The sequence below is a fragment of the Oncorhynchus clarkii genome, chromosome 25 (genome assembly GCF_045791955.1).
Source record: "Oncorhynchus clarkii lewisi isolate Uvic-CL-2024 chromosome 25, UVic_Ocla_1.0, whole genome shotgun sequence".
Lineage (NCBI taxonomy): Eukaryota > Metazoa > Chordata > Actinopteri > Salmoniformes > Salmonidae > Oncorhynchus > Oncorhynchus clarkii.
The window spans coordinates 5,139,553-5,211,641 of record NC_092171.1 but is presented as its reverse complement, the minus strand read 5'-3'; the positions used below and the strand labels follow the sequence as shown (position 1 = coordinate 5,211,641).

At 41.1% G+C, this 72,089-nt stretch overlaps 1 protein-coding gene and 1 pseudogene across 1 annotated transcript; both read right to left on the bottom strand.

Annotated features, from left to right (window-relative positions):
• The window catches only part of LOC139383264 (glycoprotein endo-alpha-1,2-mannosidase-like), a 17,681-nt pseudogene extending 14,089 nt beyond the window's left edge, over positions 1-3,592 (bottom strand).
• Positions 3,593-13,752: 10,160 nt separating this feature from the next.
• LOC139383446 (synaptotagmin-like protein 2) lies at positions 13,753-65,373 on the bottom strand. The gene is made up of 15 exons (XM_071127993.1): positions 64,915-65,373; positions 60,514-60,659; positions 60,199-60,292; positions 59,281-59,326; positions 59,148-59,190; positions 57,522-59,051; positions 44,954-45,015; positions 44,756-44,860; positions 43,648-43,820; positions 42,761-42,866; positions 26,949-27,110; positions 26,261-26,339; positions 24,164-24,263; positions 16,492-16,697; positions 13,753-16,244 (listed from the first exon to the last, which is right to left on the bottom strand). The coding sequence occupies exons 1-15, from the start codon at positions 65,043-65,045 to the stop codon at positions 16,105-16,107; spliced, it is 3,123 nt and encodes a 1,040-aa protein (XP_070984094.1). The 5' UTR covers positions 65,046-65,373; the 3' UTR covers positions 13,753-16,104.
• Positions 65,374-72,089: the final 6,716 nt, after the last annotated feature.

Sequence of the window (72,089 nt, the reverse complement as noted above, 5' to 3'; positions counted from 1 at the left end):
AAACCTATCACACAAGTTAGAGTTATACTTAAACTACATCTTTAATAGTGAGAGCTTTGCAATAGTGAGGGCTGGTCGACGAATCACAGTTTCTGATGATCCGTTGAGAGCGGCGAGTCAAGTACAAAGGTCTTTTATAGCCAAGATACACCCCTTTCAACCTACATGACAAACAACAGATATATAGAATGGGTCACAAGGTATGTATGTATCTGTATGAAAGATACCTATAATACATAACAGACAGTATCTGCTGTGTAAACAGTTTATTGTATAGACCAGTGTCTGGTCCTCCGACTCCAAACTGGAACCATCTTTCCCTGGTACAGTATAGAACAGAAACATTAACTCGACCAATTGCATAAATCAATTGTCAACCCCAGATACTCCCATCTCAAGTAAAACCCTTTCTTGACCACTCTCCTGGACAAGCTCCCTGAGGGGAGTGAGCCTCTAGGTCATACACTATCCCAGGATAAGTGCAACATCAGAGATGACATACAATGGTTCCAGACACTGCCACACACATCCCCCAATGCCAAAGGAGGGAGTGACTGGCGCACAGACATTGTGGAGACAAGTAATTGGTTCCCCATTAATTACGCCATTCCTTCACAGTGTTTACGAATAGGTAAAGGCACATTCACATATGAAGACAATGTTCCCTCCTGTCTTCTTCCCATTCTGATATTCTGCATAGCACCAGGGACATGTGAAAGACAAGCCTGACCTCTCCCCTCTCTGGGCCCCAGGTGACTGAGAAGTGCAACTGCCAACACCAGAGTCCAAAGGGATACATTCTAATAACAAGTATATCACATAAGCATATTATGCAGATAAGACATCTTAATTATCTATGTTACCCAACTAATTCTGATTCTTCCGCCACAGACATCAAAACAATGAAATAACACATATGGAATCAAGTAGTAACCAAAAAAGTGTTAAACAAATCAGAATATATTTTATATTTGTGATTCATCTTGATGACAGCTTTCAACACTCTTGGCATTCTCTCAACCAGCTTCATGAGGTAGTCAGCTGGAATGCATTTAAATTAACAGGTGACTTCGATAAAAGTACATTTGTGGAATTTCTATCCTTCTTAATGAGTCTATATGGAAATTTTCATCAAATGCAGTCGCAAAATCCATCAAGGGCTATGATGAAACTGGCTCTCATGAGGACCGCCATAGGAATGGAAGGATCAAGAACATCAACTCTTCATAGGCGACTGTGGGAATCAGGCCTTCATGGTCGAATTGAGATATGCCATCCCATCTGTTTTAGACTATAATTTATTTTTCAACAGGACAATAACCCAACACACCTACAGGTTGTGTAAAGGCAATTTTACCAAGAAGGAGAGTGATGGAGTGCTGCATCAGATGACATGGCCTCCACAATCCCCCGACCTCAAACCAAATTAAGATGGTTTGGGATGAGTCGGAACCGCAGAGTGAAGGAAAAGCAGCCAAAAACGTGCTCAGCATATGTGGGTACTTCTTCATGACTGTTGAAAAAGCATTCCAGGTGAAGCCGGTTGAGAGAATGCCAAGAGTGTGCAGAGGGTGGCTATTTGAAAAATATCAAATATAAAAACACTTTTTTGGTTACCACATGATTCAATATGTCTTTACTAATATTCTACAATGTAAAAAATAGTGAAAATAAAGAAAAACCCATGATATTTATGTGTTTAGCACTTTGATGTGACAATTCCATACCTTTTTTAAGGAATATCTCAAAGAAACAACAAAATAATTGTTGTTGCCTCTTCACTGTTGACATTGAGTGTCACGGCTGATTTCTTCCTCTTCCTCTGAAGAGGTGTAGCAAGGATCGGACCAAGATGCGGCGTGGGAAGTGTCCATGTTTTAATAAGAAAACTCAACATGAACACAAAATACAAAAACAATAAATGTGAACAAACCAAAACAGTCCCGTGTGGCACAGGAAACAACCAGCCACAAAACCCAACACAAAACAGGCTACCTAAATATGGTTCCCAATCAGAGACAATGACTAACACCTGCCTCTGATTGAGAACCGTATCAGGCCAAACATAGAAATGGGAAAACTAGACACACAACATAGAATGCCCACTCAGCTCACGTCCTGACCAACACTAAAACAAAGAAAACACAAAAGAACTATGGTCAGAACGTGACAGTATCCCCCCCCAAGGTGCGGACTCCGGCCACAAAAGCTAAACGTATAGGGGAGGGTCTGGGTGGGCATCTGTCCGCGGTGGCGGCTCTGGCGCAGGACGTGGACCCCACTCCACCATAGTCTTTGTCCGCTTTAGTCTCCTCCTAGGAACGGCGACCCTCGCCGCCGACCTAGGATTGGCAACCCTACTAAAGGACCCCACTGGACTAAACAAACTCCTCCGGACTGAGGGGCAGCTCAGGACTGAGGGGTAGCTCAGGACCGAGGGGTAGCTCAGGACCGAGGGGTAGCTCAGAACCGAGGGGTAGCTCAGGACCGAGGGGTAGCTCAGGACCGAGGGGTAGCTCAGGACCGAGGGGTAGCTCAGGACCGAGGGGTAGCTCAGGATCGAGGGGTAGCTCAGGACCGAGAGTTAGCTCAGGACCGAGAGGTAGCTCAGGACCGAGAGGTAGCTCAGGCTGGTTGAAGGCTCTGGCAGCTTCTGGCTGACTGACGGCTCTGGCAGCTCCTGGCTGACTGACGGCTCTGGTAGATCCTGGCTGAATGGCAGATCCTGGCTGAATGGCGGCTCTGGCAGATCCTGGCTGAATGGCGGCTCTGGCAGATCCTGGCTGAATGGCGGCTCTGGCAGATCCTGGCTGAATGGCGGCTCTGGCAGATCCTGGCTGAATGGCGGCTCTGGAGGATCCTGGCTGAATGGCGGCTATGGCGGATCCTGGCTGACTGGCGGCTCCTGGCTGACTTGCGGCTCCTTGTAGACTGGCGGCTCTGGCGGCTCCTTGCAGACTGGCGGCTCTGGCGGCTCCTTACAGACTGGCGGCTCTGGCGGCTCTGGATAGGCGGGAGACTCTAGCAGCTCTGCACAGGCGGTAGACTCCAGCAGCTCTAGAAAGGCGGGAGACTCCAGCAGCTCTGGACAGGCGGGAGACTCTAGCAGATCTGGACAGGCGGGAGACTCTAGCAGCTCTGGACAGGCGGGAGACTCTAGCAGCTCTGGACAGGCGGGAGACTCTAGCAGCTCTGGACAGATGAGGCGTACTGTAGGCCTGGTGCGTGGTGCCGGCACTGGTGGTACTGGGCCGAGGACACGCACCTCAGGGCGAGTGCGGGGAGGAGGAACAGGGAGTACTGGGCTCTGGACACGCACAGAAAGCCTGGTGTGGGGGGCTGCAACCGGAGGGCTGGTGCGTGTAGGTGGCATTGGATAGACCGGACCGTGCAGGCGCACTGGAGCTCTTGAGCACCGAGCCTGCACAACCTTACCTGGTTGAATGCTCCCGGTCACCCTGCCAGTGCGGCAAGGTGGAATAGCCCGCACTGGGCTGTGCTGGCGAACCGGGGACACCATGCGTAAGGCTGGTTTCATGTATGTCGGCCCAAGGAGACGCACTAGAGACCAGATGCGTAGAGCCGGCTTCATGGCACCTGGCTCGATGCTCACTCTAGCCCGGCCGATACGAGGAGCTGGTATGTACCGCACTGGGCTATGCATCCGCACTGGGGACACCATGCGCTCCACAGCATAACACGGTGCCTGCCCGGTCCCTCTCGCTCTCCGGTAAGCACAGGAAGTTGGCGCAGGTCAAAAAATACATTTTTGGGGCTGACTCTCGGGCTTCCATCCGCGCCGCCGTGCTGCCTCCTCATACCAGCGCCTCTCCGCCTTCGCTGCCTCCAGCTCTTCCTTGTGGCGGCGATATTCCCCTGGCTGTGCCCAGGGTCCTGTCCCGTGCTGCCTGTTACCACACGACTTGGTCCTTGGTTGGTGGGTGATTCTGTCACGGCTGATTTCTTCCTCTTCCTCTGAAGAGGTGTAGCAAGGATCGGACCAAGATGCGGCGTGGTAAGTGTCCATGTTTTAACAAGAAAACTCAACATGAACACAAAATACAAAAACAATAAATGTGAACAAACCGAAACAGTCCCGTGTGGCACAAACATTGACACAGGAAACAACCAGCCACAAAACCCAACACAAAACAGGCTACCTAAATATGGTTCCCAATCAGAGACAATGACTAACACCTGCCTCTGATTGAAAACCATATCAGGCCAAACATAGAAATGGGAAAACTAGACACACAACATAGAATGCCCACTCAGCTCATGTCCTGACCAACACAAAAAAAATAAAAAAAATAAAGAACTATGGTCAGAACGTGACATTGAGACTGGCGTTTTGCGGGTACTATATAATGAAGCTGCCAGTTGAGGACTTGTGAGGCGTTGTCATGATGTGCGCAACTGGTTGAAGGTAAGTCAGGTGCAGGAGAGCAGAGATGGTTGATAAACAGGCACACTTTATTGATGTCCAAGGAAAACAGCGATAACTCCCAAAATACACAATGGAACAATAAACAAAACACACGAGTCAAACACATACCCGGCGCAAACCAGCCTGAAGCGAACCACACGTAACAAACAAACGATTCCATACACAGACATGGGGGGCAGAGGGTGATATACATTTAGTCAGATGAGGGAATGTAAACCAGGTGTGCGGAAAACCAAGACACAACAAATGGAAAACGGAAAGTGGAGAGGCGATGGCTAGAAGACCGGTGACGTCGACCGCCGAACGCCGCCCGAACAAGGAGAGGGACAGATTTTGGCGGAAGTCGTGACAGGCGTCTGTTTCTCAAACTAGACACACTAATATACTTGTCTTCTTGCTCAGTTGTGCACCAGGGCCTCTCACTCCTCTTTCTTTTCTGATTAGAGCCTGTTTGCGTTGTTCTGTGAAGGGAGTAGTACACAGCGTTGTACGAGATCTTCAGTTTCTTGGTAATTTCTCGCATGGAAATAGCCTTCATTTCACAAAACAAGAATAGACTGACGAGTTTCAGAAGAAAGGTCTTTGTTTCTGGCCATTTTGAGCCTGTAATTAAACCCACAAATGCTGATGCTCCAGATACTCAACTAGTCTAAAGAAGGCCAGTTTAATTGCCTCTTTAATCAGAACAACAGTTTCAGCTGTGCTAACATAATTGCAAAAGGGTTTTCTAATGACCAATTAGCCTTTTAAAATGATAAACATGGATTAGATAACACAACATGTCATTAGAACACAGGAGTGATGGTTGCTGGTAATGAGCCGCTGTACGCTTATGTAGATATTCCATAAAAAACATAAATCTGTTTCCAGCTACAATAGTCATTTAAAATGTCTACACTGTATTTCTGATCAATTTGATGTTATTTTAATGGACAAAATGTTTTTATTTTCTTTCAAGAACAAGGACATTTCTAAGTGACCCCAAACTTTTGAACAGTAGTATATATATGCCAAATATGTAATGGTCAGACCACATTCTTTCCCCTATCAACACTTTTTCAACTTTTGGTAATGGAGAGAATGACATAAGAAAGTAATCAATATGACTAGCTTGATTAAGCCTCCAATATATATCTCACTAAGTCAGGGTATTTCAGCCTCCATGTATCCACTAATTCCAATATATCCATGATATTCCTGATTTCCTTAACCTCTCTGCGCACCGAACCCGTTAGCGGGATTAAATTCGACAACATATGGTGATCGCTACATAAATAGTCATCTTAAACATTCATGAAAATACAAGTGTCTCACATGGTTCGAAAGCCTAGAATCTTGCTAATCCAACTGCGTTGTCAGATTTAAAAAATGATTTATTGCGAAAGAATACGCTCCGATTATCTGAGCACAGACCACCCATATCAAACTACTTATTCAACCAGCACTTGCGTAACAAAATCACAGATTGCATTGAAATACATTGTTTACCTTTGAAGATCTTGCTCTGGTTGCAACCCCAAGGCTTATTGTTACACAATGAATGGTCTTTTGTTCGGTTAAATCCATCTTTTATAGCCTAACACGAAACATTTTGTGAACGCTTATCCGTTGAATTTCGTGTCATTCAATTTTCGACGTAACATCCAATGTAAAATAGACAGACTTTCCCTGACTTTATCCAGTCATGTTTGGTTTCCTTGCAATCAAACTTGATGGGTCAATTTGCGGGACGTATTGACCCGGAAAAAACGTTTGGAAGACAACAAGTGACGAGCCCATTGTGCACCAATTATATGACCACTGTCTCCTTGATTGACTGTATTTTAATCCACTGATAGTCTTGAAATCTAGCTGGGTAGATAGCCAATGAGCTGAGGTAAACGGCAATATCCCATAGTTCTTTGTTGTAAGACAAACCTTTCCATTGAACGCTGGCGTAAGGACCGTTCTTTCCCCATTGCCAATTCAACCGTGAAGGAGCTAATTACGCACAGCAGTATTTCGGTGACTTGCATCTTCAGCTGTTTATTTATCCAACATCATGGCGGATAAGTCAAGGAAAACTAATTCTAAGACTAGATATACGAATGTAGAAACAATTTTAGAGGAAATTGATCTGCTTTTTAAAGACTCCATTAGTTTCCATAGCTTTGATTCTGAAACTGAGGCATATTTTTTGAACGGAGAGGACATTGTTTTGGACTGGTAAGTTGCTCTCATGCTAATGCCGTTGTTTGAAATTAATATAAAATATTATTTGTGATTGTTTTTACATTTTATTTGCAATATATAAAGATGTACTGAAATGGGTAAAGTACACGTTAGCTAGTAAAATGGTATGCTGTAGAATGTGTAGAGTGCAAACCCATACATCTCAACACAGCCAGCATGCTTCCTCCAATCAGTCTACATTAGAAGGAGCATGGTCTACCAGCTGCTGCTCCACCCCACCCCCACATGAAATAGCCTATTTGAGGCAGGCCCACAACAATGACCAAAGTGAAATGGAACAGCACTTTATGTTCCCTGTACTCTATATATATGTTTATTATACCTGTTTTTACATTTTATTTGCAATATATAAAGATGTAATGAAATGGGTAAAGTACACGTTAGCTAGTCGGTGTAGAATGTGTAGAATGCAAACCCATACATCTCAACACAGCCAGCATGCTTCCTCCATTCAGTCTACATTAGAGGGAGCATCAAGGAGCTTGCTGGCTACAGCACCACTGCACCAAGCCCTGTCCCTTCTGCTCCTGCTACAAGTGTTAATCTGCCCAAATATATTTGTGCAGGCATGGATGTGCCTAAGGGCCAAAAGGGCACAGCATGGAGGCGTTGCTGTGTTGTTTGCAAGATGAATTCTCCCATCACATGCACCACATGCTCAGTGACCCTCTGCTTTACATCAGAAAGAGACTGCTATGGCATCTGGCATCAGCAGCAGAATATTGTCTATAGTTTTGGCAAAGTTGGTGGGGTTATATGGCAAAGTGGGTGGGGGCTAGGGTCAGTATGTTATATCTGGAGTACTTTTACTGTCTTATCCGGTGTCTTGTGTGAATTTAAGTCTGCTCTCTCTTTCTCCCCTTCTTTCACTCGGAGGACCTGAGCCCTTGGACCATGCTTCAGGACTACCTGCCATGATGACTCCTTGCTGTCCCCAGTCCACCCGGCCTTGATGCTGTTCCAGTTTCAACTGTTCTGCCTGCGGCTATGGAACCCTAAACTGTTCATTTTTACTTTTGGGTTGCTGTCCTATTGCACCCTCTACAACCACTGTGATCTCCACCCGGCACAGCCAGAAGAGGACTGGCCACTTTGCACAAGTACTGTTGCCCTCTTATATTTTTCACTGAAATTGTCCCCATCATCCCATCTGAATGTTTGTTTTATCTTGTTCATTTTAAAGATGATGATACAAAAAAAAACATGTTTTTTTTCATTGTTTTATCTAAACCAGATCTATTGTGTTATATTCTCCTATATTCAATTCACATTTACACAAACTTCAGAGTGTTTTCTTTCAAATTGTCACGTTCTGACCCTATTTATTGTGTTAATTGTTAGTTTTAGTTGGTCAGGACGTGAGTTGGGTGGGCATTCTATGTTTTGTGTGTCTGGGTTGTTTTTCTGTGTTCGGCCTAGTATGGTTCTCAATCAGAGGCAGGTGTCGTTAGTTGTCTCTGATTGAGAATCATACTTAGGTAGCCTGGGTTTCACTGTTTGTTTGTGGGTGATTGTTTCCGTGTCTGTGTTTGTTTCACCACACAGAGACTGTTTCGGTTTTCACATATATTGTTTTGTATTTTTGTAGTGTTCTCGGTTATCGTCTATATTAAAGATGTTTAACACTAACCACGCTGCATTTTGGTCCCCGTCTCCTTCAACGGAAGAAAACCGTTACACAAATGGTACCAAGAATGTGCATATCCTTGGTTCTGTGCCTAAGCTACAGGCTGTTAGATTTGGGTATGTCTTCAGGTGGAAATTGCACAAAGTAGGGGGGGATCTCTAAGAATTAAGAGCCCGAGGGTGATAGTTTGTAGTGTGATTTCCTTTACGGTCCATAGAGGTATTTAAAACCGTATTATAATCTCCCACCATAATATAGAGTCTAGTGTTGCTTGTATAGTTGATCAATTCTTATATGTTTTCAAAGAAGCTTGGGTCATCATTTGGACCGTATAGATTAATAAGCCATATCTGTTTATGGTCCAATAAAATCTTTAAAATCATCCATCTACCTTGGTCTTTTTGGACAATTTGGATCAAAATTGCTGTTAATTCATTTCACCTCTTTTGAATTTCTTTGCCCATAGGATAAATATATTTCACCCCCCCAGTTCCTTTTCCACAAAACTTAATCTAAACCTGTTGAATAAGTTTCCTGTAAACAATATATATTATATTCCTTCTCGTTTAGCCAGGTAACTAACTACCTATCGTCTTTTCTTATTATCTGCCAAGCCATTACAATAACTGGCTATACTTATTTCACCAATTACTATAATGAGACAAGTTTAAATTCTATTTATTTGAATATATGTTTGCAAACGTACCATTAAAAAGTAACATGATGATTGAGTGTCTATATAGCTGTACCGTGACATTTGCATTGCTACTAAGTAAACCTCCAATTGGTCCCCACTACGGCAGACCACCCCCGACCCCCCAGATCCCATGGCCCTGGAGAGACTTGGACCCATCCCTCGAAAAGAGCACACAGTGCCACCCACAGAACAGAAGCAGATCAACTGCCAAAAACATTTCCATCACCCTCACCTCGATTTGTATTGTAGGGGGGGCGGCAATGTGAATAGTCTGGGTAGCCATTTGATTAGATATTCAGGAGTCTTATGGCTTGGGGGTAGAAGCTGTTTAGAAGCCTCTTTGACCTAGACTTACCGCTTGCTGTGTGATAGCAGTCTTTGACAATTTTCATTACTCTGCAGTTTACCTATAAAATGGGCTGCATTTATGATTTTAGTTGTCCTTGATGTCTTTTTTATTTGTAATGATCGATTATTATTTTTTGCATTGTTCTTTGCTGTTTCCTTCTGTCTTTTTAAAAATCTTTTGTTCATTCTCTTGGTTGTTGGTATATGGGGGTGTGCTTGGGGGTGGGGATTGTAATTATTTGTATTTTTCTTCTTGGGGGGGGGGGGGGGACTGTGGGAGGGGTCTCACATGGTTGAGGGACAACTATTGGGGAATTGTGGGAGGATCTTTTAGGTTTCGGGTTCACGTTTTTTGAACTGGTGGGAGATCTGTCAATGTGCCCTTGAGCAGGGCATTGACCCTGGATGCTTCTATGTGTTGGATGACTGGTGCGGTGTAGTTGTTGAGCGGCTTCGCTGCAAGTATAATGTTTTGGATATAATTATTATAATTTTAAGTTCCTTAACTATAGGGACAAATCATTTCTACGACTGGCCATCCAAGCCAAAGAGTCGGGAGTCTGACATTTTGATGTATGAGTACCATCGGTTCTACGTCAACGCTGACTTGAGCAGGGACCTCTACATGAAACGCAGAGAATTCGACCCCATAAAGAATAAAATTGGCGGAAAAACTTATCCCATTCTCTTTGGTGTACCCCGTACCACTACGGGTCAAATGGAAGGAGATATCACACTGAAATCAGCAATAGAAGCTACCCGATTCCTGGAGAACGTTGGAAATGGCAATGAACTAAATGTATAGACTACAGGACAGCCTCTCAACAGACAATGTCCAACAGAAGGGGCACTGGACTATTGAAATGTTTAGGCTACTGAAATTAATAAACTATGGACTATTACACCCCACCACATCAAAGACACAAAAGACAAAGGTAGGTGTTGTTAATATATTCTCTCACATGCCTATTCAAAAGATAATCACAGCACCACTCAGGCAATCTGTCTAAATGAATAACACTTGAATGACTATTGGCTATGTAGCCTAAATGACAACCACTTATTTGGTAGGTTATAGCCATGATCTATTTGTTTAAGTAACATTGACAAGTGAACAAAACAACGTGATGATTGCTATGATCTGGACAATTAATTTTGAACGCTCCCCAGTTGATAGGCTATAAAGGTCTAAGTGGGCCGGAATAATTTAAATGGAACCATATGTGAAAAAAGACTGGGAGAGATCAGATGTCATACAGCCTAAGATGCTGAAATTGTAAGCACACAGTACTTTTATTTTTGTTGCTATCTCTACCTTCCTTTAAAAACATGTTTACAAAAGAGAGAGACAAACAAGCAGGCTATGTGCGCGAAGCCCACAATTATGCACCTTTAACTCATTATTTCCAGCTTTTCGTTGGGCAATTATATCAAAATAAATAAATCAATTGGATGTCAAGGTGGAATGTAAAAGAAATGTAGCTAGGCCAACTGAACATGAAAAGTCAATTGAATAGATTGGATGCACTCGCTTTGGCTCCACCAGTGCCTAGAGCAGACGGATGTTGCATTGATGTTACAAGTCACTCACTATACTACCCCTGCTCTTTATTTATTTAACCTTTATTTAACTAGGCAAGTGAGTTAAGAAATATTATTATTTACATTGACGGCCTACCTTGGCAAAACTCAGACAACGCTGGGCCAATTGTGCGCCACCGTATGGTACTCACAGACGGTTGTGATTCAGCCTGGATTTCAACCAGGGACTGTTGTGAAGCCTCTTAAACTGAGATGCAGTGCCTTCGACCGCTGCGCCACTCGGGAGCCCACTCAGGCTCTCTTAATGATCCAGCTGCTTTTTATTTAAAAAATAATTATGCCAACATCAGTTTTTTTACAAGAAACTCACCTATCAGCAACAGAAAGTGAAAGGTTTTGGTAAGCTTGGGATGGGTTGGCATTGTCCTCCACCTACTCCTTAAGATCCAGAGGAGTATCAATTCTCATTGATAAAGTCCCAATTAAAAGGGACTTTCACCCTGGGTGAATCTGGGCTTGTTTTCATCATGTCCGAGCCATTTTTATGTCAGTCAGATATGTTTCACACATAATTTCCCAGGGGGAAGTCAGGTCTGGGCGATGCGGGCTGACGGCTTCCGGTGTATTGTGAGAACTGAACATACATTTTCTCCTATTTGTGGCATTTCGTGAAGGCTCTATGTGATATTGTTCGCATTATACATTTTTGTGCGTGAAGATATGGTTGTCCTTGTTCGATAGAGACATTGGACTTCTTTCAGCAATGCTCCTACCAGTGGATTCATTGCTAAATATATAGGCTGAAACATTTTTACAGTCTCTGGAAGACTACAACTTGTGTGGGGCAGTGCTTCGTGCTCTGGCCCTGTCCCTCCCCCAAGGCAGGCTTTTCTGAAATGGAGGCAGACACTAATGTAAGAATATTTTGAAGATAACTACACAACGCAGAGTATGAGAGTTTGAGAGGACTAAACTAAAAGTGAGAGTACTAATGGTCAATATGGAATGGTAATAGGAGTTGGGTTTCAGTTCAACATCTGTTAGAATCTGTGGAATGTCACTCCTGAACTCAGAGCAACGTGTTCTACGTGGGCCACATTTTCATTGGTCTGTACAAGGAGTGAGATACTTGTTATTTGGCCATGTGGCAAGTACTTCTGATTGGTCAACCCCAGGCTAGGGTGGAGGGGTTATAAATTGCATCCTGTTTCTTTATTCTGGGGGAAAAGCTTAGGACAGGGAGACTGAACATCTGACTCCCAGCATAACATCTTGATTTGTCCTCTCTGAATAAACCTATTTTCTCCCCCGATTCTCTTTGGAGTTTGTGTTATTGAAGAATAATATAATTTGCTAACGCTAACAACACAATCCTTTGAGCAAAACTGAAAGAACTGACATGAACACGAATTTGACAATGGAGCATTTTTTTTTGCTACATGGTGACATTCAACCATATGCTGGGTTTCTTCCCTGGTGATGCTCTGCCAGGCCTTTACTGCAGCTGTCTTCAGTTCCTGCTTGTTCTTGTGTTATTTTTCCTTCAGGTTCGCCTTCATCAAGTGAAATGCATTCTCAAGTGGATTCAGGTCAGGTGATTGACTTGGCCATTGCAGAACATTCCACTTCTTTGACTTAAAAAAGTATTGGGTTGCTTTTACAGTATGCTCAGGTCATTGTCCATCTGCACTGTGAAGCACCATCCAATGATTTATGAAGCATTTGGCTGAATCTGAGCAGATAATATAGCCCTAAACACTTCTGAATTCATATCATCAATAAATACAAGGGAACCAGGTCCATTGGCAGTCATACATACCCAAGCCATGCTTCACAGATGAGGTGGTATGCTTCGGATCACGATCAGTTCCTTCCCTTCTCCATACTCTTCTCTTCGTATCATTTTGGTACAAGTTGATCTTTTAGCGTATTACAGCTGTGAATGTGTTTTGAAGTATTTTGGAATGCCAATGTTGAGTATACCAACTGAGATTTAAATCATTTACACAAATAGATTCAAAAAATATTCAAATAATCAAAGATGGCTGCCATAAACCAATACACTAACGCTGAAATATTAATATACACCGTTAGTCAAATGAACCCCAGAATTGGAAAATACACTCAATACATTATGTAATGACTTGAAGAATTATTACCTGCTGTGTCACGTTCTGATCTTTATTTCTGTTGTTTTTGTCATTATTTAGTATGGTCAGGGCGTGAGTTGGGGTGGGCAGTCTGTTTGTTTTTCTATGATTTTGGGATTTCTAGTATGGTTCTCAATCAGAGGCAGGTGTCATTAGTTGTCTCTGATTGAGAATCATACCTAGGTAGCCTGGGTTTCACTGTTTGTTTGTGGGTGATTGTTTATGTTAGTTGCTTGTGTCAGCACAGTCCTTATGATAGCTTCACGGTCGTTATTTGTTTATTGTTTTTGTATTCAGTACTTTCTTTAATTAAATATTCATAAATACTCCGATCCTTCTCGCCTCTCCTCTTCAGATGAAGAGGAGGAAGACCGTGACATGCTGAATTCCAAGATAACCAACCTACAGCACTAGACCAAACTTCACTTGCATCAATCATCCTTGTGGAATTGAGAGATAAACAGGGTAATGCATTAACTGATTGCACATAAAGGAAGACACTTACTACATGATAGAGTGCTTGCTTTGTTATCCAATTGACCTTTCTTTCATCCTGTGAAACAATGTCATCCTGGTCCCAGATTCTGTCTCGCAATGTTCCGTGTAAAGTCAGCACAATTCTGCCCTTGTCCCACATTAGTTCAGTCAGCACTAGATTTAAACAATAATGTATTACGCAGTACCGTACAAAAAAGGTAAATAAAGCCGGTGACCATTTTACAAACATAACTTTATTTTTACACTATGTGGTGGTTAAACTAGAACCATCTCTCCCTTGTACGGTTATAGAGCAGAAACATTAACTCATGATCTCTGGAATGATCTTTAGGTTTGATCACCCAAAGACATCGTAAATCGCCTCTGTTATCTCAGAGGCCCATCCTCAGCAGAACACACAGAGAATAATTAACAGGATACTCTATTCTGTCGAATAAATCAACCATTATAATGCAATATAAGCATTATAACATAATCTTGCAATTCCCCTGACAATTTACATAATTTGAAAACAGACACTCCCTGGGAAATGACAAGATATACAGTACCAGATAAAAGTTTGGACAACTACTTATTCAAGGGTTTTTCTTTATTTTTTACTATTTTCTACATTGTAGAATAATATTGAAGACATCGAAACTATGAAATAACACATATGGAATCATGTAGTAAGCAAAAAAGTGTTTATCAAAGCAAAATATATTTTAGATTTGAGATTCTTCAAAATAGCCACCCTTTGCCTTGATGACAGCTTGGCACATTCTTGGCATTCTCTCAACCAGCTTCATGAGGTAGTCATCTGGAATTTATTTCAATTAACAGGCCTGCCTTGTTAAAGGTTAATTTGTGGTATTTCTTGCCTTCTAAATGCGTTTGAGCCAATCAGTTGTGTTGTGACAAGGTAGGGGTGGTATACAGAAGATACGTCTATTTGGTAAAAGACCAAGTCCATATTATGGCAAGAACAGCTCAAATAAGCAAAGAGAAAAGACAGTCCCTCATTACTTTAAGACATGAAGGTCATTCAATATGGAACATTTCTTCAAATGCAGTCGCAAAACCCATCAAGCGCTATGACGAACCTGTCTCTCACGAGGACCGCCACAGGAAAGGAAGACCCAGAGTTACCTCTGCTGAGAGGAAAAGTTCATTACAATTACCAGCCTCAGAAATTGCAGTCCAAATAAATGCTTCACAGAGTTCAAGTAACAGACACATCTCAACATCAACTGTTTAGAGGAGACTTTGTGAATCAGGCCTTCATAGTCTAATTTCGGTAAAGAAACCACTACTAAAGGACACCAATAACAAGAAGAGACTTGCTTGGGCCAAGTAACACAAGCAATGGACATTGGACCGATAGAAATCTGTCGTTTGGTCTGATGAGTCCATACTAGAGATTTTTGGTTCCAACTGCAGTGTTTATGTGAGATGCAGAGAAGGTGATGGGTTGATGTCTGTATGTGTGGTTCCCACCCAAAAGCATGGAGGAGGTGTGATGGTGAGGGGGTGCTTTGCTGGTGACACCGTCTGTGATTTATTTAGAACTCAAGGCACACAACATGCAAGGCTACCACAGCATTCTGCAGCAATACGCCATCCCATATAGTTTGCACTTAGTCCCACTATCATTTGTTTTTCATCAGGACAAGGACACAACACACCTCCAGGCTGTGTAAGGGCTATTTGACCAAGAAGGAGACTGCTGGAGTGCTGCATCAGATGACCTGGCCTCCACAATCACCCAACCTCAACCCAATTGAGATGGTTTGGGATGAGTTGGACTGCAGAGTGAAGGAAAAGCAGCCAACAAGTGCTCAGCATATGTGGGAACTCCTTCAAGACTGTTGGAAAAGCATTCCAGGTGAAGCTGGTTGAGAGAATGCTAAGAGTGTGCAAAGCTGTCATCAAGGCAAAGGGTGGCTCATTTGAAAAATCTTCAATATATTAACACTTTTTTGGTTACTACATGATATGTGTTATGTTTTGGGGTGACAGGTAGCCTAGTGGTTAGAGCATTGGGCCAGTAACCGAAAGGTTGAATCGCTGAGCTGACAAGGTAAAAATTTAGTTTTGCCCCTGAACAGGCCGTCACTGTAAATAAGAATTTGTTCTTAACTGACTTGCCTTGTTAAATAAAAGTAAAATAAAAATGTCATAGTTGTGAAGTCTTCACTATTATTCTACAATGTAGAAAATAGTAAACATTAAGAAAAACCCTGGAATGAGTAGATGTGTCCAAACTTTTGACTGGTACTGTAAGTAAAGTATAAGTGAATAAAAAAATACACTGAAAAAAATATGCATTGCAATTCTAATTCTTTATACTTTGATTAATCACAATCAAGACTCTCTATCACAAGAAAAAGGTTCTGAGCAGTAATTACCTCTTACCGAACCTCATCCTCCTGATATATTTGTTTTCCTTTATTCAGAAAAGTGAGAATGTAGATTATGGGGTACAGTTGAAGAGGGTAGAAAGTTGAAAAGTGTTGCTCATGGAAATATGCGCATGTTCGACTCTAGCACTACCGCTACGCTGCGCTCCCGGCACTGATTTATTCTACTTCCTCGGGGTCATAGAGGAACGAAGGGGGATCTCACCCTCCACCCAAGCATCTGGACTTGATAGCATATTTTCCCAAAGTTGAATTTCCTCATTGACAGATTCCATCCAGTCCACGTTTTTGCCATAGCTTTGTCCTGGAATCAAACAGAAAAGTAAGGCATTTCAGAAAAGTAAGCCATTGCAAAATATTGAGTGAACAACTTCTATACCGAAATCAAAGACGAACTATGGTAGCATCTCATACTTTCTTTTTCAGTTGTTAACTATGTTTTTTGTGCTTCATCCATGGAAATTGATTACCTTTCGTAACAAATTTACAAACGTACTATCACAGACATTTGTCACAAGTAGCATCATGACAAAATGGTGCTTAACAATCACCTGTGCCCAGACTGAGGCGTACCCCTCCCAGGAACTGATTGGAGAGTTTGTTGTGGTCCCACACAGTCAGCTCGCAGCAAGCCTCTCTGACCTCTCCGGCACGGAAACCGTCGTACACCATGGCGTGGTTATACACAGGCTTTTGGCTCTTCTTCACCACCCGCGTCTTCTGACGACTCTTCTTGCTTGTGTCAGGCAACATGTAACTGACGTAGAAAATGCAATCATTTTGTTTTCTATCGCACATTAAAATTACGCTAATGACTTTAGCATATGGTGTCTGTGCTTGCAAATATCTGTGCATCTGGATAGATGATAAGCTATCATAAAAAAATAACACATGAGTTCATTAAGAAGCTGAGAAAAAAATGCCTCTCGCTTTCTAACTCTGTAGAGACCGAAGGACTTTCCCCGAGTTAGCCATCCCTGAGACCGGGTATGGTAACTCATACGTCTAAAGGTTAACAATGATGTTGGGTACAGTGGTTGTTTTTGAAAAAGAGCTTTATATATCAAATGTTAGCAATGAATGGAGCTACGTGACAAAGGGGGTCAGCTCTTTTGGTAGAGAATGCAGTGCTGTGTACTAAACCTGTCACCCGTAATAAAACGTAGTACACTATGGTAAACCGCATCTAATGGCTTTAGTGAAGTGGCAGCTGCATTCATATGGATGATATCTCCATAGTCTAGGACCGGTAGGAACGTCGATTGAATGATCTGCTTTCTACTATTAGGTAAATGAGCTTTGTTTTTTTACACCTTACACTTGGAATAATCTCAAACCTTTATTTAACTTCTCTAGGGTAGGAGGCAGCATTCAGAATTATGGATGAAAAGCGTGCCAAATTAAACTGCCTGCTACTCAGGCCCAGAAGATAGGATATGCATATGGTAGATTTGGATAGAAAACACTCTAAAGTTTCCAAAACTGTTCAAATAGTGTCTGTGAGTATAACAGAACTGATTTGGCAGCGAAAACCTGAGAAAAATCCACTCAGGATTTATTTTTGTTTTGTAGTTTTCTATTCAATGCCATTACAGTATCCATTGACTTAGGACTCAATTTGCAGTTCCTATGCCTTCCACTAGATGTCAACAGTCTTTAGAAATTGTTTCAGGCTTGTATTCTGAAAAATGAGGGAGTAAGAGCAGTCTGAATGAGTGGACCCTGCAGTGTCACAGAGGTTTTTCATGCACGCAACCGAGAGAGTGCTTTTCTTGTTTACCTTTTAAATTGACGACATTATTGTCCGGTTGAAATATGATTGATTATTTAGGCTAAAAATAACCTGAGGCTTGAATATAAACATTGTTTGACATGTTTCTATGAACTTTACAGATACAATTTGGAATTTTTTGTCTGCCTGTTGTGACTGCGTTTGAGCCTGTGGATTACTGAAGAAAACGCACAAACAAAACTGAGGTTTTTGGATACAAAGAGAGACTTTATTCGAACAAAACAAAAATGTATTGAGTAAATTAATGTATTCTGAGTGCAACCATATGAAGATCATCAAAAGTAAGTGATTCATTTTCTCTCTATTTCTGACTTGTGTAACTCTTCTACTTGGCTGGTTACTGTTTGTAATGATTTGTCTGCTAGGTGATGTTCTCAAATAATCGTAAAGTATGCTTTCGCCGTAAAACATTTTTGAAATCTGACACCGTGGTTGGATTCACAAGAAGTTAATCTTAACTTCTTGACGCTACCCATCCCTGTCGCGGGATCATTTTCGTCAGCAACCGCTGAACAGTCAAATAACATTACAAAAAAATATTAATATTCATGAAATCACAAGTGCAATATTGCAAAACACAGCTTAGCCTTTTGCTAATCCACCTGTCGTCTCAGATTTTGAAATGATTCTTTACAGCGAAAGCAATCCAAGCGTTTGTGTAAGTTTATCGATAGCCTAGAATAGCATTATGTACACTTAGCATCAGGAAGCTTGGTCAGGAAAATCAGAAAAGCAATCAAATTAACCTTTTACCTTTGATGATCTTTGGATGTTTTCACTCACGAGACTCCCAGTTACACAATAAATGTTCATTTTGTTCCATAAAGATGATTTTTATACCCAAAATACCTCTGTTTGTTTGTCGCGTTATGTTCAGAAATGCACAGGAAAGAGCGGTCACGACAACGCAGACGGAAATTCCAAATAGTCTTCATAATGTCCACAGAAACATGTCAAACATTTTTTTATAATCATTCCTCAGGTAGTTTAAAATATATATTCGATAATATATCAACCGAGTGTGTAGGTTTTTCAATAACAGCGGGAGGAACAATGGCGGCTTTACTCTGTAGTGCAAAAACTCACTATGAGAGCCCCCACCTATCCACTTACGTAATGTGATCTTTCACGCTCATTTTTCAAAATAAAAGCCTGAAACTATGTCTAAAGACTGTTGACACCTTAGGGAAGCTAGGGAAAAAGGAATCTGGTTGATATCCCTTTAAATGGAAGATAGGCATGCATAGGAACAGAAGGGTTTCAAAATAAAAGGCACTTCCTGATTGGATTTTCCTCAGGGTTTCGTCTGCAATATCAGTTCTGTTACACTCACAGATAACATTTTGAGTGTTTTCTATTCTAATCTGTCAAGAATATGCATATTCTAGCATCTGGTCCTGAGAAATAGGCTGTTTACTTTGGGAACGTTATTTTATAGTGCCCCCTAGCTTCAAGAGGTTAAACCTATGTAAAAATACTTGTATGTTTTCAGAATTTTTATATAGAGTACTGTATTTGAATTTGGCGCTCTGCAATTTCACTGGATGTTGGCCACGTGGGACAAAAGCGTCCCACATACCCTAGTGAGGTTTTAACAAGGAAAAGCCCATTGAGACCCAGAGTGTCTTTTTCAAGGGAGATCTGGCCAAGAAGGCAGCAACAATCAATACATTACAGAATTAAAATACAACAATACAACATGAAAAAAAAAAAAAAACATTTACTCTCCTCTTTAACCCCCATCAATATTTTACATTTATTTATTGGCACTAACATATCTAGATGAAGCATGGATTGTAGACTATTCCAATCCTGTGCATTTGTTTCTTAGGGTTTGCCAACTACTACTGGAGGTTTATCCGGGGATTTGGTCAGGTAGCGGCTTCCATTACCTCACTGCTGAAGGGGGGCCTGGTACATTTGCAGTGGTCGGCTGAGGCGGACAGGGCTTTTGGTCACCTGAGGGCTCTGTTTACCTCGGCTCCCGTGCTGGCCCATCCGGATCCCTCTTTGACATTCATAGTTGAGGTGGATGCGTCCGAGGCTGGGATAGGAGCTGTGCTCTCTCAGCGCTCAGGTACGCCACCGAAGCTCCGCCCCTGTGCCTTCTTCTCAAAGAAGGTCAGCCCGGTGGAGCGAAACTATGACGTGGGGGACTGGGAGCTGTTGGCTGTCGTCAAGGCCTTGAAGGCGTGGAGACATTGGCTTGAGGCGGCTAAACACCCTTTTCTCATCTGGACTGACCACCACAATCTGGAGTACAACCGGGCAGCGAGGAGACTGAACACTCGTCAGGCAAGGTGGGCCATGTTTTTCACCCGTTTTGTTATCACCCTGTCCTACAAACCAGGCTCCCAGAATGTGAAAGCAAATGCACTGTCCCGGCTGTCTGACACAGAGGAGCAGCCCATGCATAATACTCCCATTCTTCCGGCTTCCTGCCTGGTAGTGCCGGTGGTGTGCGAGCTGGACGCGGACATTGAGCAGGCGGTGTAAGCACCGGGGGACCGGGTCTGGCTCTCGACCTGAAAACTGCCCCTACGTCCGCCCTGCCGGAAGCTTGGCCTGCAGTTTGTGGGGCCATTTAAAGTCCTGAGGAGAGTGAACGAGGTTTGTTACAGGTTACAGCTTCCCCACGATTACCGTATTAACCACTCGTTCAATGTGTCTCTCTTCAGGCCGGTGGTGGCTGGTCTCCTCTCCTGGAGTCTGAGGTGCGGGAGGTTCCTCTGCCCCCTCTGGACATCGAGGGGGCCCCGGCATACTCCGTTCAATCCATACTGGATTCGAGGCATCGGGCGAGGGGCCTTCAGTACCTCGTGGAGTGGGAGGGGTGTGGTCCGGACGAGAGATGCTGGTTTCCAGTCGAGGACGTGTTGGACCCTTCAATGCTGCAGGACTTCCACCGTCTCCGTCCGGATCACCCTGCTCCTCGCCCTCCGGGTCGTCCCCGAGGCCGGTGCCCGGCGCGCTGCTGGAGCCGCACGTCAAGGGGGGTACTGACTGTCACAACTTCTGCCGAAGTCGGTTCCTCTCTTTGTTCGGACCGTGCTCGGCGTCGCCAGGTCTTTTAGCCATCATCGATCCACTTTTCATGTTCCATTTGTTTTGTCTTGTCACACACCTGGTCTCAATTTCCCTCGTGATATGTTGTGTATTTAACCCTCTTTTCCCCCCATGTCTTTGTGCGGAATTGTTTATTGTAAGTGCACGTTTTCTCTGGTGCGCAACGGGTTTTGTAACCATTTGTTTGTGGTTCTGGTTGCTGGTGGCTTTATGAATAACACTGCTCTGTTGATTACCCAGTTTTGCATTTGTCATATTGACCAATATTCTAATCATGTCTATTTTTGGAAATAGACTTCTGAGATTAACAGAGGCCAAAACCTGCTCTGTTTTCGAAAATCATAGGGAGTCGGTAGAGATTGCAGGGTATCTACAGGCCCAGGGTTTGGTCGCACATTACCACAGACCAACAATAAAAGCATAACAATGTACCTGTTGCCCAATGTGTGAGGGCTTGGCGGAGCCAGCACCATTGTCAATAAACGAGCGGAGTCATTCAAAAGTTTGATATTTTGGAAGCATGACATCAAGTGTAGGCCCACTTGCGTTTGAGAGTGGTACAAATGCAGTTGCAGAGAGAGACCAAGCTCCGGGTGGTATTGACATGATGATCTCATCAGAGTTTTTGCAAATTGTAGGGCATAAAGTGAAGATAATTCACTCACCCATTGATCATTTAGCCTATTTAATCCAGGATGGCATTGAGTAAATTCAGATGGCTGATTGAGAACCTTTTTCCTGAATAATGTGTTTGTTTTCTATCTCTGGTTTACATTTCACATTGGTATTGACTCCCTGTCAAAATAAAGGTAAAATAAATACATTTAAAGTATTAATTGAGACAAAATATGGAGAGTCGTGAAAATGGCGTTGACATCCTGCCTCGCTTCTTGCTCTGAGGAAACTGCAGTCTTTAGTTTTTTATTAATGTATTATTTCAAAATTGTTAGCCCAGCATGTTTTTACATTATAAAATACAGTTAGGCCTCCCGGGCGGCACAGTGGTCTAGGGCACTGCATCGCAGTGTGCCACCAGAGACTCTGGGTTAACGCCCAGGCTCTGTCGCAGCCTGCCACGACCGGGAGGTCGTCCGGGTTAGAGAGGGTTTGGCCGGTAGGGATATCCTTGTTTCATCGCGTGTGGCGGGCCGGGCGCAGTGCACGCTAACCAGGTCGCAAGGTGCACGGTGTTTCTTCTGACACATTGGTGCGGCTTCCGGGTTGGATGCCCACTGTGTTAAGAAGCAGTGCAGCATGGTTGGGTTGTGTTTCGGGGGACGCATGGCTTTCGACCTTCGTCTCACTTGAGCCCGTATGGGAGTTGTAGCGATGAGACAAGATAGTAACTACTAACAATTGGATACCACGAAAAATGGGGAGAAAAAGGGGTAAAATAAAAAATAAAAATTTCAAAAATACAGTTGAAGTAGGAAGTTTACATACACCTTATCCAAATACATTTCAACTCCGTTTCACAATTCCTGACATTTAATCCTAGTACAAATTCCCTGTCTTAGGTCAGTTAAGATCACCAATTTATTTTAAGAATGTGAAATGTCAGAATAATAGTAGAGAGAAGGATTTATTTCAGTTTTATTTCTTTTATCACATTCCCAGTGGGTCAGAAGTTTACATACACTCAGTTAGTATTTGGTAGCATTGCCTTTAAATTGTTTAACTTGGGTCAAACGTTTCGGGTAGCCTTCCACAAGCTTCCCACAATAAGTTGGGTGAATTTTGGCCCATTCCTCCTGACAGTGCTGGTGTAACTGAGTCAGGTTTGTAGGCCTCCTTGCTCGCACACGCTTTTTCAGTTCTGCCCACAAATTGTCTATAGGATTGAAGTCAGGGCTTTGTGATGGCCACTCCAATACCTTGACTTTGTTGTCCTGAAGCCATTTTGACACAACTTTGGGGGTTATTGTCCACTTGGAAGACCCATTTGCGACCAAGCTTTAACTTCCTGACTGATGTCTTGAGATGTTGCTTCAATATATCCACGTATTTTTGCTTCTCATAATGCCATCTATTTTGTGAAGTGCACCAGTCCCTCCTTCAGCAAAGCACCCCCACAACATGATGCTGCCACCCCCGTGCTTCACGGATAGGATGGTGTTCTTCGGGTTGCAAGTCGCCCCCTTTTTCCTCCAAACATAACGATGGTCATTATGGCCAAACAGTTATATTTTTGTTTCAGCAGACCAGAGGACATTTCCCCAAAATGTATGATCTTTGTCGCCATGTGCAGTTGCAAACCGTAGTCTGGCTTTTTTTACGGCGTTTTTTGAGCAGTGGCTTCTTCCTTGCTGAGCGGCCTTTCAGGTTATGTCGATATAGGACTCGTTTTACTGTGGATATAGATACTTTAGTACCCGTTTCCTCCAGCATCTTCACAAGGTCCTTTGCTGTTCTGGGATTGATTTGCAGTTTCCGCACCAAAGTACATTCATCTCTAGGAGACAGACTGCATATCCTTCCTGAGCGGTATGACGGCTGCGTGGTCCCATGGTGTTTATACTTGTGTACTATTGTTCAGATGAGCATGGTACCTTCAGGAGTTTGGAAATTGCTCCCAAGGATGAACCAGCCTTGTGGAGAACTACAATTTTTTTCTGAGTTTTTGGCTGATTTCTTTTGATTTTCCCATTATGTTAACCAGAAGCACTGAGTTTGAAGGTAGGCCTTGAAATACATCCATAGGTACACCTCCAATTGACTCAAATGATGTCAATTAGCCTATCAGAAGCTTCTAAAGCCATGACATAATTTTCTGCAATTTTCCAAGCTGTTTAAAGGCACAGTGTATGTACATTTCTGACCCACTGGAATTGTGATACAGTGAATTATAAGTGAAATAATCTGTCTGTAAACAATTGTTGGAAAAATGACTTGTGTCATGCACAAAGTAGATGTCCTAACCGACTTGCCAAAACTATAGTTTATTAACAAGAAATTTGTGGTTGAAAAACGAGTTAATGACTCCAACCTAAGTGTATGTAAAACTTCTGTTTTCAACTGTATATACATAGACTTTAAATCACTGGCCACTTTAATAAATGGAACACCAGTCACTTTAATAATGTCCACATATATTTCATTACCCATCTCATATGAAATTACGTTATCCTATACTATTCTACTGTATCTCATTCAAAGCCGCTCTGACATCGCTTGTCCGTGTATTTTTATGTTCTTAATTCTATTCCTTTACTAGATTTGTGTGTATTGGGTATATGTTGTGTTATTGTTAGATATTACTGCACTGTCAGAGCTAGAAACACAAGCATTTTGCTACACCCGCTAAACTTGTGTATGTTACCATACATGCCTCAGACGCCATTCTATTAAACCTGTCTTCTACTCACCACTTCACAAAGGAGTCGACACCCTGAGGCTTTAGCTTACGCAGCTCTCTGGCCTCCTTCAGCCACACATGGACCTCCCCTGAGTTCATCTTGTCAACACCTGCAAGAAGAGGAGGCACAATGTCCAATATTGATGATCAGAGAGCTAAATTAAGTGTCCCACGTCTTTCAATATGTACTACATGGCTATTGACTAATCTAGTCTTCTTCAGGGGTTGTAACCCCCCAAAAAAATCAAATCGGTTTGGTTTCGTTCCACTGTTCCGACCGGTTTGAACCCCAAAAAAGTACCGGTTTATATTGTTCGTTTCTGTTCCTTTTTTAACCTGTGAAATCAACCTTTGATGATGTGTAGCCTATGGTGCAAGATGTAACTAAAATGTTGCGGGTGGGGAGACAGCAAGAGCGGGTTGAGACGGAGGCTTGAAGTATTGGGCATCACATTATGCCATGTGAATTAGGTCCACAGAATTATACCTAGGAGGAGCAGCTTCTATGAAGGAACTTTGAATGTCCTTTGCGCTAGCTAGCTAACAAGCTTGTGTGTGCAGAGTGGCACCATAATTGTAGATTGTGAGATATTGTATTTTTGTAGATTGTGAAATCGCTAGGGGAGGAAGCGGTTTAGTAAGAAAAATGTATAATTGTTTTATGACACTAATTGATTGAGGTCTGCAAAATGTGCACTACATGTGTTGTTGACGTGCCTAAAATAAAGGTTAAACATACAGTCCCAGTCAAAAGTTTGGACACACCAACTCATTAAAGAGGTTTTTCTTTATTTGTACTATTTTCTACATTGTAGAATAATAGTGAAGACATCAAAACTATGAAATGACACACATGGAATCATTGAAGTAAACAAACGTGTTAAACAAATCAAAATATATTTGAGATTCATCAAATAGCTACACTTTGCTTGATGACAGCTTTCCACACTCTTCACATTCTCTCAACCAGCTTCATGAGGAAGTCACCTGGAATGCATATCAATTAACAGGTCTGCCTAGTTAAAAGTTAATTTGGGGAATTTCTTTCCTTAATACGTTTGAGCCAATCATTTGTGTTGTGACAAGGTAGGGGTGGTATACAGAAGATAGCCCTATTTTGTAAAAGACCAAGTCCATATTATGGCAAGAACAGCTCACATATGCAAATAGAAACAACAGTCCATCATTACTTTTAGACATGCAGGTCAGTCAATCCATAACATTTCCAGAACTTTTAAAGTTTCCTCAAGTGCAGTCGCAAAAACCATCAAGCGCTATGATGAAACAGGCTCTTACGAGGACCGCCACAGGAAGGAAGACCCAGAGTTACCTCTGTTGTTGAGGATAAGTTTGTTAGAGTTACCAGCCTCAGAAATTGCAGCCCAAATAAATGCTTCACAGAGTTTAAGTAACAGACACATCTCAACATCAACTGTTCAGAGGAGACTGCGTGAATCAGGCCTTCATGGCCGAACTGCTGCAAAGAAACCACTACTAAAGGACACCAATAAGAAGAGATTGCTTGGGCCAAGAAAGTGATGGACATTAGACTGGTTTGACCAAGAAGGCAATTGATGGAGTGCTGCATCAGATGACCTCACCTCCACAATCACCCGCCCTCAACCCAATTGAGATGGTTTGGGATGAGTTGGACCGCAAAGTGAAGGAAAAGTAGACAACAAATGCTCAGCATATGTGGGAACTCCTTCAAGACTGTTGGAAATGCATTCCAGATGAAGTCGGTTGAGAGAAGGCCAAGAGTGTGCAAAGCTGTCATCAAGGCAAAGGCTGGCTACTTTGAAGATTCTAAAATATCAAATATATTTTGATATGTTTAACATTTTCAGTTAATAATTGATCATATATGTGTTATGTAATAGTTTGGATGTCTTCACTATTATTCTACAATGTAGAAAATACTAAAAAATAAAGAAAAACCCTTGAATGAGTAGGTGTGTCCAAACTTTTGACTGGTACTGTATACATATCTTTTTTAAATGTTTTGGATCAGTAAAGAGATTTAAACATGAATTAGTTGTCACTTTTTCTATCATACCATAATTATATCCCATTCACGAAAGAGACAGGCATATCATATCAGTAGTACCTGTTGAGCCAGGGGGAATATATTTCAGTGCTACTGTCAACAGTCCATGATATTCAGGAGAGTCCTGAACGCCAGGATTCTGCAAATAAAAACAAGTGTATGATAACTTAACACACAGGCATTTATAATTGAGTGTTGCTCTTACTGATTTTTGTTTCCAAAACATTTACAAACGTACGTTATATCCAATAGTTGTTCTTAATGTCTTGTGATATTTTTTTGTTCTTATTGTGGGTTTGTCAGGTCGACAAACTAATCTATCCTTGGGGATCAATAAAGTATGAACTTGTCTCTTACTGCACATAGCATTTCATCTCCATATCAGGGCCAATGTTGGTCAGGGAGGGAGAGGTGGTGTCCAGCTGGGTTTTATCACATGTTCTACAATAATATTTGTGTTGTGGTTTATTTCCAGGAAACTCCTCCTTACCAAAGATCTGCTCAGGTCAGTGGTGGGACAAATAATCAGGCTTTTCAGGAAATGCAGAAAGTGAATTGAGATTTAACTGAAAATAATCCTCTTTGAAAGTAATGGTGCATTTTGTCATTAATTACATTTCAAATCCACCTGAAAAGACTACATTAAAATGGGATTGACCTCAACGCCTGGGAGGCAATGTACCAAGCTGCCTTGTGGTGTTTCTTTCTGTATAAATTGCACAACTTTTATACAGTATATGCTATTTACCTTGGGCTGCAGGTTGTACCAGGTAAGGGTCTCATGCCCCCAGTCCCAGGTCTTAAGGTCAATGGCTACCTGCCCCAGAAAGACATTTCTCCCTCTGGAGTCATTGTGCCACACAGAAAGGTTCAGTGTCCTGCCTTTTAGATCATCCATCGTCATCTTGTACTGTACAAAAAAAATAATGAAATAAAAGATTACGTGTTAAGAGGATAAGCTGCGTTCATAACATCTTGTAAATTCGTAAATACGAGGATATAATCCACTTGAAAGCCCGTCCAACTCGTAATTACTAGTGGGAAACTCGTCATCCCTGAGATCTGACTTCTAGCACATGACGAACTCAACTACTAAGGAAATAACCTTGGTAACAGAATTTGACAGTTAAATAGCAACAACAAAACATTATTTATCAAAATAAATCTATTGCATGGTTTTTTAACACTGTAATAGTTTATGGTTGATGCAGCTTGTTTGCCATTAGCAGAGCATGTAAACGCACAAAACCTGTTGCTTCCAGGTTACACATAGTATTTTCAAAGTGTCCCACTTGTTATGAATGCAGCATTAGAATAAAATACAAATGATCTGTTAATAGCTAGGTTTCCATGCAATTGGTTTCAGATTTTCATGCTAATATTCTAAAATCCGCATAAAATATGTATTTCCCCACCAGAGACGTTTCAATCAAAATGCGACGCGAGCGGTGCAGTCAGCCTGTAACAGCTTACAGACGGTAGGCAATTAAGGTCACAGTTATGAAAACTTAGGACACTAAAAGAGGCCTTTCTACTGACTCTGAAAAACACCAAAAAGAAAGATGCCCAGGGTCCCTGCCCATCTGCGTGAAAGTGCCTTAGGCATGAGGACTGCAGATGTGGCCAGGGCAACAAATTGCAATGTCCGTACTGTGAGACACCTAAGACACCTAAGACAGCACTACAGGGAGACAGGACAGACAGCTGATTGTCCTCGCAGTGGCAGACCATGTGTAACACCTGCACAGGATTGGTACACCCGAACATCACACCTGCGGGACTGGTACAGGATGGTACAACTGCCTGCGAGTTACACCAGGAATGAACAATCCCTTCATCAGTGCTCAGACTGTCCGCAGTAGGCTGAGAGAGGCTGGACTGTCTGTTGTAAGGCATATGGGCACAAACCCACCGTAGCAGGACCAGACAGGACTTGCAAAAAGTTGGGGTTTTGTCTCACCAAGGGTGATGGTCGGATTTGCATTTATCGTCGAAGGAATGAGCGTTACACCGAGGCCTGTACTCTGGAGCGGGATCGATTTGGAGGTGGAGGGTTCGTCATGGTCTGGGGCGGTGTGTCACAGCATCATCGGACTGAGCTTGATGTCATTGCAGGCAATCTCAACTCTGTGCGTTACAGGGAAGACATCCTCCTCCCTCATGTGGTACCCTTCCTGCAGGCTCATCCTGACATGACCCTCCAGCATGACAATGCCACCAGCCATACTTCATACTTACTTCTGGTTCTGTGCGTGATTTCCTGCAATACAGGAATGTCCGTGTTCTGCCATGGCCAGCGAAGAGCCCAGATCTCAATACCATTAAGCATGTCTGGGTTTGGAGGGTGAGGGCTAGGGCCATTCCCCCCAGAAATGTCTGGGGACTTGCAGGTGCCTTGGTGGAAGAGTGGGTTAACATCTCACAGCAGGAACTGGCAAATTTGGTGCAGTCCATGAAGAGGAGATGCACTGCAGTACATAATGCAGCCACACCAGATACTGACTGATACTTTTGACCCCCCCTTTGTTCAGGGATACATTATTCCATTTATGTTAGTCACATGTCGGTGGAACTTGTTCAGTTTATGTCTCAGTTGTTGAATCTTGTTATGGTCATACAAATATTTACACAAGTTAAGTTAAGTTTGTTGAAAATAAATGCAGTTGAGAGTGAAAGGACATTTCTTTTTTTGCTGAGTTTGGATGGCAACAGCAATGATAGGAATATGCTGGTCACACTATATCAATCTACTGCTATCTAGTGGTTTTGATTAGCTAGTTACGTTCTGGTTATCTCACAGATCTGGCTGAATAATTTGATTATGGATAAGGACATTGCGGACAACAACATTTTCAGATGTGATAGACAAAAAAAGACGCAAAGGATTTACTGCTGATACCGGACCAGGCCCAAACCCCACGTCATTCACATGAAGAAGAGACCCGAAACAGGGGACACAGATCCAGGTGTCTTGTGAGAATCTATCGGCGAGTGGATAACCCGCCTCTACCATCCGTCCTATTGGCCAGCATGCAATCATTTTAGAATAATCTGGATGTGCTCGAGACTATACTGTTAACGGGACATTAGAAACTGCAATTTTTATGTTTCACCGGGTCGTGGCTGAACGACGACATAGAAAATATACTGTTGGCTGGTTTTTCCGTGCATTGGCAGGACAGAACAGCCACCTCCAGTAAGACAAGGGATAGTGGTCTTTGTCTATTTGTCAATAACAGCTTGTGTGTGAAATCTGATATTAAAAAAGTATTGAGGTTTTGCTCGCCTGAGGTAAAGTATCTCATGAGAGTTTATCTATATTTTTCATAGAGTTACCTGACAAAGACCTTAAACATGTAAATACATATATTACTTGTTACCCAAAAGAGCGGCAGTTCGGGGCAAGGTATTAGGGTTATTGTGAGTGTAGCTCCCAAATGTATGCAAGTGTTGCTTCTCTTTCTCTCTCTCTTTAACAAGTTGAATACAGCAAATGGAAAATAAACATCTTGTTAATCTACCCATCGTGTCCGATTTCAAAAATGCTTTACAGCTAAAGCACAACATATGATTATGTTAGATCACCTCCAAGTCGAAAAAACACAGCCATTTTCCAGCCAAAGATAGGAGTCACAAAAAGCAGAAATATAGATAAAATGAATCACTAACCTTTGATGATCTTCATCAGAAGACACTCATAGGACATCCTGTTACACAATACATGTATGTTTTGTTCGATAATGTGCATATTTATATGCAAAAATCTCAGTTTACATTGGCGCCTTACGTGCAGTAATGTTTTGATTCCAAAACATCCGGTGATTTTGCAGCAATACTCATAATAAACATTGATAAAAGATACTAATGTTATTCACAGAATTAAAGATAGACTTCTCCTTAATGCAACCGCTGTGTCAGATTTTTAAAAAACTTTACGGAAAAAGCATAATCTGGGAATGGCGTCCAGAGTCAAAAACAGCCAGAGAAATGTCCGCCATTTTGGAATCAACAAAGTTAGAAACAACACCATAAATATTCACTTACCTTTGATGATCTTCATCAGAATCACCTTTTCAGGTCGATCATTTGGGTGAGGTTCAAATTGATGTGTTTCAACCAATGAGGCATTTTAAACTTTTCCACATTAACCTAGATACAGCAACGATTTATATATTGGTGATTCTTTACCACCAGGGGTCACTTACCGGTCACTCACAATCATTTTTTGTCACAAAAATATACTGGTGATTCAACACCACCAGGGAGGCGGAACTTCCATTTCCCACGGCACAGGGTGTCGCCCTGTGAACAAAGGAAAAATGGCTGCTCTCCCTTTGTTAGCTTAACATCTAGTGAAAAGTTAGCCTTACTTGTACAGGAATGTCAGTTCCAAGCACCACAGAGTCCCCTTTAAGGGAACGGGGGTTTAATAATGATGTCTCATGCTCACCCTTAATCAGTTAATTTCTGTGATGTTTACCGGAATACGCAGTAACAAAGAAATACACTGTTGGTCTCCATCTCTCAGAAAACGTGAGAGATGGAGAGAAGTCAGTTTCGCTCAAACAACAATATCTAAAAAAAATTAAAAGAATTGTCTGGCCCATATGTCCTCTCTCAAGAAAATAATAATGGCCGAGTCTACTCACTCCTGGAATGCGAGACACATAAATAGTACTACGTTAGTCTATTTCTCAGAATACCTACATCGGCCCGGCCCATTGTAGGTGTTCAGTAAATTCCCCTACACACTGACTTTTCATCAGATATACAACACCGGAGTCAATCTCTCCCTACTAGTATATGGATGAAAAGGAACCACACGTGCCACTCTCAAAAACAATACTTCCTACAGCGCTATTGGTGTATAATGTATTTGGCTACATAATTCCTATAGACTTAATTCAACAGTAAGGCTTAGTTTTATCTTAGATTCCTCACATGGGGCTCTAATATGTTGTGACGTGACTATCATTAATCTGATGACTGTTATTCATCGAATAATTACCTACTATATTTAATTGTTATTATCTTAAATTAATCATGTAACAATTAACTCATTCAAAATTTGGGGCACCAAGGGAAAAATTGTTTAATGAGTTAACGTCTCCCGAATTAACTCAAGAATATATAGATATCATAACAGTCACTAATTCATTGTTTCCTCATATCAGTTTCATTCTGAACGTCGCAGACACAAATTTATTTGATTATTTATTAACTAACCAACTAAATGATAACATAGGACACACACACTGTATAGGTTATTGATTATAAACTTAATACGATGACAACAGGTCCATAGCAGACTAAAACAATATGACACTTGTTACACAAGATGGAGAGTTAATGTGTGAAAGTTTCATATCTCAAAAACATATTTTTGAATTTCGTGCGCTGCCTTTTCAGCAGAATGTTGTCGAGGGGTTTCTAGCGCAGGGGCTAGCGGAACCCCAGCGCTAGAAAGGTTAAAAATGAAATGAAAAAGGTCTTTGAAGCCAACTAAACATTGGTTAAAAAGGGAACGATGCGAAACTACACTGAGGTTTCACTCAGACTACCTCACCTCTCACATTGAGACTCATGCTGAAACTACACTTCCAGGACGTATCGCTTGTTCACCCTGTGTATGTTACCAGCCTCGAATCTGAACCCCTGCTACTCGGAGCAGACTTGGATTGTTTACTCCCACTAATGGAAAGGAAACCAACCAAGTATGGTCACCGGCCACAGTGCCGTCTCCACTGACCACACTGTCTTCTCCTAATGCTAGGTGCAATGAAGTCATCAACGACGGGTGTCTGTCGACAGCACCCCTTGGGAAAAAGACATTTCGAAACCTCTTGGTGCAGAATCTGACCTTAGGACATATTACAATATCTCGTCACATTTAATCGGCAAACCTGATTGACCATTCTTTTCATGATTTCGAGCCAGCAGTCTCTGTGAATGAGCAACTTCCCATCTCCTTGAAGTCGTCCGATACTGTAGCTGAGATTAACTTCTCTTGTACGTCGGAAACTTCCGCAAGACTTCGGCCGTCTCAGGAATAAAAGCATCGACGTGCAGAGTGTACTCTGCTTCCGATGATACATTTTTCTCTTTAAAGCAGACTGAAACCCCTCAAAATGAAACTAACAGCATCAGTCCCGCAACTGACCCGATGAACCTCACTGCTGAAACACTATGTGATATTACAGACAGATATCCTAGTCTCAGTTCGCAGGTACTGGAACGGTTGGCACATGCGTACGCTGTGGTGACTGACAGGCCTCGACAACCACTGAGCATTTTAAAGCACAAACACCAGGAGATTTGGTTGAATGGTTACAGCCAATCTACTACCAATGCGGCTGCTGACAACTCGTGCAAAGGGTTTGACATTGTCACGATCGCCATCAAAATCATGGAAATGACCGGACCAAGGTGCAGCGTGGTAGGCGTACATTTCTCTTTATTATAAATGTCGACAACAAAACAAGAAACAACAAAAAATGTTGAATGTGAAGCTTACTAGGGCTATACAGGCCACTAACAAAGACAACTACCCACAAAATCCAAAAGGAAAAAAGGCTGCCTAAGTATGATTCCCAATCCGAGACAACGATAGACAGCTATCCCTGATTGAGAACCATACCAGGCCAAAACATAGAAACACAGAACACCCAAGTCTCCCACCCGAGTCACACCCTGACCAACCAAACACAGAGAATAAAAAGATCTCTATGGCCAGGGTGTGACAGACATTTGCGTTTGTGCCTCGGACACCAACCACTGATGGGGGGTCCCGAGACACAAAGGGGGGGTACTAGCCCATACCCATGATGAGAGTCAAAACTCTACAGCTACCGTACTCACCAGTTTCTCCCAAGAGGTCAATAAGCCATCCCTGTAGACTGTCCGAAGCTAGTGCCTTACAGCTTGTAGACTTATCATGTAGTTATCAACTTAGGATAGTGCCCTAAACAAAACACACTAAGTAGGAATGCTCTAGATATGAAATTAAACACAGATAATAATACACCTTATGGAACAGCAAGGACTGTTAAGAGAAACACACACACAGGTACAGACACATGCATACGCACACTAACACTAGGTCACACACTCTACACATATAGTACTAGTCAAAATTTTTTGAACACAAACTTTTGGACAATTCCTGAGCGGTATGACGGCTGCGTGGTCCCATGGTGTTAATACTTGCGTACTATTGTTTGTACAGATGAACGTGGTACCTTCAGGCATTTGGAAATTGCTCCCAAGGATGAACCAGACTTGTGGAGGTCTACAATAATTTTACTGAGGTCTTGGCTGATTTCTTTTGATTTTCCCATTATGTCAAGCAAAGAGGCACTGAGTTTGAAGGTAGGCCTTGAAATACATCAACAGGTAAACCTCCAATTGACTCAAATCATGACAATTAGCCTATCAGAAGCTTCTAAAGCCATTACATAATTTTCTGGAATTTTCCAAGCTGTTTAAAGGCACAGTCAACTTAGTGTATGTAAACTTCTGACCCACTGGAATTGTGATACAGTGAGTTACAAGTGAAATAATCTGTTTGTAAACAATTGTTGGAAAAATTACTTGTGTCATGCACAAAGTAGATGTCCTAACCGACTTGCTAAAACTGTAGTTTGTTAAACCTCTCTAGGGGACTTGGGACAGTAGCGTCCCACCTGGCCAACATCCAGTGAAATTGCAGAGCGCCAATTTCAAAACCTGAAAAACTCATTATAAAAATAAAAAAAAAACACAACTGTTATACATCGGTTTAAAGATTCACTTCTTGTTAATCCAACCACGGTGTCAGATTTCAAAAAGGCTTGACGGTAAAAGCATACCATGCGATTATCTGAGAACAGCGCCCAGCAGACAAATCATTACAAACGGTAACCAGCCAAAGAGTTACACAATTCAGAAATAGTGATAAAATTAATCACTTACCTTCGATGATCTTCATATCGGTGCACTCACAAGACTCCCATTTACTTAATAAATGTTTGTTTTGTTCGATAAAGTCCCTGTTACTATCCAAATAGTATCCGTTTTGTTTAGTAACCCACAGGCTCAAACGCAGTCAGAACAGGCAGACGAAAAATCCAAACAGTATCCGTAAAGTTTGTAGAAACATGTCAAACGATGTTTATAATCAATCCTCAGGTTGTTTTTAGCCTAAAAAAAAAATCAATAATATTTCAACCGGACAATAACGTCGTCAATATAAAAGGTAAACAAGAAAGGCCTCGCGCATGAAAAATCTCTGGGCCACTGCGGTGTCCACTCATTCAGAGTGCTCTTACTCCCTAATTTTTCAGAATACAAGCCTGAAACAATTTCTAAAGACTGTTGACACCTAGTGGAAGCCCTAAGAAGTGCAATTTGAGTCCTAAGTCAATGGATACTGTAAAAGCATTCATCAGAATTCATCAGAAAAATCTCAGGTTTTCGATTGCCAAATCAGTTCTGTTATACCAACAGACATTATTTTAACAGTTTGAAACTTTATAGTGTTTTCTATCCAAATCTACCAAATTATATGCATATCCCAGCTTCTGGGCCTGAGTAGCAGGCAGTTTACTTTGGGCACGCTTTTCATTCGAAGGTAAAAAATAGTGCCCCCTACCCTAGAGATGTTTTAACAAGAAATTTGTGGAGTGGTTGAACAGCCCACAGAGCACCATTAAATCCATTTACAAAAAATGTAAGAATATGGCAACACAACAAACCTGCTAAGAGAGGGCCACCCACCGAAACTCACGGACCAGGAGGGCATTAATCAGAAAGCCAACAAAGAGACCAAAGATAACCTTGAATGAGCTGCAAAGCTCCACAGCGAAGATTGGAGTATCTGTCCATAAGACCACTTTAAGCCGTACATTCCACAAAGCTGGACTTTATGGAAGAGTGGCCAGAAAAAAGCCATTGCTTAAAGAAAAAAATAAGCAAACACATGTTGTGTTCGTCAAAAGGCATGTGGAGGTGGTCTCCCGGGTGGCGTAGTGGTCTAGGGCACTGTATCGCAGCGCTAGCTGTGCCAACAGAGACTCTGGGTTCGCGCCCAAGCTCTGTCGCAGATATTGTCCATGAGGCAACGCACAATCAACATAGCGTCGTCCGGTTTAGGGAGGGCTTGGCCGGTAGAGATATCCTTGTCTCATCGCGCACAGGTGCCAAGGCGGATGACTCCTGTGGCAGGCCGTGCGCAGTTCACACTAACCAGGTCGCCAAGTCATCACCCCAAAACATCATCCCCACAGTGAAGCATGGTGTTTGTGTTTGAGATCAATTGACAGCATCATGCTGTGGGGATGTTTTTCATTGGCAGGGACCGGGAAACTGGTCAGAGTTGAAGGAATAATGGATGGCACCAAATACAGGGAACTTCTTGAGGGAAACCTGTTTCAGTCTTCCAGAGATTTGAGACAGACGGAGGTTCACCTTCCAGCAGGACAACTTGAGTGGTTTAAGGGGAAACATTTAAATGTCTTGGAATTGCCTAGTCAATGCCCAGACCTCAATCCATCTGTGGTGTGACTTGAAGATTGCTGTACACCAGCGGAACCCATCCAACTTGAAGGAGCTGGAGCAGTTTTGCCTTGTAGAATGGGCAAAAATCCCAGTGGCTAGATGTACCAAGCTTATAGAGACTTGCAGCTGTAATTGCTGCCAAAGGCTCTACAAAGTATTGACTTTGGCAGGGTGATTAGTTATGCACGCTCAAGTTCAGTTTTTTAGTCTTATTTCTTGTTTGTTTCACAAGAAAATATATTTTGCATCTTCAAAATGACAGTGTATCTTTAATTATATGTAAAACATGTATCTTTCGTCAAAGTTTAGGATGAGTATTTCTGTAGCTGTTGTGTAAATCAAATGATACAAACGCTCCAAAAAAATCCATTGTAATTCCAGGTTGTAAGGCAACAAAATAGGAAAAATGCCAAGGCGGGTGAATACTTTTGCAAGCCACTGTACCTAGAGAGTTTTCATCTGTATTTTTCAGAGCTGCCTACATACCACCACAGACAGATGCTGGCACTAAGACTGCACTCAATGAGCTGCATACCGTCATAAGCAAACCAGAAAACGCTCATCCAGAGGTGGCGCTTCTAGTGGCCGGAGACATTAAAACATCTTTCACCTATTACTACCTGTCAGTGCAAGGAGATTGAGGTTGTAACCTCATAAATATCTTGGAATTTTAATTGATGATGGCCTCTCTTAAATTCGCATGTTCAACAACTTACAAAAACAATTCAGCTGAAATTGGGATATTATTTTAGGAATAAGGCCTGTTTTTCTTTTGAAGCCAGAAGGAGGCTAGTATCAGCTACATTTATGCCTTTACTAGACTCTGGGGATATTTTATATATGAATGTTTCTGCTCAGTGTTTGAGATCAATTGACACCCTTTACCATGGCACTTGGAGATTTATTTTAAGCCAAACCATTACGCACCACTGCACTTTGTATACCAAGGTTGGCTGGCCTTCTCTAGTCACTTGTAGGCTCAGGCACTGGTATACTTTTATTTACAAAGCCAATTTGGGTTTACTACCTTTTTATTTGGGCATTTTTATTGTTCAGAAATGTGGTGGGTACTCTCTTCATTCGCTGGACTTTATCCTGCTAACTGTTCCAAATGTCCGAACTGAATTTGGTAAAAGGGCTTTTATGTACTCTGCGCCATCGTCTTGGAACGCCTTACAAAATACTGGAAGAACTTGTCCCGATTGGTATTTTTAAGTCACTGATGAATGATCTTGAGACTGATTCCCTGACCTGTCAATGTTTTTAATTTGCTGTTTTTGATTTTGTTATACTCTTGTGAACTCTATGGTTTTTACTAGATTAATTGTAGTTTTTCATGTTGTTAGTCTGTAATTTTTGTAATGACTTGGTGCTGCCTATCTTGGCCAGGATGCTCTTGAAAAATATATTTTAAATCTCAATGAACCCTTCCTGGTTAAATAAAGGTTAAATAAATAAAAAATGTAATCAATGCAGGGAAACTTAAATCTCTTTTACCTCATTTCTATCAGCATGTTAAATGTGCAACCAGAGGGAAAACATCTAAAGACCACCTTTACTCCACACACAGAGAAGCCTACAAAGCTCTTCCTCACCCTCCATTTGGCAAATCTGACCATAATTCTATCCTCCTGATGCCTGCTTACAAGCAAACATTAAAGCAGGAAGCACCAGTGACTCGGTCAATAAAAAAAAGTGGCCAGATGAAGCAGATGCAACAGGACTGTTTTGCTAGCACAGACTGGAATATGTTTCGATATTCTTCCAATGGCATTGAGGAGTACACCACATCAGTCACTGGCTTCATCAATAAGTACATCGATGACGTCGTCCCCACAGTGACTGTATGTACATACCCCAACCAGAAGCCATGGATTACAGGCAACATCCGCACCGAGCTAAAGGGTAGAGCTGCCGCTTTCAAGGAGCGGGACTCAAACCCGGAAGCTTATAAGAAATCCTGCTATGACCTCCGACAATCATCAAACAGGCAAAGCGTCAGTACAGGACCAAGATCGAATCATACTACACCGGCTCCGACGCTCATTGGATGTGGCAGGGTTTGCAAACTATTACAGACTTCAAAAGGGAAGCACAACTGAGAGCTGCCCAGTGATACGAGCCTACCAGATGAGCTAATTTACTCCTATGCTCGCTTCGAGGCAAGCAACATTGAAAAATGCATGAGCGCACCAGCTGTTCCAGACAACTCTGTGATCACGCTCTCCACAGCCAATGTGAGTAAGGCATTTAAACAGGTCAACATTCACAAGGATGCAGGGCCAGACGGATTACCAGGATGTGTACTCCGAGCATGAACTGACCAACTGGCAAGTGTCTTCACTGACACTTTCAACCTCTCCCTATCCGAGTCTGTAATACCAACATGTTTCAAGCAGACCCCCATAGTCCCTGTGCCCAAGAACACTAAGGTAAACTGCCTAAATGACTTCCGACCTGTAGCATGCACATGTCGCCATGAAGTACTTTGAAAGGCTGGTCATGGCTCACAACACCATTATCCCAGAAACCCTAGACCCACACCAATTTGCATACCACCCCAACAGATCCACAAATGATGCAATCTCTATTGCACTCCACATTGCCCTTTCCCACCTGGACAAAAGGAACATCTACAGTGGGAAGAACTTGGGAAGTGGGAAGTATTTGATAACCTGCAAAATCGGCAGTGTTTCCTACTTACAAAGCATGTAGAGGTCTGTAATTTTTATCATAGGTACACTTCAACTGTGAGAGATGGAATCTAAAACAAAAATCCAGAAAATCACATTGCATGATTTTTAAGTAATTCATTTGCATTTTATTGCATGACATAAGTATTTGATCAGGATATGCATATAATTGGTAGCATTGGATAGAAAACACTTTGAAGTTTCTAAAACTGTTAAAATAATGTCTGAGACTATAATATAATTGATATGGCAGGCAAAACCTTTTTTGGAGCTCCCAACAGGAAAGTATAATGGGAACCTATTGTTTCTATGTAAATCTATCTTCCAGATTGCAATACCTATGGCTTCCACTAGATGTCAAGTCTTTATTCAAGGTTTCAGGCTTGTTTTTTGAAAAACGAACAAGTATTTGGAGTATTTGTGAGAAGAGCACTCTTTCGGTGCACGAGGGAGAGGGCGCACGCTTACTAATTTTTCTTTCCTATTGAACAGACTACTTTCTATATGAAATATTATAGTTTATTTACATTTTAGAGTACCCGAGGATTAAATAGAAACATTGTTTAACTTGTTTGGACGAAGTTTAGTGGTAGCTTTTTTGACTCCTTTGTCTGCATGTTGAACGAGTGGATTACTGAAATCGATGGCACCAACTAAATGGATTTTTGGGATGTAAAGAAGGATGTTATCTAACAAAACGACCATTCATGTTGTAGCTCGGTCCCTTGGGATTGCAAACAGAGGAAGATCTTCAGAAGTAAGTGATTTATTTAATTGCTATTTGTGATTTTATGCTGTGCTGGTTAAAAAATATATTGATGTGGGGCGCCATCCTCAGACAATCGCATGGTATGCTTTCGCCGTAAAGCCTTTTTTTTTTTTTTTAAATCGGACAACGCAGTTAGATTAACAAGAATGTAAGCTTTTAAATGAGATATGAATGTTTAATATTACGATTATTTATTTTAATTGCACGCTCTTCAATTTCACCGGATGTTGTCGGCTTGAGTCCTGCTAGCGGGACGCCTATACCTGTCCACCTTCCCTCCATTCTAAAAAAATATTGTAATAATAACAATATTGACAATTTTGATTTAAATAATTCATTGTTTATTTAGTGGTACCACAAATGTGAATTAATATTTACAAAACAATTTACCAAACTAAACACATTACATAATTGCAACATTTCTGCAGACATGCCAGACCATAGTAAATAATACATTTACTTTATATAGTGCTTTTCATTAATTTCCTGTGAGACTATTTAAGCCATTTACTCACTGATGGTTGAAGATAATGGGCGATCGGCAAATGCAATCTGGAATCTGCTGGAATCACAGCACAACATCAACATCGCTCTAGTCAGTCAGAAGACAGTTGAAGAAACTTGAGTGGACTTATGGAAAGGCTCTGCAAGACATATTATGTATAAATACATATATTTTTTTATTTACCCTTTTAGGGATAGGGGGCAGCATTTTCACTTTGGATGAATTGCGTTCCCATAGTGAACTGCCTCCTACTCTGTCCCAGATGCTAATATATGCATATTATTATTACTATTGGATAGAAAACACTCTGAAGTTTCTAAAACTGTTTGAATTATGTCTGTGAGTATAACAGAACTTATAGGGCAGGCAAACTTCCAAACAGGAAGTGGAAATTCTGCGGCTGGTTGATTTTCAACTCATCGCCTATTCACATCCAAATAAGATATGGATCTGTTCGCACTTCCTATGCCTTCCACTAGATGTCAACAGTCAGTAGAACGTGGAATGAAGCCTCTAGTGTGATGTTTTCTTATTTACAATGATGGCCTACCCTGGCAAAACCCAGATGACGCTGGGCCAATTGTGCGCCGCCCTATGGAACTCCCAATCACAGCCGGATGTGCAGCGCAACTCAGGAGCCATGACCAATTTTATTCAGAACAGAACATTAACCATGTGTGTTCTGTTCTGTAGTTCTGTAGTTTCGACCCAAAGATTAGTCTGACAAACAAAGAACTTTGCATCCTGCAGACCCAGGTATGGATCAACACATTATTTTATTACCAAAAGCATACAGATGTTGATGAAGAAGCCACATTTGCCTCAGGATCCATCCCAGTTGGTATTCTGTGGAACCATGTGTTTTTTTCGGTGCGGCCCGTTGTCCAACCCTTTGTACACTGATCTCCACGGATGGTTGTCGGCATGGTTGTATGCTCTGCAAAAACACATTCACGTTTTTAGTGCACAATTATTTATTTTATTATACAGTATGCCTACACATTGATAGGCTATATATATATATTTTTTAAAGAAAATGCACTGACACCAAAATACCTTTTAGTTTTGGTGATCCTCTCTGTTCCGGCTCATTTTCAAGTCCTCTCTTGGTTACAGTCCTAACACACTGTCGCCCAGGTTTACATTGCAAATGAGGGCATAAACTGGGTCAAGACGCCAACAGAGTAAGTAGACCTTTATGTAGTAAAATAAATAAATTAAAGACCTACAACACCTACGGTAGGTCTACAGTATATAAAAAAATATTTTTTTCATCTCTATATGTAGGTTTCCTCATTTTAACCCGATGGAACTGGTTTGTTATCACCTGAAAACATTCATCCGTAACAATACAATTCTCCCCCCTTACTCTCTTGGCAAGAGTCTATTGTCCTGCTAATGGCCCATAATGGGTGGATGGATTAATTACAGTCATTTACCATTCTCATTCTCGGACTGGAAACGTTGTTTTCAGAGTTTACAATCTCATTTTCAAGTCCTTGTTTAAAAAATAATATTTTGGAGATTATTTTGTTTTCAAATGACCGAAAGTGAGCGGTTGCAATCTGAATAAAGGGAAATAGGCCATTCTTGAACATAGGGTGAGACAATAGGCCCTTTTAATTTTGTCTGGCCAGCCATATTTTTTGCTCACATAATTTAAACAGGTCGCTCTCTGCCTGACTCGCCGCCAATGTCGCCTGGCAATCAACCAAAAACACATCATCTACCGTGGTAATCCATTCCCAGCGAGACTACTCAAGCCATCGACTCACTGATGGATGAAGATGATGAGCGATCGGCAAAGGCAATCTGGAATCTGCGTGCTGCAAAACCAGTTTGGATTTTAGTATCTTTTGTATGACTGACGCCTTTAGTGAGAGGTCTAATGTTTTAATATTTAATAATTTCTGCCCTCTGAATTCATATTCATGATATAAATAGGCCTATGTGCGCCTTCATCAGATGACATGGGATCACTGGCCACTTTAATAATGGAGCACTAGTCACTTTAATAATGTTTACATACTGCTTGACTCAAGTCATATGTACAGTATATACTGTATTCTATTCTACTGTATTTAGTCAATGCCACTCCGACCATTGTTTGTCCTAATATGTATATATTTCTTAAATACATTCTTTTAATTTTAGATCTGTGTATTGTGGTGAATTGTTAGATACTACTGCACTGTTGGAGCAAAGAACACAAGCATTTCGCTACACCCGCAATAACATCTGCTAAATATGTGTATGTGACCAATAAAATGTGATTTGATTTGAGATGAAGGGTCATAGTGAAAAATGGCCATAGTAAAATAAACAGTATTTTAGTGATTAAAAACTCAGCTAGATGTGCCTCCCAACTCATTCAGAAAAAGTTGGACTTGAACAAGTAGGGTAAAAAAAAAAAATAATAATAATAAACCTAATCATGCCTAAAAATAGTTTTCTAAAACACGCAATCAATACGTAATTAAATATTTATGCTGATAATGTCCTGAGGCTTATATTTTGGTGCATTAAAGCGCAGGCTGCTGATGAAAACAGAACTGTGAGTGTCAGCAAACATTTAATTTGAAGTCAGTTAACTTAATAATGGGATCTTACTTTGGACTTATTGGATAATGATTATGGTACGCACACGTGACAATTATTTCACACATAATGTGAGAAGGTGCTATATTGGCCCCTTGAGGTGGGATGATGGAAATGTGGGGTAGAAAATAAGAAAATAAGAAATCAGAGTTTGCTTTGATATTTCAACCTGCGTGTCCTGATCACTTCTGGTGTGGGTGAACAAGAACAATGGGGAATATTCTCATGTCACTGTACACACGCATAACCATAACATATGGTTCTGCACCAAATGTGCATGCGTATTTCAGTTAGCCACATTGGGTAGGGAAACTCAGATTTGGTTGCAAATAAAGTAATTGTATTAGCGTGAAAAATAAACAAAGACTAGGCTAAGAGATGTGTACCTTTCCCAAGTACATTTTCATGCTAAATTAATTCATAAAATATACAGAAAGCACTCACAACATGGTAAAACCTACTTTCAGTGTCTCTCCACCAAACACGGGGTTAATTGTGCGTTTCTTGATGGAGGTCTTCTTCTTGCTATGGCGGGATTTGTCAGGGTGGAGGTAGGTCTTCACATATCTGCACAGGAAACAGGAGTTATGCTGTTAAAGGAGTACAATATGATGTAAGATAGACTACTTTCAGGGTGAGGAACTATGGACTAAAATAAACTTAAGTTTTCTTTAAAACAACCACTACAAATTTCAGCCACCACAAGCTAGCAATCAATGGATGTGATGGGGACATGTGAGCATGTAAAACAATGATAATGTCAAAATCACCTGAAATCAAATCAACTCCATATTTGGTTTGACGTTACTTAAAGGTGATTTGTCTCACATGCCCCCTTAACTTCCATTGATTGTTAGGTTGGGGTGGCTAAAGTTAGCTGAAGTTTGTAGGGTCTCACAGTTGGATTACAGTTTCTCCTGGCCCATAGACTACTTTCTAAAATCAAGTTGTACAATAGTGAACTACTTATAGTATTGATGCGATGGGAGACGAGTCATCTTGTATTCTACACAGCAATGACCATAGTTTAAAGGTCCTTTCCCATTCTAACCCCTTAAAAATATTTCACATAAACTGATCTAATACTCTACTAAATACTTATTATTTGGCTCATATTGGGTTATAAAAAATATATTTCACAGCAGATTAGATGGTACAATAATTATCTGCACTATACTTGCTTGTTTGGTCACATAAATTGAAATTAGGCTAACTATTAGAATTTTAGCAACCAGGAAATGGCAGAACAATTTCTGCATAGTGTATCTTTAAAACACCTGTTTGAACTACTATAACATTGGTCTGAATTTGTGTCTATGTGCATGCATGCGTGGTGTGTTGAGATTACGGGTCAGTGCGCTGCTTGCGAGGGTTGGCGTAGGCAAGGTCCTGACACTGCTCCACTGTGACGATCAGCTCCTCTGCATTTCTGTACCTTAGCGAGAACTCCACTGCCCCCTGGACAGTCACACTCCCAAAGTCCCCCGCCTCACTGTACACACTCAGAAGACTGCCAGTGCGCTGACAAAAAGAGGACAGGAGAGGGACATTTCAAAGCTACTCATTTGGAGACAAAGCATGTTCTTCAGGCATCATTTTGGAAATGGAAGGATTACCAAACACAACTATATTAACCTCTACAGGATCGATGCCTCCCCGGTTGTAAGTAACAAGAACATTTCCCAGTACATAGACATATGTGATGTGGACAGAAAGCTTAAATTCTTGTTAATCTAACTGCACTGTCCAATTAACAGTAGCTATTACGGTGAAAGAATGCCATGCTATTGTTTGAGGGGAGTGCTCAGTTATGAACTTGAAAATGTATTAATAAACCAATTAGGCAATTAGGCAGGTCTTGATAGAACATTCTGAACAAAAATGCAATCAGTCCAAAACTTTGCAGGTGCACTGCCACGATCTAGTGGCCAAAATCGAGATTGCGCCTAACCTAGAACAGTACATTGTGCATGTTTTTGTGTTATCTTTACCAGATCTAATGTGTTCTCCTACATTCATTTCACATTTCCGCAAACTTCAAGCTGTTTCCTTTCAAATGGTATCAAGAGTGTGATTGTGAAAAAAAAGGGTTAAGCCTCTATCAGTATTTCACAACTTTTTTGGGAAAAGTATAAATAAAACAATCATTTTGGGGGGGGGGGGGGGGTTAAGTAATCATTGCAATAGTTTAAAACATGATGCAATTATGAACTGCAAAATCAAGAGCTGTGTCAAGTATTTTGAAAAGGCATACAGTGTGATTGTATTTTTGCACAATTATCGCCTTTGAAGTTCAGAGAAAGGAAAAAGAAAGATTAATAAAATTGAAAAAAATTTCAAACAAATATTTCACGGGACAGCTAATATCTTGCTATTCAAGCCATATCTTCCAAAACGACTACAGTATGTTGTTGAAAATGGTAGGTTTATGGTAACTGTCCATAAAATGGTCCTACCCCAGTGAGGCCCAAAGCAATGGAGCCATAACCTCTTCTTGCAGAGAAGTCAGACCCATAGCTGGAGACAGAGCTGCAGTCATCATCTGAGTCCAGACCCTCATCCTGAAGAGGATGAGATATTCAGAATATGTACATAAACAGTCTAAAAATGCATTTATTAATCTGTTTAGTTGAAAATGTAGTTTAATGTCTAACCTCCCAGGTGTCCACAGGTGTAACAACCACTGAAGGGGATTCCTGAGACGTAGCTGGGTGCTCTAAGCCAGAAAAAAAACAGACAAAAACAACCGTTTGTCATTTGGTTTCCTCAATTGGCATGTGAATTTCCTTGATTGAAAACATCTGCAGATGCGAAGTGTCAGATACAGTACATTCGGAAAGTATTCAGACCCCTTGACTTTTTCCATATTTTGTTATCTCATCAATCTACACACAATACCCCATAATGACAAAGCAAAAACAGTTTTAGAAATTATTGCAAATGTATAAATAATATAAAAAACATAAAAATCACATTTACATAACCATGCAGACCCTTTATTCAGTACTTTGTTGAAGAACCTTTGGCCTCGAGTCATCTTGGGTATGACGCTACAAGCTTGGCACACCTGTATTTGGGGAGTTTTTCCCATTCTTCTCTGCAGATCCTCTCAAGCTCTGTCAGGTTGGATTGGGGAGCAGCTATTTTCAGGTCTCTCCAGAGATGTTTGAACGTGTTCAAGTCCGGGCTCTGGCTGGGCCACTCAAGGACATTCAGAGACTTGTCCCAAGGCCCTCAACTTCCGGACTCGTCTCAGTGCTGTTGTTCTGTTTGTTGCTACTTGGCTATCAGCCAGACTTTTCAATTTTTACTTTTAATACATTTACCAAAGTCTTAGTTTTTTCATTCAACTTTTTCACCCCGGACGCTTTATCTGGACATGGTTCTACAGGACCTCCATCGGCAGAAGCTAAGTAGTAACATTAACACTATGCCATCTAATTGCAGTCACTGTACCCATACTATACAGGAGAACTATCGCCTTATGGTGAGGATAGGTGTGTTGCAAGCACAGCTTCAGATGCAATCGTTAGGCAAGGACAATTTAAGTGTAGGAAAGGATGAAACAACATGTGTGCCATCAGTAAGTACAGATAGTAGTATAAATCCCCCCCCCTCACAGTCCTCGCAGCTGGACAATTTTCTCAAGGATCCTGGAAATAAATGTTGTTGGCATACTCAACAGGTGTCGCTCATTCAGCCGACAGAAACTTTCAACTGGTTCTCCCCGCTAAGCAACGAGTATTAGACTTAAAAATAATTATCCAGCGATCATACACTGTCTACCAGGGGGGCAGAGCTATCAAACATAAAACCTAATCTGAAGATGGTGGCTAAAAGGCTAAAACTGGCGAATGTAGAGAGTATAGGGATATTGTTTTACCACGTCGGCACCAATGTTAGGATGAAACAGTTAAGAGGTCACTAAGCTCAACATAGCTTCAGTGTGTAAATCAGCTACAAAGATGTGTCAGCATTGAATAATTGTCTCTTAGGGGAAGTGATGAGCTCTACAGCTGACACTCACAACTCAATCGCTGGGTGAATATTGTTTTCTGCCCCCTCCCTCTTTCTGGTACTCACCCATAAAAAGGACCAAGCCTGGCCTGCTGAGGAGTGACGGACTCCATCCTAGCTGGAGGGGTGTTCTCATCTTATCTATGAACATAGACAGGGCTCTAACTCCTCTAGCTTCACAATGAGATAGGCAGCAGGCTGTTAGCCAGCCTGTACCTTAGTGGAGTCTGCCACTAGCACAGTCAGTGTAGTCAGCTCAGCTAACCCCATCGGGACCGTGTCTGTGCCTCAATCTAGGTTGAGCAAAACATAACATGGCAGTGTTCGCCTTAGTAATCTCACTGGAATGAAGACCTCCATTCCTGTCATTATTGAAATAGATTGCGATATCTCACATCTCAAAATAGGGTTACTTAATCAATTCCAATGCAGTCATTGAACTATTCACTGACCATAATCTTGATGTGATTGGCCTAACTGAAACATGGCTCAAGCCAGATGAATTTACTGTGTTAAATGAGGCCTCTCCTCCTGGTTACACTAGTGACCATATCCCTGTGGATCCCGCAAAGGCGGAGGTAATACTGCATTTTCGTCTTTTGAGCTTCTAGTCGGCTAGAGTGTTGAACTAGCAACCGAAAGGTGGCAAGATTGAATCCCTGAGCTGACAAGGTAAAAGTCTGTTGTTCTGCCCCTGAGCAAGGAAGTTAACCCACTTAACTGACTTGCCTAGTGAAATAAAGGTTAAAAAAGAAACTCATGAAATCTATGCAGCCTATTCAATCACTTTCTATAGCTACTCTTTACAGGCCTCCTGTGCCGTATACAGCATTCCTCAGTGAGTTTCCTGAATACTATTGGACCTTGAAGTCATGGCAGATAATATTCACATTTTTGGTGACTAATATTTACATGAAAAAGTCCACAGACCCATTTCAAAAAGCTTTCGTGGCTATCATCAACTTAATGCGTTTTGTCCAACGTGTTTCCGGACCTATGCATTGCCACAGTCATACTCTGGACCTAGTTTTGTCCCATGGAATAAATGTTGTGGATCTTAATGTTTTTCCTCATAATCCTGGACTATCGGACCACCATTTTATTATGTTTGCAATCGCACCAAATAATCTGCTCAGACCCCAACCAAGGATAATCAAAAGTCGTGCTATAAATTATTGAACAACCCAAAGATTCCTAGATGTCCTTCCAGACTCCCTCCACCTACCCAAGGACGAGTACAAAAGTCAGTTAACCTCCTAACTGAGGATCTTAATTTAACCTTGCGTAATACCCTAGATGCAGTCACACCCTTAAAAACAAAAAACATTTGTCACAAGAAATTTGCTCCCTGGTATACAGAAAATACCTGAGCCTTGAAGCAAGCTTCCCAAAAATTAGAACAGAAATGGTGCTCCACCAAACTAGAAGTTTTCCGACTGGCTTGGAAAGACTGTACCGTGCAATATCGAAGAGCCCTCAGTGCTGCTCGATCATCCTATTTTTCCAAACTAATTGAGGAGAATAAGAACTAAATGTAGCATAAGAACTAAAAAGCAGCATTCAACAAGAGAGGATAGCTTTCACTTCAGCAGTGATAAATTCATGAACGTCTTTGATGAAAAGATCATGATCATCAGAAAGCAAATTACAGACACCACTTTGAATCTGCATATTTCTCCAAAGCTCAGATGTCATGAGTCTACACAGAACTGCCAGGACCTAGGATCAATAGAGGCACTCAACATTTTTGATCCTGTCTCTCTTGACACATTCATGAAAATAGTCATGGCCTCTAAACCTTCAAGCTGTATACTGGACCCTATTCTAACTAAACTACTGAAAGAGCTACTACCTGTGCTTGGCCCATCTATGTTGAACATAATAAATGGCTCCCTATCCTCTGGATGTGTACCAAACTCACTAAAAGTGGCAGTAATAAAGCCTCTCTTGAAAAAGCCCAACCTTGACCCAGATTTTTTTTTTTTTTTTAATATTGGCCAATATTGAATCTCTCATACCTCTCAAAAACTGTTGAAAAAGCTGTTACGCGGGAACTCACTGCCTTCCTGAAGACAAATAATGCATCGAAATGCTTCAGTCTGGTTTTAGAGTCCATCATAGCACTCAGACAGCACTCTGACAAATGCATTTGTTAGTTTCGCCATCCCTCAAGGTTCCATTTTAGTACCACTATTGTTTTCACTATATATTCTACCTCTCGGTGATGTCATTCGGAAACACAATGTCAACTTTCACGGCTATGCGGATGACACACAGCTGTACGTTTCGATGAAACATGGTGAAGCCCCAAAATTGCCTACCCTGAAGCCTGTGTTTCAAACATAAGGAAGTGGGCGGAGGCAAATGTTTTACTTTTAAACTCGGAATAAACAGAGATGCTAGTTCTAGGTTCCAATAAACAAAAGAGATCTGCTGTTGGATCTGACAATTCATCTTGATGGTTGTACAGTCATCTCAAATAAAACTGTGCACCCTGATCTCTCCTTTGATGAACAAATCAAGAATATTTCAAGGATAGCTTTTTTCCCCATCTTTGTGACATTGCAAAAATCATTTACTTTTTGTCCAGAAATTATTCAGAAAAGCTAATCAATGTTTTTGTCACTTCTAGACTGCGATGCTCTACTCTCCGGCTACCGGATAAAGCACTAAATAAACTTCAGTTAGCGCTAAACACGGCTGATAGAATCCTGACTAGAGCTAAACACGGTTGCTAGAATCCTGACTAGAACCAAAACATTTGTCTACCAGGGGGCAGAGCTATGAGCTATAGCCTCTCTTCATTGACTTCCAGTTAAGGCTAGGGCTGATTTCAAGATTTTACCGCTAACCTACAAAGCATTACATGGGTTTTCTCCTTCCTATCTCTCCGATTTGGTCCTGCCGTACATACCTACAGTACACGTATGCTACAGTCACAAGACGCAGGCCTCCTTTTTGTCCCTAGAATTTATACAGCTGGAGGCAGGGCTTTCTCCTATAGAGCTCCATTTTCATGGAATGATCTGCCTATCCATGTGAGAGATGCAGACTCGGTCTGAATCTTTAAGTCTTTACTGAAGACTCAACTCTTCTGTAGGTCCTATGATTGAGTGTAGTCAGGCCCAGGGGTGCGAAGGTGAACAGCAAGGCACTGGAGCGACAAACTGCCCTTGCCGTCTCTGCCTGGCCGGCTCCCCTTTCTCCAATGGGATTCTTTGCCTCTGACCCTATTACGGGGGCTGAGTGACTGGCTTACTAGTGCTCTTCCATGCCGTCCCTAGGAGGGGTGAGTCACTTGAGTGGGTTGAGTCACAGACGTGATCATCCTGTCTGGGTTTGCGCCACCCGGGCTCGTGCGGTGGAGGAGAACTTTGTGGGGTGTATTCAGCCTTGTCTCAGGGTAGTAAGTTGGTGGTCTGTTGATATCCCTCTAGTGGTATGGGGGCTGTGCTTTGGCAAAGTGGGTGGGGGTTATATCCTGCCTGTGAGGGTATCATCGGACTGGGCTCCAGTGTCCCCTGACCCACCCGTCTCAGTCTCCAATATCTATGCTGCAATATTCTATGTGCCGGGGGGCTAGGGTCAGTTTGTTATATCTGGTGTATCTGATGTCCTGTATGAATTTAAGTTTGTTCCTTCTAATTCTCTCTCTCCCTCTCCCTAGGATCATGCCTCAGGACTACCTGGCCTTATGACTTCTGGCTGTCCCCAGTCCACCTGGTGCTGCTGCTCCAGTTTCAACTGTTCTGCCTGCTTCTAGGGAACCCTGACCTGTTCACCGACGTGCTTCCTTTTCCCGGACTTGCTGTTTTCGACTCTCTTTCTGTACGGCACCTGCTTTCTCAACCTCTGAATGCTCAGATATGAAAAGCCAACTGACATTTACTCCTCAGGTACTACTGACCTGTTGCACCATCTACAACCACTGTGATTATTATTTGACCCTGCTGGTCATCTATGAATGTTTGAACATCTTGAAGAACAATCTGGCCTTAAATGGCCATGTACTATTATAATCTCTACCTGGCACAGAAAGAAGAGGACTGGCCAATGAGCCTCATTCCTCTCTAGGTTTCTTCCCAAGTTCAGGCCTTTCTAGGGACTTTTTCCAAGCCACTGTGCTTCTACATCTGCAATGCTTACTGTTTGAGGTTTTAGGCTGGTTTTCGGTATTGCACTTTGTGACGTCTATTGATATAAAAAGGGATTTATAAATAAATGTGATTGATTGTACTTTGCTCCGTTCATCTTTCCCTCGATCCTGACTAGTCTCCCAGTCCCTGTCGCTGAAAAACATCCCCACAGCATTTGTTGGTACCCTTCCCCAGATCTGTGCCACGACACAATCCTGCCTCGGAGCCCTACGAACAATTCCTTCGACCTAATGGCTTGGTTTTTGATCTGTCATGCACTTTCGACTGTGGGAACTTATACAGAAATGTGTGTGCCTTTCCAAATCATGTCCAATTAATTGAATTTACCACAGGTGGACTCCAATCAAGTTGTAGAAACATCTCATGGATGATCAATGGAAACAGGATGCACCTCAGCTCAATTGAGTCTCATCGCAAATGGTCTGAATACTTATGTAAATAAGGAATTTCTGTTTTTAATCTTAATAGATTTGCAAACATTTCTAAAAACCTGTTTTTCCTTTGTCATTATGGGGTATTGTGTGTAGATTGATGAGAAAATTCTTTCATTTAATCAATTTTAGAATAAGGCTGTAATGTAACAAAATGTGGAAAAAAGGAAGGCGTCTGAACACATTCCGAATGTACTGTGTGTGTGTGTGTGTGTGTGTGTGTGTGTATATATATATATATATATATATATATATATATACACACATATATATACACACACACACACACACACACACACACACACACACACACACACACACACACACACACAGTGCCTTGCGAAAGTATTCGGCCCCCTTGAACTTTGCGACCTTTTGCCACATTTCAGGCTTCAAACATAAAGATATAAAACAATCATGAAGTGGAACGACATTTATTGGATATTTCAAACTTTTTTAACAAATCAAAAACTGAAAAATTGGGCGTGCAAAATTATTCAGCCCCCTTAAGTTAATACTTTGTAGCGCCACCTTTTGCTGCGATTACAGCTGTAAGTCGCTTGGGGTATGTCTCTATCAGTTTTGCACATCGAGAGACTGAAATGTTTTCCCCTTCCTCCTTGCAAAACAGCTCGAGCTCAGTGAGGTTGGATGGAGAGCATTTGTGAACAGCAGTTTTCAGTTCTTTCCACAGATTCTCGATTGGATTCAGGTCTGGACTTTGATTTGGCCATTCTAACACCTGGATATGTTTATTTTTGAACCATTCCATTGTAGATTTTGCCTTATGTTTTGGATCATTGTCTTGTTGGAAGACAAATCTCCGTCCCAGTCTCAGGTCTTTTGCAGACTCCATCAGGTTTTCTTCCAGAATGGTCCTGTATTTGGCTCCATCCATCTTCCCATCAATTTTAACCATCTTCCCTGTCCCTGCTGAAGAAAAGCAGGCCCAAACCATGATGCTGCCACCACCATGTTTGACAGGTCTTGGTAGATTTGCAGTGGTCTGATACTCCTTCCATTTCAATATTATCGCTTGCACAGTTCTCCTTGGGATGTTTAAAGCTTGGGAAATCTTTTTGTATCCAAATCCGGCTTTAAACTTCTTCACAACAGTATCTCAGACCTGCCTGGTGTGTTCCTTGTTCTTCATGATGCTCTCTGCGCTTTTAACGGACCTCTGAGACTATCACAGTGCAGGTGCATTTATACGGAGACTTGATTACATACAGGTGGATTGTATTTATCACCATTAGTCATTTAGGTCAACATTGGATCATTCAGAGATCCTCACTGAACTTCTGGAGAGAGTTTGCTGCACTGAAAGTAAAGGGGCTGAATAATTTTGCATGCCAAATTTTTCAGTTTTTGATTTGTTAAAAAAGTTTGAAATATCCAATAAATGTCGTTCCACTTCATGATTGTGTCCCACTTGTTGTTGATTCTTCACAAAAAAATACAGTTTTATATCTTTATGTTTGAAGCCTGAAATGTGGCAAAAGGTCGCAAAGTTCAAGGGGGCCGAATACTTTCGCAAGGCACTGATATATATATATATATATATATATATATCAAAAGTTTGAACACACCAACTCATTCAAGGCATTTTCTTTATTTTTACTATTTTCTACATTGTAGAATAATAGTGAAGACGTAAACTATAAAATAACACATGTAATCATGTAGTAACCAAAAAAAAAGTGTCAAAAAAATCAGAATATATTTTATATTTGAGATTCTTCAAAGTACAGTGGTTCATCCTGTAAAAGTTGCATCACACTGCAGCACACCTTGTGGGCTGCCACAGAATTCTATGGTATGTTATCCAGCCTTTGTTGCCATATATGCTAGTTAGTGCTAGTTCGACCAGCAGAGGGCATCTTTGGGAAGCATGTAACTTTGTGATATTGCCGGTACAAGAGAATTTTATTAATATGATTAATATTATGGGGGTTTTCTATTCCAAGAAGAAAAAAACAAAAACTTGATAGGAAAATATGGCGCTGTACAACGTGACCGTTTCCACACTCTAATTGTAGGCTAACCAATACCCAAACAGAGATTCTGTGAAAATAAAAATCTAATTGATTTATCAAGACCAGTCCCCATGCTTGTCTCAGAGCATCATAAAACAGTGCTGAAATAGTTGACCACACGTTTGTAGGCTATTGTTTCAAATTCTATTATAACAATTGGATGACTTTGGGTGTTCCATTAAGAAATCTTAAAATAACTCCACCACAGAGAAAGGAGCCTTGAATAATTAAACATGTCGGTAAAATACTGTTAGACTTGGGGATTATGGTCACGGACAGTGCTATTCGCCTGTGTTACGCCAAACGTCAAAGTCCAGGAAAATTAACAGGTACAGTAATATTGTAAAGTAGGTCTAATAATGCTAAAAATAATGTTTAAATAAATAGACTGTTGGTCTTTACTGTATGCTGCACATTTTTACATTACATTGTATTCCATTTCCAGCGAGACTATTAAAACCAACTCACTGACGGTTGAAGATGATGAGCGACTGGCAAATGCAGTCTGGAATCTGCTGGCATCACAGTACAACATCAACATCGCTCTAATCAATCAGAAGACAGTTGAAGAAACTTAAGTGGACTTATGGAAAGGCTCTGTAGCACATATTGTATATCAGGGTTCGTCAACTAGGTTTGGCCCCAGGATAATTTTTTTCTGAGACGATACTCAGCTGGCCAGAACATAATATGTATATAATATTAGCACAATTAATTGGCCTACACTACATATATAACACATATGATTAGTACATAATAAATTCAGTGACAATAAGATAATAATGTTGATCTGATAACGCTCATAACAACACTATGTTTCTATTCAATTATTTTTTTGTCTCTGTGCGTGATTGGTGGGGAAAAACACGTCTACAGTACGTAGCTTATTGTAGGCTACACTACAAAGTCAACATTTGTTCAGAACAATTCGCTTAATAGCAAGATAAAAGGTCGCTCTCAAAAAGTATCAAGAAGGTAGATTATGAAAATCAAAGTTTCAGTGAAGATTGTAAAGAGAGATATGCGTTCATCGCTCCATCTTTTCCCGATGCCAAGCCAGTGTGTCTTATTTGCAATGAAAATATCGCTGTTTGAATTATTTGCAATCTCAGACGTTATTCTGAATCGAAGCATTGAACTTTCAGTGGCCTTCCCGCCCCATACAGAGACCCGACACAGAAACATTGAATCATTAACTGCAAGCTGCAACCACAGCTTTTTTTGCGGAATAAATCTGCAGTTACAAGGAAGGGGGAAACAGCTGTGGACATGGTGGAGAAATTTGAGGTCTTTACTAGGAAGCTTGAGTTGTTCGATTTGGACTTGTCATCTGGAAGGCTTCTGCACTTCAGCACACTGAAGAAACGACAGGCTGAGGGACCAGGCTGCAGCATTGTCACAGAGGTGATGGAAGATTCCATCAAGCAGGGACAACTTATCCACCAGATTTGAAGACTACAGCATGCCCAAGGATATCATTGCGTTTGTACGTTATCCTCTCACAGTCCGCCCAGGTGGAGAATTTTCCTCCCTTGCTAAGAATACAATACCTTCGCTGGATGAGGCCACAATTCAAACTGAGCTGATTGAATTCCAGACATCGAGCCAAATCAGGGATGCGCTCAGGAGTGCCGAGTCCCTGTGTGCGTTGTGGGTGGCATGCTCAGAGGAATACAGCACAATAAAGAAACTGGCATTTTATGTGCTAACAATGTTTGGATTGACTTACACCTGTGAGTCCTCATTTTCCTTTATGAGCGCAATATAGACTCATGACAGAAACCGGCTTTCACATTAGTCAATCAAGGACTGCCTGCACATCAAAATCACATCCATCCATCAAACCAAACATCCACAAGATCGTGTCCGAGGGGAAATGCAACTTTTATCATTGAATAAGTAACTTAGTGGCCTATATGACTGTATTTAGTAAATACTAATATTATTGTGAGAGTTTATCCAGGGATATTTACATTTCAAGCTGACAGTATGTTCTGTTTGTTCGGTCGTTACAGAGCTGGCTATCCCGACAGACACTTTTTTTCGTTAAATTATTGTTTTATGTAGGATGCTATATTTTTGACGAGTTGCAATTGTAAGTAGGCCTAATAAAAAAAATCCTAGTTCTATTAGGCTGTTAAGCCTCATAACTGGCTGAGGTAGGCTAAGTTATTTTATATAGGTCTAGGCTCCAAGGAAATAGACTCAAATTAAGCCCTCTTGTTCTTTGTGAAGTCAAATTAAAATGAAGATGATTGATTATTGAATTGCTCGACTGGTGTAGGTTTTCTCCATCTGTTGGTGTGCAACACTTGCATAACAAGTTAGCTAGATTTTCCGCACCAGGCACTGTTCATCTCCTATTGATTGCACTGCTGTTGCAGCTTAACGTTTCAGCAGCACAAAATGGCCCGCTGCCTGCTTTGTTAGTTGACTGTCTCCTGCATTCTCTCTTATCATGAATTAAGTTAAAGTGTAACTTTTTTATTGTTTAGGTACGGTGACTTCCTTCTTGGGACATTGCATTTAGGAGTATTTTTTATGAAAACAATTTTCATAATTATTTTGGGGGGACAAATAATATTGCCGCCAGTTGTTTTCTACAATTTAAATTGAACCTTTATTTAACTATTATTAACTATTATTTTTCTGGTGGATTAAACAAAATAACAATATTTTGGAGATGATTTAGTTTTCAAATAACCGAAAGTAATCGGAATGTAATCGGAATATATAGGGAAAAGGCCATTCTTGAACATGGGGTGAGACATTCTTACTAATTTGCAAATAAAGCCAGTTTGTTGTTTAGAAAACTGTATTTTGTTTTTAGAGGGAGAGAAACCAAAAGCCCACCGTGCCTATTTTTTGGACAAGGACATCCCGGCCGGCCAAACCCTCCCCTAACATGGACAACGCTGGGCCAATTGTACATCCCCTCATGGGTCTCCCAGTCACGGCCAGCACGGGTATAGAACCAGCATCTGTAGCAACGCAGTTTACACTGCGATGCAGTGTCTTAGACCGCTGAGCCACTTGGGAGGCCCCACCCACAAAGTTTTTCATGCTGATCAATTGCATTGCACAAAGTATCAAAATACTACTTAAACAGAGAAATTCAAATTCATTATTAGGAGATATGCTGGACCCTATGTCAGAGGTTTTTTTGGGACCACATCGTGTCTATTGTCCTGCTAATAGCCCTTGTGAAAAACAAGTGTTCGAAAACATTTTTCCCCCTTCCACTTGCCTTTTCCATTAATTTTGTATTTTTATCAAGGAATTCTACAGTATACAGTATATGCTTTATCTGCCATTTCGCAGGTGCATGAGTTTTGGAGTTAAAAATCTCTTCCCAACAATTTAGTTAAGTGATAAGTATCATTGCAATTCCAAATAAAATGTAATATTTTTTGCTCAAATAATTTAGCAGGTCATTCTCCGCCTGACTCTCCGCCAATGACATGACTCTCTGCCAATAATTACATTTGGAGTATTAGAGGATTCTAAATGTCAGCCTTTAAATGCTTTATTATCCAAATGTTTAAAGTGCGTGTGGGAGATGAAGATAATGCATTTGCCTGTTAGGGCTTTCAGGAGGAACAGAAAATTGTGTGTCAATTCCATGCCATGGAATCACTTCCCAACTATTTTGCAATCTATGTCTCTCTGCCAATAATTAAATTTAGAGGATTGGAGGATTCTAAATTAATATCTAATGGGCATTTTTTGTTAGGGCAAATCTGGTCTGTCAGTTTATCTAATAATAATAATAATAATAACAATAATCACTTTGTAAATAAGGATGCATTATGAAAGGATAATGACATGCGCAAGAGACAGTGGGAATATTGCTCATTTTAGAGACTATAATACTGTATCCATGGCATCCAGGTCAGGATAACCACAAAGAACTAACTGGAATATAATTACATAACATTTTTGTTTCTCTTAGAATAACCTTCTTCATCCTCATCATTTAGTTCATTGAAATTCAATTTTGAAGTTGTGCACAATTATCCGTTTTAATTTGGTTTATATTGCTCATTCATTGTCAGTTATAGACACATTAGTGCATTGGGAACCAAGAGCATAATCAGTGCTCTTAACTCCCCTTTGTGGTTGTTTGGAGCAATGAAGCAGTCATGTAGGGTAACATTCTAAACCACAAATTCCCACGGCATAATCTCAAAACTTTTAATTGAGGAACCACTGAAGAAAATAAAGGAAAATCCTTGAATGAGTAGGTGTGTCCATACTTTTGACCGGGACTGTATATATATATTTTTTTTTATAAGTCAAAGGTGTGTCATGACACTCCTCAAATGTCATGTGTTGCAAACGAGGAAACACTGTAAAGTACTTTCATTCTGAGCCTCCTTTTTAACAATGTAGTCACTTAAGAGTTGACCTTCAATAGCAAGCACAAACACAGTTATGAAGGCAAAATATTTGAAATCACGAGATCAGGATTTAATTTTATCATGATAGTTCGGCTAACAAAAGCATCGCAACATGTTGTGGCATGTGAAACTGAAAAATTACATACCAATGTTTAAACTGCAAAACAGAGAGACATCTTACCTTCAGTGTCATCTGTCACTCGGGATTCAGAGGAATTGACCACTATTGTGGGAATGAGACATTTTCCAGTCTTCTGATTCACTTTTTGAAAGTCTACATTTGAAGACAGCTCCAAAGTATTCCTTTCCTTAAATATATCTACCTCCTCTCCATCTAAAGTAACAAATGTCTGCCCATCCACTGCTTTACTTAGAGATTCAGTAGACTTCTTTACATCCATCTGTTCTTGTTTATTTTCTTCATCAAAATCTCCTGGAGAAACGCTATGGTTCATCTTTGTTACATGTTTCATGCCACCAACAATTGCAGTCTGTGAGAGAGAATCATTTCTAAACTTTGACACTTCCTTCTCTTTGTCCTCACCAGTGTCCTCCTTTGATGTATGGAGATTGCTAGAAATAATGACTTCATCTTGAACATGAACAGCAAATGGTAGCGATTCCTCTGAACAAACTAGGTCCTTCTTGGGTCTGGCCTCTTTGAAGATAGATGATTCATCAACAGGAACATGTTTGTCTATGGTGAGTATGGCCTGTGGTCCCTCTTGGAGCAAGTACTGGGGTTTCTCTACACATTTGAATGACTCAATGGTAGGCAAAGGGTCATTTCTCTGGAGAGAGTATGTATCCTCAAATGATAGCATTTCACTGTGGTTTTGGTCTGTTTGAAGTTCTTGGCTCTCTGTTGAAACATCTTGGTTTAGCCTAACATATTCCAGCCCCAGCATATCTTCATATTCAAGCTGAAATTGCTCCTTCTCATACTTGACCTCTGAAGATTGCATGCTACGAGGCCCCTCACGTTCTGAAACTACATCATCAGGTCTCCTGTTGTTGAACTTATCTTCTGATTGGGTCATAGTGCCACTAGGTGGAGTCCCTGCGGTATTTGTCTTTCCATGGGTAAAATTGACCTCTTTTGGCTTTGGCCTTATGTGGCTGCTCTGTGGCGAGATCTCAAAAGACGGAGTAGTGAGAGACTCATGCCCTGAATGCTCAACATCAAAACCGATGGTGCTATCCTCTGACCTATTATGTGTGTCAACCCTAGGCAATATCACTATTGTTTTAGTTGTTCCTATGGCCATCTCTGTGTCTTTTGGCTCGGCCTCTATGACGCTACTTTTGAACTCTGGTTGTGTCCATACATAGGGGTCTACATACATTACAGAGCTGTTCTTCTCTGGATCATCCTTTATCTCAGGGGGAAACACCAGCTTTCTGCTAGACTTCAGATTCACAATAGTGTCCAGGGATTTGGTTGTTGGTTTGGTTTGAGGGCCGGGACTAGATACGTTGATAGGACCGAGCTGCGACTCAAGAACGACATTGGCAATATAAGCAGATTCTGTCTTGTTTTCTTGTCCAGGTTTCCTGTCTGGTGATTGGTGGACAGTGTCAGTTGTGCTAGAGTATGGCATCTCTTGATTTTGAGATGTAAATGGGTTGGTACATTTTTCCTCACTAGCAGGCCCCTCATGAGACCTGTAGAGTGGATGTTTCCATTCAGGAACATCAACAGTGGTGTTGTCTGTAACAAATGAAAAGTTCAAGTTTAGTTTACGGTTGGCCTGTCGGGATAAGGTTCGGTGGATCCTTCCACAGCTGCTAAATATTTCATACTCACCAGTATCCACAGTGCTTTCCTCATTGCTAAGTTCCTGGTTAGCCTGAGGATCACAATTGTGTTATTATGTATCAACTCTGATTAAAGTGAAAGAAAGTTGTGTCTCAAATAATAATGCAATAAAAAAAAATACCTTTTCACGAAAAGATAGGCTGAGGAAACTTGTGTCTGGTGTCTGGCTATGTGTGGAAAAGAGAGATTGTAAGGAGTTGTACTCAAACATTAAGAATATAAGTACTTCATGTGCATATGCAGTACTTCAAATGTCAGTACAAGAATGAAAGTTGTAGAACTCTTTAAAAAAAAAAGTGTATATTTGGCTAAATTAAAATGTTTGAATGACAAATAGGTATTTCTTCAATATCAGTTTTCAAAGCTTCATGCAATTGTTGAAAAGCCAAGTGATTTATTTAGTGAGTTGCATGCATAGATACAGTAATAGAATTGCGTGCACCAATACAGTAATTGCTTGCTTTCTAATCTAAAACAAATCATTGAGTAAAATAAATCTAATGGCCATCTGAGCTATTTGCGTTGACACCCCCCCTCTCTTGTTTTTACAATGCTGCTACTCGCTATTATCTATAAACAGTCCCTTTACCCCTACCTACATGTACAAATTACCTCGACTAGCCTGTACCCCCGCACATTTACTCGGTACCCCCTGTATATAGCCTTTTTGTTATTTTATTTAGTTACTTTTTACTTTAGTTTGTTTAATAAATATTTTCTTAAAACTGCTGTTGGTTAAGGGCATGTAAGTAAGGATTTCACCTGTTGTATTCGGGGCATGTGACAACTATAATTTGATTTGAAAACACCTTGCAGTAACAGTTATTCTCTGGCATAGCCATGAAGTATAATTATGTAATACCAGCACAGAAGTCTTCTGAAGCATTTATTGCCAGAAGTTTGCTCTTGTAACACATTTCTCTTCTATTAGGAGATAGCAATTCACTGTTCAATGCTTAAGCCTCTGCAATGTGTATGTTTGTATTCCCTGTGTGACCAGAAATCTAGATATTGTAGGCGACTCTTAGAATAAACTTACATCTCAGAAGCCTTGGTTTGAGGGTCCTTATTCTCCTTTTCTCCTTCTTTGTTTTCTGTTTGTCCGACATCGCTGAAAGTGCTAGTCCTAAAGGCTAAGAAGCAGACAATGATCACTCAGATTATTTTATCTTCGGTCAGCCCATCCCTCTGTATGAATAATATAACTAGTCTTTATCCTTCTCTCTGAGGAGTGACAGTGGGAGATGACTGACAAAGGAGTTAAAGTCAGAATATGGAAAATATGAATTATTCTTTCATTGATTGAGAGTGTAATTATTTAACTGATTAAAGGTAATCGGTACAAAATCTATACCTGTTGGCTTCTTTCTCCTCATTGAAGACCTGAGAACTTCTGTCACGTCTGACTGTCGTCCATAGCGACGAGTCCGGAGCTCTTCAAACCACTCCCCGGTCATAACTTTGAGCTTTTTAGGGTCAGGAATGGAGATTTGCAGACGACTGCCACCAATAGAGAATAAAGCAGATAGAAAAGTAGTAAATGAAAAGCCTGATTATTTTAGTAAATATTCCAACAAAAATGTTGGTCTCTATTAACATGAATCTACTGCAATGTAAATCTTGTCAAATATGTAGATGTTTTATATGTTCAAATCAGCTCTTAAATTTGGGCTGAAGGGATAAATATAACAGATGAACAGTACTAATTTCAAGTAATCTATACTGAACAAAAATATAAACACAACATCCAACAATTTGAACTATTTTACTGAGTTACAGTTCATATAAGGAAATCAGTCAATTGAAATAAATTCTTTAGGTCCTAATCTACGGTTTTCCCATGACTGGGCATGGGCACAGCAATGGGTGGGCCTGGGAGGGCATAGGCCCATCCACTGGGAAGCCAGGCTCAGCCAATCAGAATTAGTTTTTCCACCACAAAAGGGCTTTATTATTATTAGAAATACTCCTCAGTTTCATCAGCTGTCCGGGTGGCTGGTCTCAGATGATCCCGCAGGTGAAGAAACTGGATGTGGAAGTCCTGGGCTGGTGTGGTTACACTTGGTCTACGGTTGTGAGGCCTGTTAGACGTTCTGCCAAATTATCTAAAACGACGTTGGAGGCTTAAGGTAGAGAAAATAACTACATTATCTGGCATCAACTCTGGTTGACATTCCTGCAGTCAGCATTTCTATTTGCATGCTCACTCAAAACTTGAGACTTCTGTGGCATTGTGTTATGTGACAAAACTGGCCTCTTATTGTCCTCAGCACAAGGTGCACCTGTGTAATGATCGTGCTGTTTAATCAGCTTCTTGATATGCCACACCTGTCAGGTGGATGATTATCTTGGCAAAGGATAAATGCTCAGTAAGAGGGAGGTAAACAAATGTGGGTATGGAACAGATCTGCACCTTATTTCAGCTGATGAAACATGGGACCAACACTACATCTTGCGTTTTTATTTTTGTTAAGTATAATTCAAAATATGTATTTAACTGCATTGAGATACACTATACAGTGCATTTGGAAATTATTCAAACCCCTTGACCTTCCCCACATTTTGTTTTACGTTACAACTTTATTCTAAAATGGATTAAGAATCTATATAATTCTCATCAATCTACTATCAATCTATCTATTTTTCCAAAAAGTACGATCTTTGTCCCCATGTGCAGTTGCAAACCGTAGTCTGGCTTTTTTTAATGGTGGTTTTGGAGCAGTGGCTTCTTCCAGGCTGAGCAGACTCTCAGGGTATGTCGATATAGGACTCGTTTTACTGTGGATATAGATACTTTTGTTTCCTCCAGCATCTTCACAAGGTCGTTTGCTGTGGTTCTGAGATTGATTTGCACTTCTCGCACAAAAGTACGTTCATCTCTAGGAGACAGCACGCGTCTCCTTCCTGAGCGGTATGATGGCTGCATGGTCCCATGGTGTTTATACTTGCGTACTATTGTTTGTACAGATGAAAGTGGTACCTTAAGGCGTTTGGAAATTGCTCCCAAGGATGAACCAGACTTGGAGGTCTACAATCTTTCATCTGAGGTCCTGGCTGATTTCTTTTGATTTTCCCATGATGTCAAGCAAAGAGGCACTGAGTTTGAAGGTAGGCCTTGAAATACATCCACAGGTACACCTCCAATTAACTAAAATGATGTCAATTAGCCCATCAGAAGCATCTAAAGCCATGACATCATTTTCTGGAATTGTCCAAGCTGTTTAAAGGCACAGTCAATTTAGTGTATGTAAACTTCTGACCCACTGGAATTGTGATACAGTGAATTATAAATGAAACAATCTGTCTGTAAACAATTGTTGGAAAAATGAATTGTGTCATGCACAAAGTAGATGGCCAAAACTATAGCTTGTTAACAAGAAATTTGTGGAGTAGTTGAAACGAGTTTTAATGACTCCTATATAAGTGTATGTAAACTTCCGACTTCAACTGTAAGGTCCCACAGTTGACAGTGCATGTTTGCACAAAAACCAAGCCATGAGGTCGAAGGAATTGTCCTTAGAGCTCCGAGTCAGGATTGTGTCGAGGCACAGATTTTGGGAAGGGTACCAAAACAATTCTGCAGCATTGAAGGTCCACAAGCACACATTGGCCACCATTATTCTTAAATGGAAGAAGATTGGAACCATCAAGACTCTTGCTAGAGCTGGCCGCCAGGCCAAACTGAGCAATCGGGGGGAAAAGGGCCTTGGTCAGGGACGTGAACAAGAACCCGATGGTCACTCTGACAGAGCTCCAAAGTTCCTCTGTGGAGATGAGAGAACCTTCCAGAAGGACAAACATCTCTGCAATACAGCACCAATCAGGCATTTATGGTAGAGGCCAGATGGAAAGCCACTCCACAGTAAAAGTCACAAGACAGCCTGCTTCTAGTTTGCCAAAATGCACCTAAAGGACTCTAAGACCATGAAAATCAAGATTGGACCCTTTGGTCTGAATGCCAAGCGTGACGTCTGGAGGACCTGGTACCATCCCTACAATGAAGCATGGTGGTGGCAGCATCATGCTGTGGGGATGTTTTTCCATCGGCAGGGACTGGGAGACTAGTCAGGATTAAGGGAAAGATGAACGGAGCAAAGTTCAGAGAGATCCTTGATGAAAACCTGTTCCAGAGCACCCAGGACCCCCAGACCGGTAGCGAAGGTTCACCTTCCAACTGGATAAACACCCTAAGCACACAGCCAAGACAACAGAGGTGTTTTGGGACAAGTCTCTGAATTGCCTTGAATAGCCCAGCCAGAGCCCAGACTTGAACCCTGGAGAGACCTGAAAGAGCTTGAGAGGATCTGCAGAGAAAAATGGGAGAAACTCCCCAAATACAGGTGGGCCAAGCTTGTAGAGTCATACCCAATAATTCTCTAGGCTGTAATTTCTGCCAAATCTGCTTCAACAAGTACTGAGTAAAGGGTCTGAATACTTATGTAAATGTGATATCAGTTTTTATATTTTTAATACATTTGCAAAAAAAAAAATTTATATATATTTTGCTTTGTCATGACGGGGTATTGTGTGTAGATTGAGATGGGGGAAAAACTGTTTAATACATTTTAGAATAAGGCTGTAAGGTAACAAAATGTGGGAAAAGTAAATGGGTCTGAATGCTTCCCGATTCGGCTATTTCAGCCACACCCGTAGCTGACAGGTGTATAAAATCGAACACACAGCCATGCAATTTCCATAGACAAACATTGGCAGTGGAATGTCTCATACTGAAGAGCTCAGTGACTTTCAGCGTGGCATCATAGGATGCCATCTTTCCAACAAGTCAGTACGTCAAATATCTGCCCTGCTAGAGCTGCCCTGGTCAACTGTAAATGCTGTTATTGTGAAGTGGAAACGTCTAGGAGCAACAACGGCTCAGCCACGAAGTGGTTGGACACACAAGCTCACAGAATAGAACGGTCAAGTGCTGAAGTGCATAACGCGTAAAAATTGTCTGTCCTCGGTTGCAACACTCACTGAAGAGAATTGGAATGGGAAATTCATTTGTACTTCCTCAAATGACTGGAATTGAAATGGAATTGACCCCAACTCTGCTATGTAGCCTAGGCCAATGCTGTATTTATATTTGAATGCATACTTCCTCAGGATGCAACATCATCACCAGAACTGTTCGTCGGGAGCTTCATGACATGGGTTTCCATGGCAGAGCAGCCTAAGATCCCCATGCGCAATGCCAAGAGTCAGCTGGAGTGATCTAAAGCTTACCGCCATTGGACTCTGGAGCACTGGAAACGCGCTCTCTCGAGTGATGAATTGCGCTTAACCATCTGGAAGTCCGACCGACTAATCTGGGTTTGGAGGATGCCAGGAGAACACTACCTGGTCTGGGGCTGTTTTTCATAGTTCGTGCTAGGCCCCTTAGTTCCAGTGAAGGGAAATCTTATAGCTACAGCATACAATGACGATTCTGTGCTTCCAACTTTGTGGAAACAGTTTAGCGAAGGCCCTTTCCTGCTTCAGCATGACAATGCCCCCGTGCACAAAGCGAGGTCCATACAGAAATGGTTTGTCGAGATACAGTAGATGTGGAAGAACTTGACTGGCCTGCACAGAGCCCTGACTTCAACCCCATCAAACACCTTTGGAATGCCGACTGTGAGCCAGGCCTAATCACCGAACATCAGTGCCCGAGCACAACATTAACTATCATGAAATAGGGAATGTTCACTCTCAGCATGTATTCGAACCAACAATATCAAGACATTTATTGCTACCAAGGCCAAAAATTAATTACCGTATGCGTCCAGTCTCTTGCTTCCTGAGGTTGTCATCTCGCTGAAGCACCTGTCGGATTGCCAATTCCTCATCTGTGGACAGATGACTCAGGTCCAGAAACTCCAATAAATCCTTTGTGGACTTCATCATGACATGAAGTTTATGTCAGTTTAACACTTCCAAAAAAAAGCTGTAATTCCAAAAGAGTCCCAAAGATACAAATGAGGAGAAAAAGGAGTTTTGTTTTCAGTCTTCACACACCTGTGAATGTAAATAAAAAAGGGTGCCAAACCGGTTAATCTAGGTTGAGGTAAGAGGAAAAACACATTGACTGATGAAAGGTGAAAGTATGATATATATTCTTTACATGTCCCAAAAAATTCTCAATTTAAAACAGCTAATCTAATGAGGGGACATGCAGCCACTGAGTTCCAACACACATACCAAAGTGTTTGGCCGAACTGGCAAGGAATGATGTAATAATGTAAACAGTGAAAGGTCCTTTGTCAATAAGAGTCGTGTTAATGATTTACAGTGCAAAGCCATTGTCCAGGGAGAATTGCTGTGGGCACTAGGGGCACAAATGTTTTGTCAATAATGTCAAGATTTTAGAATCTAAGGAGAAGTAAAAAATGAATTACTTATCCAGTCTGTTTCCCAGCGTAATGAAAGCTATGGGCAACTTTGTATCAAGGCTTCACTAATGAACAATTTCAGCAACCTTCTCCATTAACACTGAGAAGGGTTTAGCCTTGTTGCAGAGTGAACACCCTTACCTAATGCTTGGGTAAATCATTGTCATTGCTTTAGGAAAACCCAACCTCAAGGCATAGTGGAATTGTTTACAGACAGACACACCTCATTCTTGTGGAAACATACAAGTCATGTGTTCTGACACACCCTATCAAACTGAAACCTGATATATTGACTTTTTTCTAAGGAGGGACCATTTATTTATTTATGATCATCCCATAGTGAGCTATACACTGAGTATACAAAACATTAGGAACACCTGCTCTTTCCATGCCATAAACTGACCAGGTGAATCTAGGTGAAAGCTATAATTCCTTATTGATGATTTTAAATATTAAATCCATTTCAATCAGTGTAGATAGGGGAGGAGACAGGTCAAAAAATGATTTTTAAGCCTTGAGACAATTGAGACATGGATCGTGTAGGTGTGCCATTCAGAGGGTAAAATGGCAAGACAAAAGATTTCAGTGCCTTTCAAAAACTGCAAAGCTGCAGCTTTTTTTAATGCTCAACAGTTTTGTGTGTATCAAGAATGGTCCTTTCGACATCTTGTAGTCCATGGTCTGACGAATTGAGGCTGTTCTGAGGGCAAAACGGGGTGAAACTCAATATAAACGTGTTCCGAATGTTTTGTAAACTCAGTGTATTTATAGGCCTAGATAGTTTCAAGAAAATAAATTGTATTTTATTTTCTTATTTCCTTGTCTATCAATTAGATTTTGAAAATACAGTATCTGTGCAGGTATGACATTGAGAAGATATGATACCTGTATGTACAGTTGAAGTCAGAAGTTTTTCACAAATCCAACATTTAAATCATTGTAAAAGCTATAGAATAATAGTAGAGAGGATGATTTATCTCAGCTTTTATTTCTTTCATCACATTCCCAGTGGGTCAGAAGTTTACACTCAATTAGTATTTGGTAGCATTGCCTTTAAATTGTTTAACTTAAGTCAAACGTTTCAGGTAGCCTTCCACAAGCTTCCCACAATAAGTTGGGTGAATTTTGGCCCATTCCTCCTGACAGAGCTGGTGTAACTGAGTCAGGTTTGTAGGCCTCCTTGCTCGCACACACTTTTTAAGTTCTGCCCATACATTTTCTATAGGATTGAGGTCAGGGCTTTGTGATGGCCACTCCAATACCTTGACTTTGTTGTCCTTAAGCCATTTTGCCACAACTTTGGAAGTATGCTTGGGGTCATTGTCCATTTGGAAGACCCATTTGCAACCAAGCATTAACTTCCTGACTGATGTCTTGAGATGTTGCTTCAATATATCCACATAATTGCCCTTCCTCATGATGGCATATATTTTGTGAAATGCACCAGTCCCTCCTGCAGCAAAGCACCCCCACAACATGTTGCTGCCACCCCGTGCTTCACATGTTGGGATGGTGTTCTTCGGCTTGCAAGCATCCCGCTTTTTCCTCCAAACAAAATGATGGTCATTATGGCCAAACAGTTCTATTTTTATTTCATCAGACCAGAGGACATTTCTCCATAAAGTACGATCTTTGTGCAGTTGCAAACCGTAGTCTGGCTTTTTTATGGCGTTTTTTTTTCCTTGCTGAGCGGCCTTACAGGTTATGTCGATATAGGACTCATTTTACTGTGGATATAGATACTTTTGTACCTGTTTCCTCCAGCATCTTCACAAGGTCCTTTGCTGTTTTTCTGGGATTGATTTGCACTTTTCCTACCAAAGTACGTTCATCTCTAGGAGACAGAACGCATCTCCTTCCTGAGTGGTATGACGGCTGCATGGTCCCATGGTGTTTATACTTGCGTACTATTGTTTGTACAGATGAATGTGGTACCTTCAGGCGTTTGGAAATTGCTCACAAGGATGAACCTGACTTGTGGAGGTCTACAATTTTTTTTCTGAGGTCTTGGCAGATTTCTTTTGATTTTCCCATGGATGTCCAGCAAAGAGGCACCGAGTTTGAAGGTAGGCCTTCAAATACGTCCACAGGTACCTCCAATTGACTCAAATGATGTCAATTAGCCTTAAACTTCTGACCCACTGGAATTGTGACACAGTGAATTATAAGTGAAATAATCTGTCTGCAAACAATTGTTGGAAAAATTACTTGTGTCATGCACAAAGTAGAAGTCCTAAATTACTTTCCAAAACTATAGTTTGTTAACAAGAAATTTGTGGAGTGGTTGAAAAACAAGTTTTAATGACTCCAGCCTAAGTGTATGCAAACTTCCGACTTCAACTGTATTCTTTACATCAACATATGAATCACTTTAAAACGGATTGTATGATATTTTATACACTATATTAGACCCAGCCTTTGGAACTTTGGTTTTCCTAGATATGGCTATTATATTGTGGTCAATACATACTTTGGATTTGGATACTGCTTGAAAGCAAATATGCAGCATTAGTAAAGATGTGATCAATACATGTTGATGATTTAATTATTGTGCTGTTTGTAACTACCCTGGTAGGTTGACTGACAACCTGATCCAGGTTGCAGGCACTGGTTACACATTCAAGTTTTTTCCTGAATGGGCAGCTTGATGATAGTCAGTCAATAGTTAAATGACCCAGAAAATATACTTCTGTTCATATCACATATTATCCAGATATGGACTGTTAGCACTTGGTGGTCTATAGCAGCTTCCCACAAGAATGGGCTTCAGGTGAGGCAGGTGAACCTGTAGCCATATTACTTCAACATTAGATCGTCTCTAGCTTTTCAGGGAAGTGGTTCTGAATATAGACCGCAACACCTCCTCCGTTGGCATTTCTGTCTTTTTGGTAGATGTTATAACCATGTATTGCTACCACTGTATCAAAAGTATTGTCTTAGTGAGTTTCAGAGATAGTCAAAATATGAATGTCATCTGTTACAAGCAAGTTATTGACTTCATGGACCTCGTTTTAGGCTACATATGTTAATATGGGCTATTTTTAGCACTTTTCTGGGTTGCTTAATTGTTTTTAATGCTTTACTGGGAAGCTTATCAGAGGTACACTTTATGCAGCTCACCCTGCACTAAGTGGTCTCCCTACTATTTCACACTGCCTCAGTGCAAACAGTGTAACTCTGGTTTATAGGCTCATGATTACTGCTTACAATAGCTGTAGGATAAACAGCTGTATTTGGTGCATTTAGGGGTACAAACATTAAATTACTTACATTGTGTTTGCCAATGCCCCTAAGATCATGTACATTTGATGCAGCATTATGACGACTCATTGTCACAATGGTAGGGATTAACTGAGCTGGTCTCGGATCATTTACCAGTCATTGTTTTAACGCAGCCTTGAAATGTGTGGACAGAGTCCAGGAACCAAAATGATTTGGATGGACTCATTCCTCTAGAGTATCTTCTGTTTCCAGAAGGTGTCAAAGTTATCAATAAGTGACTCCAGCAGAGCTACAGTTGTCTTTTAGCCAGATGTGTAATGCCAGCCGTGGGGTATGCATGGGTGAGCTGTTGCTAGTAGTTTAAAAACAGACACCTCAGTGCATTCAGCATGTCAACACTTCTTACAAAAACATAGTGATGAAGTGAATCTCTCCTCCACTTTGAGCCAGGAGAGATTGACACGTATATTATTGTTAGCTCTCCGTGTACATTTAAGGGCCAGCCGTGCTGCCCTGTTCTGAGCCAATTGTAATTTTCCCAAGTCCCTCTTTGAGGCACCTGAGCACACGACTGAACAGTAGTCCAGGTGAGACAAAACTAGGGCCTGTAGGACCTGCCTTGTTGATACTTTTGTTAAGGCAGAGCAACACTTTATTATGGACAGAAAACTCCCTATCTTAGCTACATTGTATCAATATGTTTTGACCATGACAGTTTACAATCCAGACAGATGGGTTGTGTGCACGTGTGGTTTGCTTATCGGAGTATGTAGTACAGTAATATAATAGATTATGGCTGTTAAATGCAAGAGATCATGGGGCAGATGTGAATTATCCACATTTACACACCCTAATGATACAGCTAGTCACATAGTAGGACAATTTAAGATAAAAGCTTTTAAAGGGACACAACAACATTGTTTAGTTTGTAGATGGTAGTTTACCCTAACCACTGATTCAAGGTCAGTTTTCTTCTTTTAGAAGTGACATCACTTCTTGGATTGGGAGATCTGATTCTAGTGAAGTGCTTACAAGAAATATACACCTCTGATTATTACATCCAACCTGGGATTTGAATTTACAATGTTAGGGTCACCAGACCAAAGTCTTAACCACTATAACATACAACCACCTCAACATAACTTACGTTCCTTGCTAATATAAACTCACACTGAAGATTTGACAGGCTAGCTGGGCACAGGGCAGAGAGCAGGGGGGAAGGGGAGCAGAGCATCAGGGTTGAGCCTTGGGACAACTGTTTGACAAGCTGTCGGGAATGTTGGCTTAACGGGAGAAGGAATCAGTTACAGGGCAGCGGTCGCTAGCTAAGGTGCCATTGTGGGGCAGAATTTGGTTCAGTCATTCAGGAAGCCTATGGCTCCTCACTAAAGGTGCTGTTCCCGAGAGTTGAGGGAACATGGGATGTACCAAAAATGAAGAATTCAGGAGGGGTTTCTTTTGGGTTTCTATTATAATTAAGGTCCTTGAGTTTGGTTTCATTATTATTAGTGTCTTGCATCTTTATAAAGAGATTTCTAGACTAGTTGATCAATTGAGTAAAGCATTTTACTGCTGGGCTGGAACAAAAGCTTGCACACCAATGTTGCTCTCCAGGACAAGGACTGTACTAAAGGAGTCCAGTAGAACCCCATGTCTTAATATGTTCCCACAAGTGTCCAAATTATTTTAAAGTGATTCCTTCTTGTCTTGTTTCTTTGCTTCATGACGGCTAATCTGAAAACTCTTGAACGATGTGAAATAAATAAAGTTGCAGTGGTAATATTGATATGATAATGATACAGAATGTAATGACAATAATATGGTGGATGACTATGTAGCTTTTTCACCGATCCACAGTCATTAAGTAAAGGAGATGAGGAAAGGAGGATCCAGTCCACTCCACTCTATTTCTGCACTCCCTGCCCTTTCCTCCTCTCTCTCCCCATTCATAAAGTCTCCATGACTAATAGCTGGCGCTAATTACCTCAAAGAACTCAGCGGAGTGTGTCAGTGGTAGTGAAAATATATGTTGGACAGGGAGTTGTGTGTGCATTGTTGTGCATGCGTGTGTGGCAATGTGTGTGTCAGAGTATTTATGTACACATTTTTCTGTGTGTGTCTGTGTGTGCTCGGTTATGTGGCACAGAGTTGGGAGGATGAAGGTACATTTTTGACCAAAGACATGATGGGTATGATACTGTTGGTTGCCGTGGTGACAAGATCACAATTACAGGACACATCTGCAACCTCAGACACGGAAAGCCAAGACTCTTCCTTCAAACCCAAGCTAAACCGGGACAAAAAAATAACTCAATTATATATTTTTTTACATTAAGGTACACTTTATAAAAATGAAGGTAACAGTTTAGGTTATTAGCCCATAATAAACCACAGGCAGTGGCGGCCCGTCATTCAGGGCAAGTGGAGCAGATCCCCACCTGTTTTGCCCCCCCCCCCCCAAAAAAAACATGTTATTTTGGCATTCATACTGGTCACATATCAGTTAGCAAACAATATCAAAATAAATCATTGTGTTAATAAAGCCACATACAAAACTATTTTTGCTTTCTTGAGTAAGTTAGCTCCAAAATGCAGGTGTTTCAGTCTAGCTCAGTGCTTTCTGTGGTGGTGGGGCAGCCAGCGGAAACCGCGTAGCATATGGGTTGGTAATATTCTTTGCCGTGAATGGCTCAGTGTTCTGTCACTCATGGGGACACTACGTCACTTCAAAATCTAAGGGTAGAGCTGGAAAATTCAAGCCCCTTTAGGTGCTGCCATAGAGTTGCATTAGAAGTGCCCATCCAAGAAGGCTCAAGGTCATTGGCCACAGATAAAATGAAGTCACATCACATTATATCTACAGTAGCTCTGATTGGACTGATCAAGGACATCATACTTTAAAAAATCTTATCTAGCAGGCTAACAGTCATCATCATCATGAATCAAGTCGACAATCTACTGGCAAATCCTTTTCAAACCTTGTCATATGAAAATACATTGAGATACATATTTATAATATTTCAGCAGTAGGCAAGTCAAAGGCTGCATATGTGTGGATATCTGGAAGTTAGCCAATGTTTTGACGGTGTCCGAGGTGGAACTGCGTTAGAGCTGTCAAATTCACATATGACTCCCGACATACCTAGAGCAGACATCGCCATTGGCTGCATGGAGTCGCATTAAGATATATCCCACGCAACATTGTTTACAAGTTCAAACACTGAGATGTAATCTACACCTCAATTAGGATGATAGAAATCCTCATTATTTTGTTGAATGATTTTAAAATTGAGCATTATTATTTTCAGATGACAACGATCACAAGAGCTGCTGCCAC

Coding starts and splice junctions, on each gene's coding strand:
- LOC139383446 (XM_071127993.1), bottom strand. CDS start 65,045: ATGATGAAGTCCACAAAGGATTTATTGGAGTTTCTGGACCTGAGTCAT. Junction 59,327..60,198: donor CAAACCAAGGCTTCTGAGAT/GTAAGTTTATTC, acceptor TTCCACACATAG/CCAGACACCAGACACAAGTT. Junction 24,264..26,260: donor TATTCCCCCTGGCTCAACAG/GTACTACTGATA, acceptor CTCTTCTTGCAG/GTGTTGACAAGATGAACTCA.